Source organism: Elaeis guineensis, chromosome 2, assembly GCF_000442705.2.
Source record: "Elaeis guineensis isolate ETL-2024a chromosome 2, EG11, whole genome shotgun sequence".
NCBI classification, from domain to species: domain Eukaryota; kingdom Viridiplantae; phylum Streptophyta; class Magnoliopsida; order Arecales; family Arecaceae; genus Elaeis; species Elaeis guineensis.
The window spans coordinates 118,260,521-118,329,081 of NC_025994.2; the positions used below are offsets into that span (position 1 = coordinate 118,260,521).

At 37.8% G+C, this 68,561-nt stretch overlaps 2 protein-coding genes, 1 long non-coding RNA gene, 1 other non-coding gene and 1 pseudogene across 8 annotated transcripts in view; 1 reads left to right on the forward strand and 4 right to left on the reverse strand.

Moving 5' to 3' along the window:
* The window catches only part of LOC105041700 (F-box protein At5g52880), an 8,355-nt gene extending 3,632 nt beyond the window's left edge, over positions 1–4,723 (reverse strand). The window contains exons 1-5 of one of the 2 annotated variants that reach the window (XM_073253000.1): positions 4,442–4,723; positions 2,369–2,520; positions 1,289–1,376; positions 1,000–1,208; positions 1–919 (exon numbers count right to left, since the gene is read on the reverse strand). The exon at positions 1–919 is cut by the window's left edge and continues 285 nt beyond it. In XM_073253000.1, the coding sequence (XP_073109101.1) occupies positions 786–919; positions 1,000–1,208; positions 1,289–1,376; positions 2,369–2,520; positions 4,442–4,665 (807 nt within the window). In that variant the 5' untranslated portion in view covers positions 4,666–4,723 and the 3' untranslated portion in view covers positions 1–785. The remainder of the gene's footprint in view (positions 920–999; positions 1,209–1,288; positions 1,377–2,368; positions 2,521–4,441) is intronic. The other variant, XM_010918699.3, reaches the window with a different exon arrangement.
* Positions 4,724–10,434: 5,711 nt separating this feature from the next.
* LOC105041713 (uncharacterized) lies at positions 10,435–25,296 on the reverse strand. 3 transcript variants are annotated; one of them, XM_029264136.2, is made up of 16 exons: positions 24,660–25,296; positions 21,291–21,412; positions 21,099–21,187; positions 20,985–21,020; positions 20,518–20,611; positions 18,479–18,521; positions 18,288–18,388; positions 15,571–15,635; positions 14,377–14,873; positions 14,204–14,291; positions 13,972–14,121; positions 12,873–13,441; positions 12,633–12,768; positions 12,493–12,561; positions 11,741–11,869; positions 10,435–10,917 (listed from the first exon to the last, which is right to left on the reverse strand). In XM_029264136.2, exons 1-16 carry the CDS (start codon positions 24,875–24,877, stop codon positions 10,804–10,806), a joined length of 2,520 nt encoding a protein of 839 aa, XP_029119969.2. In that variant the 5' UTR covers positions 24,878–25,296; the 3' UTR covers positions 10,435–10,803. The 3 variants fall into 3 exon arrangements, with proteins under 3 accessions (XP_029119969.2, XP_010917036.2, XP_010917020.2); XM_010918734.4 differs by having other exon boundaries at positions 14,074–14,121; positions 18,479–18,530; XM_010918718.4 differs by having other exon boundaries at positions 18,479–18,530.
* A 16,924-nt stretch (positions 25,297–42,220) lies between these two features.
* Positions 42,221–43,429, forward strand: LOC109505870 (uncharacterized; annotated as a pseudogene).
* Positions 43,430–44,341: 912 nt separating this feature from the next.
* On the reverse strand, positions 44,342–49,650 carry LOC105041742 (uncharacterized). 2 transcript variants are annotated; one of them, XR_012139229.1, is made up of 7 exons: positions 47,720–49,650; positions 47,552–47,643; positions 47,314–47,463; positions 46,234–46,764; positions 45,646–45,992; positions 45,404–45,542; positions 44,342–44,629 (listed from the first exon to the last, which is right to left on the reverse strand). It is a non-coding gene; the product is annotated as an uncharacterized lncRNA (long non-coding RNA). The 2 variants fall into 2 exon arrangements; XR_831421.4 differs by having other exon boundaries at positions 45,646–45,982; positions 47,720–49,649.
* Positions 49,651–52,526: 2,876 nt separating this feature from the next.
* On the reverse strand, positions 52,527–52,632 carry LOC140855895 (small nucleolar RNA R71). Its single transcript, XR_012139340.1, has one exon. It is a non-coding gene; the product is annotated as a small nucleolar RNA R71 (small nucleolar RNA).
* Positions 52,633–68,561: the final 15,929 nt, after the last annotated feature.

Genomic DNA, 68,561 nt, shown 5'->3' on the forward strand with positions numbered 1-68,561 from the left:
CTGTAGGACAAAAGATATGGAGCTGCAGACGTGATATTCTTCTAACTAAAAATTTTGCCACTAGAATGCAGACATAACAATTACCTTCAAGAAAGAACTTTCTACAAAAGTACATGCCATATACAAGATGAGAAGACAGTCAGCAGATAAACATGTTCACCATTTGTCCGTCCTTCATTACAGTATACAGAAATATGTTTTGATGCAATCTTTATTTGCTTTTCATTTTGGACATCTGCATTTATCAGAAGGTCTATATCTAGTTCCTCCTAATCATCATCATGGGGATTTCAAATGACCATCAAGAAAACTAATTTAACATTAACAAGTCCATTAATGACATAGCTGGCAGAAATACAGGGGCAAAGCGTAAGGTAGGAGAAAAGTAAAATATAGCAATCATATCGAAAATAAGAGTGGAGCACAGAATCACCAGGATATTTCAAAGGGATCACATTCTGTTACCAAATCTGAAGTCTAAAATGTTAGAGATGAGAATGTGATATGACTAAAAAATTTATTCAGACTGTACAAAGATAGGCAGGGAAAAGGAATCTTGCATGGTCAGCAATTTAGAGATTCTGCTACTAAAGTACATAAATACATGGGAATCAGCAAAAAAAAAAAAAAAGGAAGAAAAGAAAACAAGAAACCTCCAATGAAATAGATGGTTTTATAAAATGCATGTTTGACAAATGTGGTAAAAGCAATTAACAAACTTAAACAAGCAACATTTCTCCTTGTCCATTGTTCCCGTGTAAAATTTCTATGATTTAATGCAATCTTTACATGCTTCCATGTTGTATATTTGCATCTAAAATTGATGTTGAATTTTTTTCCTTTATTATTACTACATCCACAGCCATGTAAGAAATGGTGCCTTCAATATTATAAGGAGACCACATAGATGGTTGGGTGTCTGCATATATTAAAAGTTTCATATCAGAAACTGCTACAAGCACTCTTACTTGAAATCTTGAAAGCCACAAAGATGCATACCTAAATATTTTCTTCTATAAGCCTCTTTCCAGTTGAGATTGGTCATTGCATAGAATGTAGCATCCACACATTCTATGCCTTGATGGAAAACCACATCCTTGACTTGAACTAGTTTGCCGGTCTGCAGGCAGCTGACATCATACTCTCCAAACAGAAGGGAATATTGCAACTGCCACAATGTACCATCACTTGCAGCAGAATTCCATGCCCTTCTAAGAGTAGATGAAATGTGTTATCAGCTTGAAGTGAAAACCCAATCTGCCAAAAGATAAGGTAAAAAATAGAATACCAGCATACTGAACTGGCTGTTACTAAAGATCGCATGTCCAGAAAACTGAAGATGTGAACAAGCACATCATGTGGTAATTGCATTGAACCTGAAGAGGAAAATTTACATCCAAATGTCAGATAACAAAATTGAATTCACTAATGAAAGAACTTTTCCTTTTTCTTAACTCCACAAACATAAGCCAAAAATCTGACTAGTTGCAACTCCAACTAACAGGCTTACACTACCAACACCTTGAATTTCTTATGGCTAATCTGATCAAAAGCATGCCTAAGACTTATATTAGAATTCAAAATCAAATTAGTATTAAAAAAAAGGCAGAAAAGACAAGCAAATCTGAGCTAAGCTCCACGTATTTTATTTTGTGCAACAAATATCCATTAATTACCTAATACCCAATTATTATCAGATTAACTATCAGATATGGACTATGGGTGAAGCCTCGTCAATTGAGTTTGGGCCTGTGCCCTACATATGTGGTTTAGGTCTAACTATATATAGCCAGACCCAACCTTATCCCAACTCCTTTCTACATCTAACTATTAAGCTTACGCCATTGTAGTTGTGTAAGAAATTTCCATGATGGCTTGGTTAATCAAAATCATGCTTAATATTTTCTCTGAAACCCAAACTCTTTCAGTAATAAAACAACTATGAGGAAGAAATAAGCAAATGTGACCTAATGTGGAGTACCTTGATTGATGTGTTTTCAATGGTAATTAGACTAGTTAAATCAAAGAGATTCTCTCTCTCTCTCTCTTGGATCAAGAAGCATAACACAGTTGCCAGGGCTATCATAGCCAGATGATTTGTACTTGAACACAAATGGAACTGCTATCTGATGATAAGATGTTATTATTATCTCTGATTATTTGATGACTGCTTGCCCTGAACCACAGAAAGCACCTTGTACTGGTGAGTGGAATAAATGTATACTCAGGCAGGCAGGATCAGCATGAGGCTGCCCTGAGGCTAGGTGTTATAGGCATGTTTGAGTATTCAAAAGCCAATAAATTAAAATAAATTAAAGAGTCTGCAAGGCATGAAATTTCATTTGCACATGCAGTATCTAGTTAGTACCTCCATCTTCATGAGCTCGGGAACGCCTCTTATGTGCGACCACAGCATGCTTAAACTCTGACACAGCTAGCGCCTTTTTCTGCTTAGGCAACACGACTTCTGCTGCCTGGAGAAGGATGTTTGCTGATGAAATTCCATTACCTGTTTGCACTCTGCAGTATTTGGAAGCCATTTGCTTTGTAAGGATCAAATCCATAGCAAATCCTTAAAATAGATAAGTATAATAATTGATAATAAACAACAGCTTGACACATTAACAATATGGACCTAACACTTGCGCACATAAATCAACTATAACAGAGTAGATATAAAACCAACTGATGGAGCATAATAATTTTTTTTTTCAAAAGTTTGACCAGTAACAAGACTGTAGTGCATTCCAGATTATTCTTTGGTCAGGCCACTGCATGAAGAAATATTAAAGAAACATTAAGCCAACAAAAAAAAAAAAAAAGAAGAAGAAAATCACCTCCATCCATGAGATATTCTTAATTCAAATATATCAAGTTCAAATATAACTGTTTAGCATATAGGGCCTTGTTATAAGAAGACGTGACAGGATCTAGCACATTAGTTTTGGAAATTTAAAAAACAAAGAATCTATATTCAGTAAATGTCAATTTAAATGTCCGTACAACACTGGATCAAGAATAAAAGGATGGATGTCACAGTTATATCATTAATAATAATGATAATACAATACTGATTGTTGCGGACAAGACCTCGGCCTATTACGTGAGGTATTGTCTGCTTCGGCTCATGGACCTCACGATTTTATCTTTTAAAAGATGCCTCATGTGGGAAGGATTTTTTTCTCCTTATAAGCACGAGTTCCCCTTGACTCACAACCGATGTGGGACTATTGGTGCCCTCCACATTATTAGAACCACAACAGAGCCTCCCAGTCAAGGGGGACTCTGATGTGTACAGTCCGAGGAGTTCCACAGTCAGTCGAGACGGATCTCAGCCCTAGAGAATCAAGACGGACCTCAATCCCTACCTGATGCGTCATTATTGCGGACAAGAACTCGGTCCGTCACGTGAGATATTGTCCGCTTCAGCCCATGGACCTCACGGTTTTATCCTTTAAAAGATGCCTCACGTAGGAAGGATTTTTTCCTCCTAATAAGCACGAATCTCCCTTGACTCACAACCGATGTGGGACTATTGGTGCCCTCCACGTTATTAGAACCACAACACTGATATTGTTTCATTTTATTTTTGGGATAATACCTAGTGGTCAATGGTGTGGAGCAACAAATGGAATGCTAATTATATATGATCCAAGCTTTTATCTCCCTTATTACCTTTTGGTAGATATTATCCCATAGAATGGAGAAATGCCTTTAGTTTAGACTTTACAATCCAAGCAAGTAATTACCTACGATAGTAAATCCTTGTGAGGTCAAAATGTCTAAGAACTATGATATAGGTCTGCACAGCACCTCGTTTCCTATGCTCCAATATTCACCTTTTATCTACATGTTTCGATACATTTTGTTCCCCAAAAAAGGTACAGAATCATAGACGCGATCATGCTTAAGTTTTGCAGACCCATTCAATAATTCACATAATAACCCTGTCAATATAAATCAATAATAAGCTATAGTTACAGTAAAGGACTTCACAATCATAAGCAGTCAACATACGATATTGGTAGAAAAGGAAAAACATCAAAAAGTAGAAAAATCTTTATCAAAGTTGGTGATAAAAACAGATACCAACTTAACAATTCCAAAAGAAATCCACAAGCAAAAGCGTCCATAAAATTCCTTGAGGAACCATAGATTACACAGAAAGAAACATCCAAACAAGATTCTTTAAAAAGAGAGAACAAAAGCGGTGCAGATCTTCTGAAATAAAAGAAGAGGCCAAGTAATAATTTGTTTGAAGAGACAGCTTATAATACTGAAAGAAAAATTACAATAACAAGGCCGGGACGACATCTGGCTCCAAAAGAGGGCAAACGCGAGTTAGGGATTCGGAGACAAGAAACGACGATTACGAATCAGCAATTGAGGCAAATTTAAGAAGAGAAGAGAGAGAGATTGGGGGGGGGGGGGGGGTACTCACTGCGGGAGGAGGCGGAAGGCGGAGAGGGTGTCGCGAAAGACGATGGACTGGAGGCCCTTAGAGAGCTTCCCGTAGGCGAGTCGAAGGATGAGGCCGAGCTCGCGGCACGCCGTGGGGTAGTCGTAGGGCCGCAAGAGGGCCTCCGCTAACCCTAGCTCCTCGTATCGCTCCGACGGCGTGGCTCCTCCCATCTCCCCTCTCCTCTCTTTCCACCGATTCGTCATGAAAGGAGAACTAAAGAGAGAGGACCGACCTCGCCTTCCACCGCCACGTTCCACAGCGCTGACGCGGAGCCATTTCATATTCACGCATTATTACAGATAAGTCCCTAACTGTTGTGCAAATGTTATATTAGGTTCCAATTTTGCAAGTGTAACGAATTGAACTACTCTCGGCGCTCGGCCCTCCGAGACTTTGGTGCGCTCACTATTACATCCAAACCCCTGACATTTTTATAATAATTGTAAATTTGTTTCTGATGTTAATGGATGATATATTTTAAACTAATCCCGGCAGTAGGGGATCTGAGAGAGCGGGTCCAGCTCGTATGTACGGGAAGCACTATTGCAGGTAAGCCCTAATAAGGTGTAAAAAATAATATATAATGGTGATAAATTTGAGCGAGTCCCGGCGCCGGGCATTCCGAAACTAGTTCACAAAGAATATTATGCATTGTTGAAAATAAATCCCTTTTTAGAAAATATACATAGCCTCCCATCTTTATGCCTGATAAGTTCGAATTACTGTCAGCCTGCCGGACCAGTTCAAATATAATAGCTTTTAGGGTTTCTTGTATATATACCCCTGTCAAAACTTGAATTTGCATATCGTTTCTTGAAAATTTAGCTAACGTATATGCATACAAAGTTTCGCTTCTTGCATGGGTATCCTACCATGAACCCTTTTTTTTTTTTTTTTTGCCCCTCAGCATAGGAACCAATTGTTTGGCCATCAAAAGATGAAAAAAAATCTCTTCTATATAAAAGTTCTTACCATTTTTATTAAAAAAATTATTTGCTAAGAATCTCTCTAGTGAAGCTCGAGCAACTCTTTAAAAGCTTACCTGAGGTTCGCACTGAGGTGGGAATGAAGTGCATCTGATTAGATGGGATGCTCTGATTATTCGGCATTCTGCAAAGTTCTTTCTTTAGTTAGATAGTCTCTGGAACAAAATAACGAGGGACTCTAGTATGGATGTTCGAATTGGACAGAATAGTTTCTTCATATGAAAAGAGATCTGTTCTCGCACTCCGAATGTAATGGCATGCATCTATTGGCTGGTGGGTGATGGATAAACTACAGATCTTATTCGAGACTCGTGGATTGCTAATCTCATACTGAGTCATGGCCGATCTTTGTTAGCATTGAGGCTACAGAGTCGATACGAGTTTGTGGTTTGTTCTGGTCCGAGAGGAAAGGTTGGAATGTTGAGTTGGTTACCTAGCTATTTGGTGACCAGCTAACAAAAAGAGAGTAGTCCTATGTGATTTGTATCCATAGGTCTCAAATGTGAGGGTTTGAAGATTATCTTATACTCTGAGGGTGATAGCTAGAGACCTCTATAATTTGCATAGGAGAAAGTTAGCTAAGTGATTGGATGGAGCTTGGATTTGGAGACTCAAGGTTTATGCGAGACTTAGTAGGTTGCATAGGGCCGCCTCCCTACTAGGGTGATGTTGAGAGCTTGAGGGATGGACCTCCCATCTTCTTATTCATGCTATATGTTAAAGGATGAGATGGTGGAGCACATCTTGTTTCACTGTTTGAAAGCTGTGTAGGTCTGACAATGAACTAGCTTCTTCCTTGCAATTGTTCACTTGGTGCTATTAGTTTAGTCATTCCTCAAGGCACTGCAGTGGAGCACAAGAACTATGACCTTTAGGTTGTTAGGTATCAAAACTGCTTATATTGTTTATCACATCTAGTTGGCTCGACATAGTGATGTCTTTGAAGCGAGGTGGCTGGCGACAACGTTCATTCTAGAGAGAACTCTAACTCAAGTTGCTGAAATCACTCATCCGTTATCCACTGGCTTGACCTTGATGACTTGGGACAATTGGGAACCCCTATCCACTCATTCAGCGACTCGATGGACTTTTATTATTTAGAAGTCCCCACCCCCGAGCTTCCTCCAAGTCAACTTTGATGGTAATGTAATTGGTAGTAGTGACAGAATTGGGTTTGTTATTCAAGATCCAGACTTGAGGATTATAGTGATAGGTGGGAGTCATCTTTTTGATGTTACTATCCTGAGGGCTGAGTTATGGGTGATCTGGATGGGCATCAGGTATGCAAGGCTATCTCTAGAGGTTGATTGCCAAGTCATCAAAGGGGGCCATTATGGTAGGGTGGCTATGGAAGCAGATGAGAACAGCCACCATGCATCTACTATTACATGATATCTAGAGATTAATAGGTGAGTGTGTCTCTATGGATATCAGGCATGCCTATTGTGAAGCGAACAAATATCGTCGATTGAATTGCTAATTTTATAGCTGAGCATTTCTGAAAGAGCTTTTGTAGACTAATGTAGCAAGTATGCTGATGCCATTTTAGAATCTCTTTTTTTCTCTCTCTTTATTATTTGCATATTAGACTTATATGAGTCCATCTTATAGAAAAATTTAAAAAAATGTTCATCCCCCTCAATATCGCTCACCACTTCTCTAACCATTTTGGGGTCATCGGACTATTGTCATCACCAGGACTAATCTACTACTTGTTGACTCTCTCTTTGTTGTCCAATCCACCCGCCTCCTTGTCTATTCTTACAATCATTGGCCTTAGCAAGTGATGATAGGAGAACATTGCAAATCTTGAGGAGATAAGTGAAGCCCTCAATGAATGAGGATCTAAAATACCATGATGATGAGCTATGGGCCATTGGATCAAAACTTGGGTGTATCATGCATGGACCAGGATATCAAGCACATGAGGGGTTGAGTCATTGGTACAACAGTGTTAGTGTTAATATAAACAAGCTTGGAAACTAGTGGTTGGGGTTGTCGAGGAAGAGGAGAAGGTTGGCCCCGGCATGGCCTTTAATGGGGAAAATGAGGAGGATGCAAGCAGAGATAGTGAGGCTGGGTTGAAGGAGGTGTAAGACGAGAAAAAAATAGGATCAAAGAGTGAAAAGAAAGTCATAGCAGTTGGAGATCAATGAGATGAAGTGAAGGCAGAAAAGGGACTTGATTACTAGCCAAAGGGCGAGGAGGTGGTCAAGATAGGAGGAGATGCAGGCAAGGATCCCTCTGCAAAGAATGGCATCGAGCACATCTACAACTTCTACCAGTAAAAACTTGAGCAAATCCATGATTGGATGGAGGGGCCCATCTCCCTGGTGTCCCTATGGTGAATCACGGTGGCTGGAGTTCCATCTTAATGGAGAAAGTGGGGTGTGGTCTATATATGTACTCTCCCATGATTGGTGCTATACATCAACTAAGGTGTAGGGATAGCCCCAAACAGCAATGCGATGTAGTTAAACTAGGACGCCAATAATAGCAAGGTGGTTTGTCGGGGCTTTCAAGGGGTGGGTGGCAGATGCAAGTTGAAAAGGGGTGGCGATAGGGTAAGAGGTTTTAGACAAAATAAAAAAAATTACTTAGACACTCTTTGACTTAGAGCCAATATCACTAAGTATCTTTTGGATCTAAAAAGCTTCAAAGTAGTACTTTAAGTTCGTTAAGTAGTTCAATATGATCCCATCATTTATTTCATTTGCCTAGGCTTATAAGATTCCATCATGTGATGATCATTGAGATTTTTAGGTTGGAATATCTTTATTTTGGTGGCACTTTCTAATGATACTATGATCGAGAGTGGTAGGTTCTAAGCTAGTAATGTGGTCCGTGATCTCCTTATAGTGCATGACTTTAAGGATAAAGTAGGAGGCTAAGAGAGTGGCGATGATGGAAGGGCTATACAAGGTCAAAAGTGGTAGTGAGGTAGCAAAGGTGGTGATGGAGAAGAGGAGGTCAATGATGTGGGAGGGGAGGGAGGGAAAGAAGATAATGAGGTAAAGTGGATGAGAAGAGAACCAGTAGGGATTAGAATTAGGTTACATGATGAGAAAAGATGGAGAGGAGGGATAAGAACAATAATAGGATTTAGAGAAGATGAAGGAGGTGTTGGAAGATGATGTAGTACAATCGGGTGGGGCTTGGATCCAATTTAGATAGAGAAGAAAGATGGATAGGAGGTATGAATAGGCTGGGTTTAGGGACGAGGAGGTGTGGGAAAATAAGAAGGTGAGAGTGGGTGGAGCTTATGCGGAGATCCAGACTAAATTAAATGGAAATGAAAGATGAGGACAATGATGGGGCTTAGAGAGAAGGATGTGTTGGAAGAGGAGGAGATAATGAGAGTGGGTGGGGTTGGGTGAGCTCGGGATCAAGTTTGTTAAAGAGAAGGGATGGAGAGGAGATGTGAGGACAACAATGGCATTTATAGAGGAGGAGGATATATTGAAAGAGAAAGAGATGGTAGAAGTGGATGGGACTTAGATGAGATCAAATAAGATAGAGTGGATGGATGAAGAGGAGTGATGATAATGAGAGCAAGGTTTAGAGAAGAAGAAGAGGGAATGGGATGAGGAGAGTAAGAAGAGAAAAATATAGGGCATTTTTTGATAAATAAGCTATTTCAATGATAACAAAATTATTCTTTATGATGGTATTTTAATAGCATTGGATATCTGATGAGGTTCAAGATTAATGGAACTACTTAACTAATTTTGGGGATCACTTTAAAACTTTTTTAAACTCGAGATATATTAAGTGCAATTGATGCTAAGCTGCGGAGGTATCTAAATAATTATCCCATTAAATATTATTTAAATTATTTTTAATGTTCATGTACCACCACATGATAGATTGTAAAAGTATAGAGGATCTACGCCAAAAGTAAAACTAAGCAGGGGTATGTATGCAAATTATGTTTTGGCATGGATAAATATACAAAGTAGAGTTTTAAAGGTACACATATGTATAAACTTGCATACAATCCCAACCTCAAGGAGCATGTTTTGATTTCTGAAAATGCTAGGGAACCTAAATATTGCGCAGGTTAAGGGGATAATTCATGCTTTCAACTTTTTCATCAACATGAAAGGTGCAAACACGCCAATTATCTCCTATATATCCCTCATGGATTTTGCCGGTGTTGCTCATAAATTGCTCGTACATAAACTTCTCTTCTTGCTATTACGACCACCTTTTAGCTAGGCGGAGGGCATTATGGCCCTCCTCTCTCCCCAAATGCCTACAAGACCCCATATCTAACTAGTCCACCCGTCTTTTACCAAAAACAGAAAAAAAAAAAAAAAAAAACCCTAGTCCACCCGTTTTGGTTGTCATCTTCGATAAAGAGAGGCTGACTATAAACATACACTAGCCAAATGTTGGTGAGTGCTTATTAAGTTGCATAAATAATGGAAAGTTGAATCTTAGATCACAACTACTCATGATTTTTCCCGGGCGCACCCAAGGTGCTCAGCCTGATGTGGAAGAGACCATGCACCTAACTTTTCTACCATAGCCAATAGAAGTACATCAATCCAAACAATAATTATATATTACATTAATTGTTAAATAACTATAATTGATGGGACCACAATGATCCACTAAATGCTCAGTGCTTGTTGGGTAGGCCAGGTGCTTTCGCGCAAGAACAGCAGCAGTTTCTGTTAACCGCCTGCCATTATCTTCTAATTACTATTTCTATTTCTCATGCCAGTCCGCTACGATCTCAACTTTTCTTTTGCAGAGTATACCAAACCAACTGATGCAACTAATGATATGAATAGTTTCTTGGAATACATAAATGCTTTACCTCATTGAACTGAAAATAAGTGGCACGTGCATATAAGATTTTGATAACATGGTTTGAACTTTAAAACTATCATCACCTAACTTCTCAAACATGACATTACGGTTCAGCAGAACACATCCCTTAATATTCAACAAACATGAGAGACAAACAGAAACTTGCGATGATCTAACCACTAGAATTTCAAGAAATGATATTCATAGAGTTCCTAATAATCATTCTGAATTGCATTGTCTAAATTAAAGCAACAAAACAATACAACATATAACAACTGAATACATACATGCTAGAAAAACGCATCATATGAAAAAATAATACATTCTACATGACTACAATTACCTCTGACAGATCCATGCAACCTGTACTACCCTTTCTATCTGTAGCCCCACCACTACTAAAATGCACACAAATACTGGAAACTAGCCAGCAATTTCATGCTCCCTTCAATTATTATCAATTGCTCCGCAAGAGCATTTGAGTGGTCACCAGGGGTGAAATCTCATTTTCCACTGGTTTGTATATACATGTATGCTTTATAGGAAGTAAGACAACTGTTGCTTCTTTCTTGAGCCTCCTTCCCCATATAAATCATTCCATTGTTTCAGTTCACTCATCACAGAACCATCACAAGCAAAACTGGCAGCAACCTGCATTAGAAAATTTAGCAAATACATAAGTATCTTTACAGGTCATCAAGATCATATGTAATTCCCTTCTGAATTAAGCACCATCTTATCTGAATATATAGAAATAAATCGGACAAGCAGGAAAAAAACAAAGGAGAAAGTGCACAGTAGCAGAGTTGATAGAAACGAACAGGTGTACAGTCATAGATGGACCAGACTTGTACAATAAGATGCTCATGGACAGCTCTTTAATCTGTCAGGAAAGGATGAGAATGCAAAGTTCTAATGTTTAACCTCAAAACACAACAATTATCATCAAATGTTATTCCATAAATTTAGGATCAATAATTATTACACAAAGAAAAAGAAAAAGAAAAAGAAGAACAATGAAAAAGAAACCAATAATAAACAAGCTCAAGGGTTGCATGGCAGAAATCGATTACATATGTAACACAGATTTAACTAAGTAGTCCATTGATGCTTTATAGTATATCCAGATTCATTTAGTTGGCATGCCTCATCAGGATGCAGGTTTTATCGGAGCATCAGCATAGAAAGACACCAGTCCTGCCTATGGAAGACCAGTTCAAGACAACTCAGCAAAAGCTTGTCCATAAGGTTGTCGAAGCACGCAACCAATGAGAGCGTGGGGCATGTGGGCACATGCACAGACACATGCGCAGCACACACATGAACGTGCACAATGAGACATACAAACAAGCATACATGCATACATATGTATGCATGTATGTGTATATGTCTATGCACATATTCATTGTATACCTGGACACAACAACTTCTGCACACGAAGACTTCAGAGAGTACCAGAGAAAAATAAACTCACCTGATTCTTTGCCTGCCTTAAGTCTTCCATGTTCAACGGTCTGAGGGTTACTGTTTGTTCCCCGTCCTCTTCCCTATTTTCTGAACTCTCTGCTGAACTGTCTCCTTCCTCGGCTTTCTGCTTCTTCTCCTGAGAAAAATAAACACAATCTAAGAGTTTGCCACAATTTAGCTGGGTGTAACATACTATAAACAGGAACTCAGAGACACACAGAGAGAGAGAGAGAGAGAGAGAGAGGCTTATGGGACTTCATTATAAAGTTTACCATTTTTGATAGAACTTGGCTTTTAAGAAGGAAAAAAACCACTTGACATGTCAAGTGTAAACTTCAGAATTCAGAACAAAGTTTCATAAATTCTTCAATAAATGACAATGTTTGACAGAAGTCACAGTGCTTGGAAGTGATATTTTTTTTCTTCCTGGTTCTTGAGAGGAGGAAAAAAAAGAACAAGCATATGTTGGATTAGCCTGGGTGTCTAATATTATTGAAAACGGGATTAAATTTAAAGTGGAAAGAAATTTCATCCTCATTGGCATTTCGGAAAAAGTGGGCAACTAGACTTAGGTAATGTGCCTATTTGGATATCTTCAAACTAGCAAGCATCAGATTTTACAAAGAACAAGGGAGAAAAAAACTAAAAGATTTTCTAATTTAAATAGAATTACCTGGAAAATTTTCTTAGTCAGAAAAATTTCAAATTGAGCCGCTGGATTTGAGAAAATATTAATACAGAAGCTATTAAAAATCGTACCAGTTCCTTGAGCCTCTCTCTCTGAATTAGCTCTCGAACAGGGCGATATGCTGCGGTCACACATAGGTTCTGCTCAACAATTGCCACAAGTTAATCATCAATCACTAAGTGACACCAAATGCCATAAGAAACATACAGACCTTAAGATCGCTACCACTGTATCCTTCTGTCGTAGTTGCAATCTCCCTGTAGTCAAGTTCTTCAACCTTTTCTTTCGACAAAAGTTTCCTTAAGATTAACTCCCTGCTCTCCACTGATGGTAAACCAACCATGATTCTGTTCAAATACAGAAAATTAGAACTGGAAAAATGGGATGTTCTTCATATGTGACTATATCTACTTTACTGCAAGACATGATGCAAATATACAACCAAACAAACCTGCGCTCAAACCTCCTAATAATTGCTTCATCAAGGTCAAATGGTCTGTTTGTCGCTGCAAGAACAAGGATTCTCTCCCCAGACTTAGTTAAGAGCCCATCCCAGTGCATCATGAACTCATTCTTGATCTTCCGCATTGCCTCATGTTCTCCTACCCTAGTTCGCTGCCCAAGCATGCTATCAACCTCATCCACAAAAATGATAGTAGGGGCAACCTTAGCTGCAAGTGTAAACAAAGCTCTGACATTCTTTTCATCTTCCCCAAACCATTTTGATGTGACAGTGGACATAGAAACATTGATGAAACTTGCTCCAGCTTCATTCGCTATGGCCTTGGCTAGCATTGTCTTCCCAGTTCCGGGTGGCCCAAACAGTAGGATTCCTCTGCAAGGCTTTAGGAGGCCTCCAGTAAAGAGGTCAGGACGTCGGAGGGGAAGCATGACTAGTTCCTGAAGAGACTCTTTGACTTCATCAAGGGCACCTATGTCATTAAATGTCACCCCAATTTCACTTGCTAGGATGACCTCTTGTCTGATTCGCTTTTCAAATTCATTGTCTGGAGCAACTTCCTGGCAGATAAAAAAATAGTTAAATAAGTTTGTCAGGAAGACATCCAGCAATCATTTGCTAAAACAAGGAAGGGGAAATCATAGAGGACCTCGGTCAAAAATAGAACAGTTCTAAATGTTCACTCTCATAGAATCATAATTTATGCATAAAAAAAAAAAATCACTCCACAATTAAATTTATGCATAAAAAAATGGATGAAGAATTGTATTCAAAAGTTGTTTTTGGCTGAGAGCGTATTCAAGATGGAATACATTCCTAACATTAAATCTTTCCTTCTGACTTCTTAATCTAGATTCTTTATCTAGATTCTTTCTCAAGTATAAAAGAATAGACAGATAGTGGACGGACCCTCTAGTCATTAATATACAAGACAGTCCAAAAATTTATGTAACTAAAGTAATTAGTAAGGAGCAAATACATAACTTTTTTATCGATTATTTATTACATGCATAACAGAAAAACATTTAATATTGTATGCACCGGACTATGAAAACCGGATCAAAGAAAGGCAAGAAAGAATAAAATTTACAGGTGTTTTTGGTGGCAGAGATGAACCGTCAGCATCTTTTACTGCTGATGCTGGTTTCTCTGCTTCACTTTTCTTTTCAGGAGGTGAGGCTTCAGCACTTACTTCAGGTTTTGCCACAGCTGCAGCCGCACCATCTTCATCTACGGTTTCCTACATAATAATATCATCTATCAGCTAAGCACAGCACTATATTATTCACACCTTACAAGTCCGTTGTAAAGATAAGGTGTACCTTTCCTGATTCAACATTTGCTTCCAGCTTCAGAGTATCCTCACCAGAACGCCTACTTTCTTGGAATATACTCAATCCATGGGACAAACTGTTTAAAGAAACACACGGTAAGACAAAAAAGATGGAGGAGGGAGGCCAACAGAAAACTAACCACATATTCACTATATACCAACCTTTTTGAAGAAATGATGAGCTTTCCATTTCTATATTCAGGTTCCTTGTTATTCATCAAATGGTAGGAAACAGCTGACACAACAATTTCCTCTATGTAATTACTCAAAACCGCTGTATCCACTAGGCAGATTGAGCCCAAATCATCACACTCAAGATCATTCTCTGCAAGTACACCTGTGATATGGTTTCTATTATCCTGAATTTGTATCATTCTCATGTCTTCCTCTAGCTGGGATTTCCAGCTAACCAAATGAGTCTCATCTTCTGGAGGCTTAATCTCTATATTGTAAGGGAACAGATTACCGACCCTTCCATCCATATCTCTGTAGTCACTATCAGATTCCAACAATCTTGAACCAAGTATCAACACTGGTCCTGGTAGCTTCTTCAACATTTTCTGAAATAAAGAATATATCCTTTGCGATCTGTACAGAAGGTTCTCAACATCCCTTATATATAGGACAACAGGATTACTTTTTGAAACTGAAACCAGAACCTGCATAGTGATCTCAAGATCAGAACCCTCCTAATAACTAGGTAATGTCAAATTTGACAAAATGCAGAAGTTTCAATATATAAAGCAATCAAAATCAAGGTTGGCTGTGTTAGAACCAAGACCCATAATGGTTGCCCGATGGTATGGTATGGTACGGTACCATGTTGTGCCATTCCAGGGGCATACTGACAAAAGTGTGAGCTGGAGAGGGATGGGGGGAGAGAGAGAAAGAGAGGCCAAGACAAATGGTGGGAGGGCTGGAAGCCCTCATTGCAAATAGGGATCCCTGTTTCATTTCAAAACAGAGGCACCTTTTTTCGATTTTGCCGGCTAAGATTGAAGTCGGCAATAGATGCTAACTTCACTATTTTCGATGAGGGCTTCCAGCCCTTCGACCATCTCTATTGACCCCTCTCTCTCTCACCCCTCCCTCCCCCCCTCTCTACCTCCCTCCTTCCCTCTCTCTTTTCCTCTCTCTCCTTTATCGCTTCCCCCCTCCCATGCCTAACTTCTCTAATCGAGGGGTGCAACCATACAGATCCGCTCCCTATACAGTTCAGCACACCCAAACTGAGCAGTTCGGTATTCCCTGAACTAAGCAATTTGGAACGCTGATAAAATAATCATGGCACAAATTATATCCAGGATAAGAAAAGATAATACCACAGAAAATAACAAGATAGAGTAAAAGAAGTACCTTGTAAAGTGATTGTAGAAGAATCTTTTCGTCAAAAGACCAGCTGCTGGAGCGTTTGAGAGGAACTGAGAAATTAGATAAGCCATGAGAAACTGGTTGAAAGATACAATTTCCTAAGGAATTCTAAATATCATATTCCAAACACATGGCCAATAAAACAGTTAAGACAAAAGATTATGCAGGTAGTTTGTCAGTTACAGTGATGAAAGCCATCTCCATTGCATTAATTGATGTTCATTTCAAATAATACTTGCTGAATAATTTGATGAGAACAATATAATATATCTCCATCTCCTCGTTAAATCAAAAGTGTAAGCTGGGATACCAAAACAGAAGATGATGAATATGAGAAGGAGATTAACCCTCATAAAAATGCTTCCTTTCAGAGGTTATCATATCTTGCATCTTCCCAACAATAATTGCCACCACTTAATTAAGTCAAAGGCTTGGAGAGCAATATCTTACCTAGTCCCTAGAGTCATCCGATTGAACTAGATTGGGTTATCCTATATTGTTTGAGTAGCACCACATGCCTAATATTACTTTCGATCTGTTGGTACTTAAGCAAAAACAATTATAAGACCAATTCACTAAGATTGCTTAGTGAATTTCTTTTGGATACAGCTGCTCAAGCTTCTATTTTTTGTGTTAATTAGTCATTCAAGGGGCTAACTAGTCAACTCCCCTATGTGTTTTAATAGTTCCTATTACTTGTCTCCTTGATAGATTTTTTTTTCTTTCTTTCCTATGTCCCACAAGGAACCTAGTACAGATCTATAAAACAGTTGTCTCCCCAATGTACCATTGACTTAATTTGAAATAAAACTTGAAATTTTTTGCTTCTTTCTTCCATGGTGATGACTTCATTCATGAAAATGTTTTTTTTTTTTTTTTTTCAAATTCTAGATAAGAATTCCCCCATGTGCTCGTTGGTGGTTATCTGGCAAAGTTATCCTCTTCTCATTAAGTTTGATACTTCAACACCCCCTCTTTCCCTAATATTAGACCATCTAAATCATCACCTAAAGTGTAACTCCCAGCTCCTTAACATCAGCATTACATATTCTTATTTATCTTGCCCTTTGTCCACCTCCATAATTCAATTTTAAACTAAGGCCAGTTGATCTATCAATGATCCTCATCAAAGTTCATTCAAACAGTGAATCCACAATCCCCAGCAGCACTCCAACATATCTTACACTAAAATGTCTATTAGCAAACCATCCCCATGCATCAACTAAAACATAAAAGCAAATCAAATTATGAATTTCAGCATCCCTTACAGGACATTGATTCTTATTACCATTTCTAATTATCCATTAAAACAAAAAGATATCATTCTCTGTCCTACCCCACATCAATTTCATATTAGAAGGTTGAGATGGGTTTGCAGTAGCCCAAGTGAAGCAATGATTTATAAGGGAATTCATAAGTCTATTGCCAGGCGGCATGATAATTTCCTTAAATTACTTGCAAGAGTTACCAGCAACATGAATGAGTGAAATAAGCTGACCCATGCCTACAGTTAGTGAAGAATACCGTCCATAATTAGTAGTGGTGGGTAAGTTAGCTCAAGCAACACTTCATATTCCTACTTTATTGCATGCGACAAAGACACAAATGTCCCCATCATAAAGCAGTGTCATGTTTCTTTCAAGTTGGCATACTACTCTGTGATGATATTGGTGGTGTGTTTAAGCTGTCATTCATGAAGGCAAGGTGGAAAGCGCATCCTTGCATGTCTAAGGCTGAAAGACTGTTGATGCTAATGAAAATTAGGGAGGTGCACTGAAAAAAGTCAAATTACCATCACAAGTAAGTTACAATATGGCTTTATAATAGAAGTTTGAGGTCCAAAGAAAGGAGGAAGGCATCATGCAAGCCCAGGTGACACAAGAAACTATGGTATTCAAAGCAGAGGAGTAACAATCCATTTTCTCACATTTTCCTTGTAAACTAAAGAAGTCACATGCAGGTCAATCCAACTCTTAGGATACCATACAGAAATTTTAGTATCTTAAAGCAAAATTTCACAAAATCATGAAGAAATTTGTTTGTGAAGAAGACTTTATCAATCAAAGGTCTGAGGAAATCTTAAGCAGCCAAGTTGAGAAGGCTTATCCAAAGTTTCAAATTGACAGGTCTGCTTTGGATTGAAGTTGTCGCTTCTCCAAACAATATGGACATTCTTAACTGTTAAATAGGCCAAGTTATTGATCTTTTCTTCTATTTCATTGCAGATGCTTTACAGAGAGTGAAGAATATAGGGTTTCAAAGACCACAGCTTGGTGGGCATTGTTTGTTTATAAAGGAAAGCTTTGTTCTTTTGCAAGAGACATTTAAATCTTCAAATCTATAGTTACCAAAGAAAAGTCAAGCATATAATGAAGTAAATTGATGACTAAACAATGAGAAATAAAAATAGTTAATCATGTCTGTCTTTATATGTAGACATATGTAATCATCCTATGCTGGTAAGTTGCTAGCACCAATTAACCTTGATCATTAAGCAACTAGTAATGCAAAAATAGTTCCAAACTTCACCTTAGTGCATCCAAAAATATTTGAAAGCAATGTTGACAACTTGAAAGTTTTTTAACAGGATTAGAAAACCAAAAATCATAACTGTCTCAAGTATGTAAATAAGCTTTGCTTTCATCCTAACAGCCAGAAAGATATTCTATTGTGATCATCCTTCAAATACAAAGTGCAATAACCTGGATTTATAGGAGCACACTGTGATGTAAGGCCATGCATATCAGCTGAAACTGATGCATTTTTATGGAGCTTAGTCATGTAGCTATTGCTATCTGATCCCCTGAAAATGCAAAAGGCATATACAAATAAAAACAGGTAAGTTACCCATGTGGGATGTTACTAATAACTTAGCTACCATTAAACTTTATACCTTGGTCTTAACTCTACACAGCTGTTTTGCCTATGTAATGATCCTGCAATAACTATCAGAAATTTAGAAGTTAGAGTTAATAAAAAGAAGGCAAAACATGAAGGGCAAAGTCATAATTTGACAAGATAAAAAATGAGAACTGAATACAATATGGTGAAGACAATTACAATAAATCCTTCACAATATAAAGAAACTAAGATGATGACAACCGAAGCAAAGATAATTATTTCAACCGACAACTAGCATGATAAGTGACAGAAAAACAAAAAACCTGAATACCTTTTGTGCTTTAGAAAAATGCTTAAATCTCAGAGATTAGAAATAGATTAGGAAGACATTTGTAAAAAGTAAAAACTTATAGATGAAAGATAGTAGAGATGTAAAAATACAGATAAATCCATCAAATATCTTAATCTTAGATACTTCAGATTTTCATTTCTTAGATAAAATGAGCAGAAGTCATAAAAGATCTTAATCCTCACATTAGACCAAATAATGATAACCAAAACAAAAACAACAACAACAACAACAACAACAATAATAATAATATAATTGAATAATAAAATGCAAACGGGAAAAAGGGTCCAATAAAAAATGTTTTATGGGAAAATTTGATATAGAACTGTTTATCCTACCCACACATTTTTTTGTATAGTAACATTTGTTTCTCTTTCTAGACAACTTTCTGATAGTGCATGCTAGTTACTGTAGCTACAGATTTTGCTTTGCAAGCTAGGTATCAAGGATGGGGTCCAAGAATGTTGTAGTGAGGCTGCTGTTGGTGTATCCCATAAACTGGTACAGCATGAGATGGCCAAACACATTAAAAATCATTGTTATGTCCTTGAAGAAAGAGTTGGCAATAAAGATTTATCCATAAAGGGGAAGGATCAATTAGTGAATAAAACATAATAGACATTAATGCACTTGCGTATGGAGTTTTGTGATATGGGATAGGAGAGTAGTTATTTTCATCAATTTATCTGGCTTAAGTCTGTAAGGTATGACACAAGATTTCATTATTCAGTGTAACATGCTACAATTCACATTCTCTCTTTCCTTTCATCTTTCTCTTAACCAGTAAATAAATTCTGCAATTTCACTTATATTCTTATCAAAACACACCTTCATGGATCCATTAACTTTCTATTAAGCAAGCCGCCGATTCACCCGATCCATCATCAAATCCTTTACAACATTATCAGTCTAACCAGCACATTGAAAGTGCAAACCACCAGAATGCTGATTCACACCCACCTAATTATCTACCCTAAGGATCTTAAAGGAAATAAAATATAAACTACTGATAGAGATAAAGAATCAAAATGACAAGAAAAACAATCAATCTACTTCTTCCACTTATCACAAATATCATTCCCTTGTTAACTAGTCATCTAAGAACTCTGAGATGCCCTATTAATGTATTTACAGATATTTTTCGGATAAATCTGAGTTTATGCACTTGACATGCTTCATGAGCAACTATTACCAATGGAGTCACAGCCCCTGCAAAGACACTTTGCAAACTAAAAGTAAATTCTTCATTATTTCTCTCATTTTTGTTGGGAAAAACCTTCACTAGATTTCTACAGAGCCCACTGGTCATATCTATCGATCTGCAGTCTACTCACCAGCAGAAATACTATAAACTATTATCTCCAATATTTATTGAATAAAATATAAATAAAGCCATATGACCTCATAAACTCTACAGTCAGATCAGTAGTTGTAGGGGGAAAGGGTGGGGACTAATGTTTTCCTCCTTGAATTCTTTGGTCAAAGTTTTAGTCTAGACAGATACGGCTACTACTAAAGGTTCTCTTGAATCATATATTTATGATGTGATCAAGCTAATCATGCATTAATTCAAGCAAATAGAATGACAAGAAAAACATCAGCCTAAAGAAGACGTATCATATCATGAAAGAGAAAGAAGAGAATTAAAAAAGCATTCCCTCAGCCATATGAAAACAACACAAACTCATGTACATAGGGTCCTAGGTGCATGTAATATGTATTCCTATTTCCTACATTAATACCTCTAGGTTCTTCCCTCTGTGCAAGGATCGAAAAAGATCCAAGTAAACTAGACATTCTCTCCAAAGTTGCCTCAGATACAGATCTTCTAAAAAACTGCAGAAAAATGAATGCACTAAGTGAGGATATATCATAATGAGATTAATAAGCTCTCCAAAAAAGCTTGATTCTAGAACATGTAAAATGAATGATCCTATAGCAGAGTAAATAAGTCATTACAATCTTAGAACTGTAGTAATGGCTAGGGAAATATATATACACTAGGTACAAGAAGAAAACAAATAAGAACAATATCAGTACATGTCTTCATGTCTTTTGTCTTCTAAAGAGGAGAGGGGGATGGGGATGTGGAAAGAAAAACAAATGATTGTAGAGTGATAAAAATGTTTAAGTTCCTAGATTTCTTTCCCATATCATAAAATAGACCTACTTGACTAGAAGTTGTTTGTGTTAAGTTCAGAATTCTTACAGAATCTTTGTTGGAACTGCCATATTTGCTCTGAATCTGTAACCAAATGCCCAATGATAGTTTTAAAATCATAAATGCATACAAACAAAGAGAACTGTGGTTGTATCTACTCACCTTGAGTGAGAAGTCAGTCACATCTAGCAACAACAATTTGGCCTCAAAGTAATGGGCTAGTGCCTTGGCAAGCATTTGTTGGTAAAGCTCTTAAAACAAAGATCTCTAGAATTAGCAAAGCACATAAATAGGAATATGCACTTTAAGTACTTCAAGGCTAACCAAATAATGACTTTGTTGCACATGAACTACCTGCAGGGCCTGAGAGCAAAATGGCTTGACTTGCAGGAGAAAGGTTTCGAGTAAACTTGGACAAGTCTGCTTGCTTGAGGTGAACATAGGCTGCACTTGTCAGCAAAGCTCGGGTCTGTTCACTGTCGTCAACATCAAGAAGGCTAAGCCATCAGAATAAACAGAGCAGAAACATTACAAAATACAAAAATTGTATCATTAAAATCTCTCTGCAGATTGAAAATGTAATCAACAGTTATCTCAGAGAACTCAGAAGTTAAGGCTCGGAATGCAAATGAAGTGAGATTAGAAATATATATCAAAGGACACAAAAAATCAAGTAATTCTTAAGTTTTGAATTTATTTTTAAAGAAAAGGCACTGGTGAAACTCTATCACATGAGCACATCACCTAATGCTAGTAGATTCATGTTCTTCTAGGCTCTATAATTGGATTTGAATTTGTTGTAAGTTGGATCAGAAGGCAAAAAAGAATAAGATATAGCCACAGCACTTAAAATATACTTGTGAATATTACAAGTTTCAATTTGCATATTGATGGTAAAAATAAAAAAAAAAAAAGGAATGCTTCGGGTTAGGGGTGAAAGTGGTATAGATAATATCCATCCAAATCCATTTTCGTATCCGAATCTATCTAGATATGAATAAAAATTTGACCATCCGACTAATATCCATATCCATAAAAAAAAATGGATATGGATATGAATAGACAACTATCCGATTCATATCTGAATATCTGATTATATTTATAATCCTATGTAATTTTGTATAGCACTCATTAACATTTACAGAAAATATGCAACTGTATTAATGCGTTATTAACTTGATTTATGATCCATTTAGTAATATCTTTGATTTTGTAGTCATAAAATTTAATTATCCAACTTGCATTCGTATTTATATCCATACTTCCAATATCCTATTGTATCCGTATTCGTATGAAATAAATATGGATATAAAATTTTACATCCAACTAATATCCATATTTGTATTTATCAAAAAAAACAAATGTGGATATGGATATGCTGGTATACAATCCATATCCGATCTGGTTTCAATCCTACTTCAGGTGTCCTGTATTGGATTCTATTTTTTTTTTAAAAAAAAAGGCGAGAAAGTGTAGAGAGAATAAAAAAACAACTGGAAATTATTCTATGTTAGAGGTAATATAGAATATTCTATTCAATTTTTAAAAAAAATCAAAAGTTGACTATTGATAATTGAGGGGAAAAAAATGAAAATGAGTGTAACCATATTAGCAAGCTTCAACTCATTTTTAAGGGTTAATTGCTAAACCTTAGCCACATCTCGTCTTTCAAGTCAATATTTCAAATCCAAATTCATTCTGTCCCTATCATGATTCCCAATCAAATGAAGCTTCAACTTCTATCCAAGTCATCTTATATCTGTTCCCTCAACTCTCAGTACAGTTATATCAATTACTTTTATGGGCATGATTCTTAAGCAATCACTGATTTCAATTAAAATATATGGATCGTGCATATGATTGGATAATTGATGCCTCAGTCATTTATCCTTCCATATAACAAAGTTCAACTGCAAGCTGTAATATAGATACATGAGAAATGAGACTAACCATAGGACCTGGCGAGTGACTCCCTGTCACATACAAGCATTAACGTGAAGGCAAAAGGGGTTGTATAATGACATCGAGTGTCTAATATGAGCTCATATGTCAGGCAATGGGTCATGTTGCAACCAATACTTGGTTTCCCAAGCCAGTATATCAAGGGAGAATCACCATCATTAGCATTACCAAGAGAGAATCACGATGCTCAAAACAGAATGCTTTTTTAGCAAGCTGTTCTTTCTTTTCTATTTCTTTCCTTTTTTGGATAAGTAACTTGGTAGAAAACCACCAATTACTCTCATAAGTAACTTTATGTGGATTGGCAACAGAAAAGTTACTAAGCCAGAAGCTTATGGGTCGATGGTACAAGTTATTTATGTAACAGTTAAGTTGTTTGAAGTTTGAACAAAGCTAAGTATACAAAAAGTGTCCTGAAAATTCAAAATAAGTTACTAGTTAGGAAGCAAGCTCTCGGTCTGTCCACATTACTCATTTTGTTATTATGAATAAATGATATCATCCGCTAAGTTGCAGTTCACCTTGCTTCATTTCTTTGGGTAAAAAGCTGAAAGTAGATATAGCTGAATTAGTTAACTAATTCAGACCACATCAAAATTTCAAAACTATAACAAAACAAGGAAATTCTGATCTGAATTATTTCTCTTTATACTAAATAAAAGTTACAAAGCGGGGAGAAAGAAAGCACAGCGAAGACAAAAGACAGAGACGAAAAAAGTTGATAAAGAAGTAACATTACGAAAATTCCACTTTGAAGACTATATATAAATCCAATATGTTAGATATACTGTGTCATTTTTAAAAAACTTTCCTTCAAAACCACTTGCATTGAATTAGCAGGACTGTCACACTAAAAATAGCACCATATGAGAAAAAAATTACTTTCTGGAAAAAGAGAGAGTAGAGAGCTTGGAATCATATTAAAAATGTGCAATTTCCCACAAACAGAACATGGATCACGGGCATACTGTTCAGAGGCAAGTGAGGACTATCTTTATCAACAAATCCATCTACTTCTTTACTATGATTCATTGATGACTTTAAGATCCAGGTGTTATCTATCATTAAATTTAATATCAACTACCATACTACTACCATCAGACCCCCAGCATGATCTCAACATAACCCTCGATCCACCTCAGACTAAAGGGGTTATGAAGAGCATAAATAAGCACAAAATTCCAGCCTCATTCTGACCAAATAAATGATAAATAAATAAATGCAAAAAAAAGGCAGATATGGCTCGAGAGTGCATGAGTATAATTTAATATTCCAAATATTGCTAACTGGACTCTTGTGAAAAAGACATGGGATGAACTGTACTCACTAAATCAGAAAATATATTAATTTCGAGCACGGGAGAAAACTTTGAGACGCGGGGACAGAACTTCCGGTTCAAGATAAATTAGAGAAAAAAAAGTCACAAGAAGATTTGCAGAATACTGAAAAAAGATAGCATTTTCAAAACAGAATATTCTGAATATGATCAGAATTCAAGAACAGAAGTCATCAATACTAAGAATCCATTTTTTTTCCTCAAAATAAAAGCTAAAATCGAAAACCCTCGGGGAATCAAGAACGTTTCCTTTCCCGTGGCCCTTGTAACGCAGTTACTAGTTTAACGCCAATTAAATAATCATTAGACTGACGGAATCTTGAGGTGGAAACGAATCAAGAACGGTTCTTTCTCTCGGGGGAAAAAAAGAATCAAGAGCAGTTAAAGAAATAAAAAGAAATGAAAAGAAAAGAAAAAGATTTTACCTGAGGTAATAAGGGAACTCGTCGAAGGTAACCTTGCCCTCCCTCCCATCCACGACCATCCGCATGAGCTCCTTCTCGATGTTCTCCGCCGTCACGCCGGCGGAGGAGCTCGCCGGCGCCGCCCATTTGCTGACGGTCTGGCCGGAGGCCAGCCCGAGCCCCACCCCGACGCCAATCCCCAGCCCCAGGGCCGACATGAGTATATGCTTCTGCTCCATCTTCTCCTCCCTCCGCAACGCCGATTCCTCTGCAGAAATATTGCCGTTTCTCGAGAAATCCTTCCCCCCTCTTCCCGTTCTGACATACAAATATCCGCCCAAGAACCGATCACCCCTTCCGGCTTTCGACGGATTTCGACTTCGGGGAACCGAAAAAGAAAGCGAGAGCGAGAGCGAGACGTGCGACGGGTTCTTCTTTTCTTCGTCTCGGAGGTTTTCTTGTCGGTGGTGCGGGACGTGGCGTGCTCTATATATAGGTGCGGCTCTGGTGGAATCCAAGTCTTAGAAAAGTAGCCGGAAAAGGAGGTGCGAGCTGGCAGTCGGAAAAGGAGGGAAGCGGAAAAAGAGAGAGAAGGGACGCAGGGAAGTCTCAAGTCGGTCGGTGGCTCCTCTTCTCCTTTCCTTACACAGTGATCTCGCCTTTTGGTTCCTGGTTTCGTTCGTTTGTTCTTTATTTATAGCTTCTTTTTGACTTAAACGGCGAACGGGACGGCGTCATTGGGAGTTGGCGTGGAATTGAGGTGTCCCCGGCGACTTTTGACGTGTTTTGGACGCTGGCCTAAGGAACCTGGGGTACCCAGCGCTGCGGAGCGCCAGTTACTTGTTAACTCTCTCCAACGTGGCACAATTTGGATTGGTGCGAATTTTTATTCTTTTTGATGTGGTTTCCTCTCGGGTCTCGATAAGTCGGCATGCCAGCGACACGTGTACCGGGCAAGTGGGCATGACTCCATGGCCTGTTTAAAATAATTCTTAATTATTTATATTAGAAAAAGGATCAAGTATAATTTGTGGGTGGAATAGTGACTAACACGAGAGAGATTTTGGAAAATTCTCCGGAGCTAATGAAACCATGCCTCTAACCTCTGCTACGTTTATTAATACCAAATTTCTCACATCTTGTTATATACTAATTTTTTTATTTTTATAAGAATAATCTCTTGTTAATGTTCATGAATTATTAAAGGGAACCATAATTATTGTTGGATTAAAACTAAACTTGCATATTCACTTGATATAATTTAAAAAATCCTAATTATGCAGATATCATGGCAATAAAAAATTAGCCCGGCATATGTTTTTCAGAATAAAATTAATATTTTTTGATAAAATTTGCTAGATGAGTACAAACTGACGAACATCCCCAACTTGATCAGTCTAAATTGATAATTATTTAATAATTACCTAATATCCTAAGCATAAGTTCTATATGCATCCATCAACAAATACACACACATACATACATACATATATATATATATGATAATAAAAAAAATTTTCTTTTAAAACAAAAATATCATGAAATTATTTTGCGATATCTGGATAACATTTGTGACACCTATGCATGAATATGCTAGATTATTTGGGATCTGTGCATCTTAAATTTAGTTTCTTATGACAATTATTTTCTGTAGATAATAAAAAAAATAGTAGTATTTATACTGGTCAATGATGCCCACTTAGTTTCATGTGAACAATGTTTTTACGTATAGTATTTATTGTTTTCATCTTAATTTATTCCTTTTAAGGAAGAAAATTGCAATCAAATTTGATGTGAAGGATAAATTATGAAAATATATTATATTATTAACAAATCTTAAGAGCAAATTGCCAAGAGTGTTAAAAAAATGGAAAACATTTTCATGTGTTTTATTTAGCCATTCCCTTTAATTTTAGTTGCTCTATTGCTTTTTGTTTTTCTCCATGAAACAAGGCTTGATGATCTAGATGTATTTTATTAATGGTAAAATATATATCAAATAGTGCATGAGAGAAAGTGTTGAATAAGAAAAAATGATTGGTTAATTTGTAGTATAATAGCATATATTAAATAGTATACAGTAGAAATAAGAAATGATTCTTAAGTATACTCATATTCATCAAATATATAGCTCATGTACTAAATGATTTTTTGTTAAAGCTCTAAAATATTCCTAGACGGACATGATACAAAATTTAAAAAATAAAAATTTGATATTTTTTTTAAAATATATATATACTTAACAAGTTTCTTTACTAATCTTGCTCTAATTAGATATTAGTATGATTTTAGATGAATATATGATATTAAAAAATTATTTAATTTTAAAAATTATATAATTTTAGATAATTACATAATTTTAGAGATCATACGATAGTTCATATTAATTTATAATAATTTTTTATTATTATAATTTTATATTATCATATATTATTTTATTTATATAAAATATCATTGAGATGTATCGAATATGATTAGAGTAAAAATATAATTTATTTTACTTTTTTTTATTCTCCTTCTATAGATATTTTAATATTAGTACGTGTATCAGTTAAAAATTTATTCCCTTCACTTGTTACAATAATTTGGCCAAGGAGCCAGGTAGATGGAGCGACTTTAAAAAAAACAAAAAAGTTCTGGGAATCCTTAACGACTTTTTCAGTATTCGGTTTTTCATGTATAAAACCTTTACGTAGGTGTTCCAGCCTTTACATGTGGACGTTGCCTTTCGGCTGTAAAACTTTACACGTGTCAGCAGTACTGTGGCAATTGGTGGGCCACCACGTTGGTAGCCGCCGGCCGGTTCCGTAAGCTGAGTCAGCGAGGCGCGGCCCCTCGTTGCAAAGAACGGCGCTGGGCATCCAGGAGTGGTCCCCACCGAATTTACAGCTGCGACGCATCAAGTGGGTCCCACTGGTCCTGACAGAAATCCAATGGTGGTAAGACCGAGGGCGCCGCCATGGGCCCCTTTCTTTTCCGAGTCCAGGGACCGAGAAAGAGACGAGGGCGTCTTCTTTTTCTCCCTCCCTCGTCTCCCGCATCAAACCAAGATCTCACTTCAAACTCTTCCAGTGCTACTTCTATATGCAATGTTTTTGTCATTCTATTGTCACTCGTTATGTATAGTGGTCGGATTAGTGCCAATGTACATAAATTTTTATTAAAGTCATGTAAAAAAAATATTATATTTGATTGAAAATAATTTTATATAAAAATATAATAAAATTTATGAATATATTTTTTAATATAAAATAATTTTTAATATCAAAATAATATTATCATCTTCAATCAATTTTACATAATGACTATAATTGCATAAATTTTTGCATAATAACATTTACATCTTAATTTTTTTATAAAATTTTTTTATTAAATAAACTTATAAAAATATCAAAACAAATTTAATAATTATATATTATTTTATTAAAAATATTTTTATCAAATATAAATTAATTTATCAAATATCAATCAATGATATTTATTTTATTTTTTTATAAAAAATAAATATGAGATCCATTAAATTTTTCACTATCTCTTTTTTTTTATTTTCACACCAAATATAATAATCTGATATAAGATTTATTTTTTTATATCAAATTAATTCTAATGAAATAGATCCTAAATTTTACTTTTTCTTCACCTTGCATAATCATATAGCCTTATTAATTTCTTAATTTAACATGAAGTCCCGAGGATAGTTTCAAACAATCATTGCCAGAACTGGAAGTGGATGAATTCATACTTAATCTTATTGTTGCTGTTCGTTATTTGTTTGAGAGATCATTCTAGAAAATAGAATAATTATCTATTAGTTTGATGTATAAAACAACAAAAGCCACAAGATGATGGTGTTAATGATAATACAACAACAGCAAGCCAAAGACAGAGAGTGGCGAAGACTGCTGCTATATAATGATTTGGACAACCTTCCGTTACCACTAAAATATGACTAAAGTGATTCCTTTTAATTATTTTATATTAAGAAATCTTATTGGTTGAGTGGTGCAGACGTTGCAGTGGGTGGGCTTTGAAAGGCCTGAAGAGCCGTTTAAAAGGTAACACGAAAAGAATGGGAATAAAAAAAGTAAATTGCAAAGAAATATAAAAAGTTGTTCTTTAATAGCCTTTTTGAGTTTTGACAAAGTAAAGTGAAAAAGTGGAGAAATAAAAGCTCAAGGAAATGCAGAAAAAGCTCCTTGCAGACTTCTGGAAATCTGCCGGTAAACAAGTAGTGATAATTAATGGCCAAAATGAAGGCCCAAGTATTACAAAAACGCACGTCCAAATAATTATATAGCTCTAGGATTCAGGATTCAAGGAACATGACATCTGATATTAGTGAAAGGAAAATATTTTGAGGTGCCCGCTATATGTACAGAAAAAGTTCATTGGGTCAACAAGTCATGATCTTTGGCTACTTCATAATTAACCCAACGTCTTGTCTGAGAAAACTGATCCTTGTCTGCATCTAAAAGGAGCCGCTAGTGTTTTTTTTTTTTGGTAGAAAAAAACAAGTGCAAGAGAGCTTTTGCCCTTGTTCAAACCTATCGCCATAATTTTTTCAGGCGTGCAATAGGAGTAGAGTAGAATGGAACTATTGTATCCCATTTTTCGAAGAAAAAAAAAAAAATCTAGAGACATGATGCTTTGATCAAGAGGTCAGTTGTGCGAAACGAGATGTTAATTATATTGGAGATAAAAGTATGCAGGCTATCATAACCTCTAATTTGGAAGCCACATGGTGGACTTTACTTATATATACTGAATCACCATTAACATCGATACGAGCCATCATACTTCTTAAAAACTCCAAATCAGGAAGGATTTTAAATGTTCATCTTATATTGAAGATGTTGGAGAATACCCACCGACCGATCGACCGACAGGCGGAGGGACCGACCGACCGACCGACTGACGGCCGGAGGGACCGACCGGCAGACGCCATCACCAGCCAATTAACGACCCCCAACCGACTGAGGATGTGTCGGTCGGGCATACTTTTTCCGACCGACTGGACCTGAAAGCCTGATGGCCGACTCACGTAAGACTCGCCGACCAACGGAGGGGCCCGACGCCGCTCAGCGACCTAGGGTCGGTCGACTCCTCCGATCGCCGTACAGCCGTCAGAGCTTGTCAGTTCTGACAGCGACATGCGACACTGCCACCTAGGGGCACTATCCCGCCTAGGGCATTGTCAACCCTAGTGATCTGACAGCCCCACGGCGACATAACATTTTTACGGCGACTCTGACAGTCTACAGTGAGTTGACAATTCTTCAATTGTCCGCGCCATTAATGACGACGCCATACCATGCTCCACTATATAAATCGGGGAAGGCAACAGTGCAAGGAAACTCCACTTCTCGACTTTGAAACTACATGCTTGCTTCTCTCTCTCTCTCCCTCTCGATTGAGCTCTCTGTCTTCATTTCACTGTTGCCCAGTCACCTCTCTGACTTGACCGTCGGAGGGTCCCCGCCGGAGCCGCCTCCGATCAGTGTGGACTTCCCTTTTTTGCAAGTGCACGTTCCCCGACGATCAGACGGCGAGGCGATTGGCCGCAACAGAAGATAAGGCAAACATTATTAAAAAAAAAAAAAAAAAACTTCAGCTGTTTTGGTCCAATTATGATGATTAAGAATGCTATTGTCCAATAAACACTCATTTTGCATCAAATGATTTTTTTCATTGGCTGCAGACCAATATTGCGTTGTTATTTTTGAGCCAAACTGCAGCAATGCTGCCGAACCCTGGCACAATCAATTCTATAATATCACTCGCTCATAATTGGCTCCCATGTTTTGGCATGCACGTGGATATGCAAATTTATTCATAAAACAAGTAAAATAGCAGGGTGCGATGGTTCCTCACATGCAAAAGCGAGAGCTCCAGTGCAGTCACCATCGATAGCCTGACTACTTTAACGTGGGAATGGCGTGATGGTCCTACATTTTGGAGGACATTTGCCAAATGTTTTCCCCACTCCATGGCTTGTTTGGTGGAACATTTTTAGTCACTACACACATTGTCCCATGTGCCTTCTATTAATCTTTTGTTAAGTTGGGGTAGCAAGGAAAGCTCCCAAGTCTCCCATCAATGGAAAGTTGAGAGCTTGGAAAGGATCTTGAAGGCATCCAATAGGTTACACAGATACCCTACTAGAGTTCTCTTAAGCTTTTATGTTCACATGACTTGCCTCCCTCCGAGGGTGGCGACCTTTTGCCTTATATAATGACAATAAGATATGCGATACACGCATTACCACTATAACTTTTTGTGCACCAACTTTTCTGACCTACTTTTGCCTTGTTTTCTCATGCTATGTACCGAATTTTCAAAAAGGAGCGGTCAGCAGCTAAAGCTAGCTAGCGAGATTCGAAGAAATATGCCATCTCTGTTTTTAGCTTTAAGAGGGATCTCTTTGGTAGCCACCTTGGACGTATGTTAGTTCGACGAGTGGCAGATTCGATGGATACCAACTGGATCAGGAATCGAAACTTAAGATCCTTGCCACGATCTAGGCCAACACACGATACTATCGATGATGCTAATTAGGTCATCATCTAGTGCCAGCCAAGTAGCCTTCCAATGCCAGGCGCAAAGGGCTACTGTTGTTTGGCATGCCTTTGTGTATGTTCTCATGATGAATTAGAAGCAGTGAGAAAGACTTACGGTTTGAAAGTACAGGAATCTTTGCATACCAGGCTCCCACCACCCTGGGATTTAGAGGGGTATGACGGAGGGATATGTTTCGATCATGATAAAGTAATTTTATCATTATTAAAGATAATAATCGGATCAGATCGAATCGGATTTAAATCGAATCAATGTAGGTCGGATCAGAAAATCGTCAATCTAAATCCGATCTGTTTATTAAATAGATCAAAAATTTAGATCTAAATCTGTTTATTAAATAGGTAATCCAATCCAACATATTTAATTCATTTATTAAACAGATTAAATGGATTAAACGAGTTAAACAGATTAAATAGGTCAGAAACAAATTAAACAGCTCTTAAACAGGTTAAACATGTCTTAAATAAGTTAAACAGATCAGGTTAAATAAGTCAAAAATAAATTAAATATGTTTTAAACAGATTATTTGATTCAACTCGATCTGCATATTAAACAAATTAAATAGATCGATATGTTTATGACTCAAACCATTTGGCCTAAATCCTAATCTGTTTATAGCAGATCGAGTTGGTAGGTCCAATCATTTTCTGCCAGTCCTACCTATCATGTGAAAACTTATTCTCACTTACTATATAAAATAATTAGATAATAATAATTTTTAATTATTAAAATATTTACAAGCATTTTGATGGTGTAATAGATGGAGTATAACAATTTGAAAGGTTTCTAAGATGCCCAGCACAAATAGCCGACAAAATCACAATAGCACCTTTCGAGTTTTTCTCATGAAGGCTTTTCTTCAATTCCATAGATCGAACAACCACGTGAGCCAATTTTAGATTAGATTAACGTGATTGTACTAGCTAATTCCATTTAGACTTTAGAATGTCACTGCTAACCAATAAAACTTCTACAAGCTGGAAATACGTTTTTGTTTCTCTAAAATTTTGGAACTTATTTTTATGAGAAGATAAAAATCGACAAAATTTGTCAGGGGAATGCTGACGCAAGAACAAAATTTTATCAAATCCAGTTTCACACACAATATTCGTGATAGAATTCGTTATCTGCCCAGCTCAAATGTTGGTGTTTGTTTCCATTTAGCCATGCTTTTTTAACTTTTTTCTCTTAGCATCCCAAACTAAGACTGCATTCCAACTGAATTTTAGATCACAAAGGTTGGACCAAATTCAAAAGCAAATCACAATACAAGGTGGAAAGTAGACCTTCCATTACTGTCTTGAGTGCACCACTTGATCGACTGCTCAATTTAATATCCCATGAGGTGTGAGAGGATTGATGCGGCTTAGGGTGTTGAAGGAACCGTTGCAAGCCACGTTACCGAAAATCTTTTGGACTCATAAAATACTGACCTTGGTAACCTAGCATTTGACCACCTACCATTGCACCAGCCCTCTCATGTGATATGGAAGCTAAAAAGGCTTTTTTGTATGAACTAAAGAGACGCCCCACAGCACTACTCTCATGAAAAACTAAAAGCTATTGGCGAAGAAAATGGAATAGTTAAGGAAAGTCTTTGACATTGAGATGCATGAATGCAATATATATATATATATATATATATATATATATATATATATATATATATATATATATATATATATATATATATATACAGTGAGGTTAGAGACCGATTGATTTGGATTCAAATTCTGCCAAATCAAAACTCTATAATAAGAGTCTTATATCAATGATTCAAGCCGTTAAATGTAATCTATTACTTTAAAATTATTTACACACAAAAAATTATATGATCTGAAAATTTCTGATCTATGCATCAGTAGTCAAAAATTAGACAACCTAAATAAAATTGAATTAGATGTATTTTTTATCACTTGATGCATATGCTAGGGATTTTCAAATCATATGTTTAAATCATCGATGGTAATAGATTACATCTATTACCTCAAGCAGTTTTAAAGTAATAAATCACGTCTAATTGTTTGAATCATCGATGTAAGACCTCTATTGTTTAGTTTTGATCTGATTGGATCTGAGCTCAAATCCGATCGATCTTATTTAAATCTATCCCTATATATATATATATTTGATTATAATATAAAAATAATTTTTAATAAATACTTGGTCTAATTATAGAGAGAGAGAGCACAAAAAAAAATTCTGGCCATGCATGCTTTTGGGAGTGGGTTTCTAGTTGGCTGGGCAGTCACCTAGGGAACCAAAATAAAATTGCAGAGTTTCTGTCCCTAGCTTGGAGGGAGCACATGGTTGCCTTATGACTGCTAACTTAAAATTAGTTCTATCATGATTACGGACAGATTAGTTGCTAAACAATTCTCACCTTTTCATCATGATATTTAAATAGCTCCAATCAACAATTGGTAGTGGGCTTCTGATGTCTCTAGAATTTGATAGCAACACTGACAAAATATTACTTATATTTAATTTGATAACCAACGATGGCAAGATATTACTTATATTTAATTAGACATGGTGGGAATCTTTGCCGACACTTCCTTTCATGCCATCGCCATTCGAGAACAACAGTCTCCCAAGTTTTGGATGGTTCTAGCAAGTACTAAGAATTAAGAAATAATTTTATATAACGTATTCAAAACTACAACTAGCTTAAGGGATAAATCTTGAACTAATTATGATATTTGTTAGCTAATTTGCACTTTATTGACTTTTTTTATGCTCTGTCATTGTCAGACTTTGTATCACTTCAGAAATCAAATTTTTACATGGCATGGATTACAATCATCGCAATTTGATCAAGCCGTAGAAGGTTTAAAATCTTTTTGGCCATTTACATTTAAAAGCATCCATGGTGCCAAATTAAGAAATGGATGGTATAGCATTTTTTTTTTTTTTGCACCGAGGATTCGAGAATTAATATTACGAAGAAATGCTGCGCATGGAAATATCATTAAAACATCGCTGAATGGTTCGTAAACTGGTCATCCAAGCATTACACAGATTACATTTTGGCGCTATTTGGCCTTCGTAAATGTCAAATAATTAGTTAAAAATATATTTAATTTTTGATTAAGTTTGATCAAACAAGCTAGGCCAAAGTAATGCAAAAGTAAGGTCCATGGTTAGCTAAATCCTTTCCTTTTGCAATATTCTAATATTTGATACATGCCGACTTGATGACAAAGAGAACAGGTCGTTTGGGTTCAAAGAAACACTAATGGACACATCCCCAGCCATTTCCAAGAACAAAATTCTAGGCCCAGTGGACCTTAAATTGCGTCTTCCATATTTATAGTTGTGACATGTTTCATGTTACATCCACATCAAATACCTAACCCCAAAAGGAATGTGCTTGCACAATGACCCGCTAAGTTATAATCTATATAGGAATTTTGTCCTATAAAACTGAGAATTTAGTGGTGTAGCTAGAAATCGTTGCATCCGATCGGTCCACAGAGATGAGTGATGGCAAAATTAAAGGGCAAGCCTTAGTTGGATTTCAAATTGGGATGGATGGAATTTGTGATGGATGAAAATTTATACCTTTGCCTCGTAGCACATGAGTAAGCTCAGGAGGCGACCAACAGGGCTCGGAAGCCATTGATCTAGTGCAAGGACGTTGGATCCAAGGTGGGGACGGCAACATGAGATTGGGGGAGGAGATTGGGGCTCTAACGATCGAAGAAATGGGAGCCAGTGAGGGAGAAAGGGAGGCGGTGGAGTTAACTTGTATCGTTAATAGTAAACATCGCCATCGCTTGTATTATGATGGGTCTATTTTTCATCATAATAAGTTGATAAATATAAATATTAGCGATGGCTAAAATAAATTGATAAATATAAATATTAATGATAGTTAAAAATTTATCGTTAATATCATCATTAATATTTATTATTAGCAACGATTGAGAAGCCGTCACTAATACCATCGTTAATATGTCATTTTTTTTGTAATGAAGGATCTACACTCAAGATGACATAATTGTAGAAACTAGATTTCATGGAAATAACACAAAATTGAAATAATAAAGTCATGGCACATCCACAATCTCTCTCTCTCTCTCTCTCATACACGCACACACAATAAATTAAAAAAAGAAGGAGAAGAAGATGCCTTACACCGGTAGGTTTAAAAGGATCAACACTAGATCGGACTAGAGCACGATGTACAATTATTCCCTCTCTAGACTCCACCAAAAGAACTAACGTTATCTTTCCAACTACAAGGTAAAACCTCAATCAATTCCATCAAGGAAAAAGAAAAAAAAAAAAAAAAAGGTAAAAACTCAGTCAAGTCCTAACACCACATAAACTAGCTTCAACAAAATCAACAGACAAGTTTCAGGAACCACCTTTGACTTACTGTCTAACGTCACAAGAAATCCAAAACTATAACTATTAGAGCTTACTTGAATAGAACTCATCCTACAATATTCATGAATCAAACCACCCCTTTAGGTATGGCAATGCTAACAAGCATCTCCCAATCCAAATCCCATGGGTAGAGAAAAAAAAATTCTATAGATCTTTTTCATTCAATTAGCTAAAAGACTTAAATTTAGGCATGTAATATCCTGTTCTAAAAATCAAGCCCACCCAATTGTGGCCCATCAAGCCCACAGAAAAAAAAACATAAAAAAAAAAATTTGAAAGAAGACTCTCAACGAGAGTCTTCTTCTTCCTCCCCCTGTCCGACTAGATCTAGAACTCCTAGGACAAATAGGAACCCTAGGAAGAGCTTATAAAATCCTTCCTTTCTCCTCCATAGCTGGCTACGACGAGCACCAGTTTCTTCCTCTTCTTCCTTTCAGATTTTTTCATTGAAGCCATTCATGCCCTCCTTATGTTTGCCTGAAATTCTCGTCGGAGATCTCACTGGAGTTGGAGGTAATCCCCGGCCCTCTTTTCTCTCTTTTTTTCCCTCTTTCCCATGGCCTGGCGCACCCTCGCCGGCCATCGGATTCGTTGGAAAATCCATAATAAGGCAAGATCCTGTTTTGCTCTGTTCAGCTGAGCCATCTTCCTCCTTCTTTCGGCCACCAGCGCTGTGGCCCATGGTGCCGCATCCCTAGGTTTGGACCCCCACCTCTCTGCCTATCTTCTTCGAAGGTCATGGCCGCCGGTGATCGGCCAATGACCGAAGAAATTCTAAGAAAGGGGGCGGTTCCCTGTTTTTAAATTTTTTTCTGATCTCCCACAGGCCGAACCTCGCCGCCGGCCATCTCTGGCTCCACCACCGTCGGTCGTCGTTGTCGGACCACCAGCCGTGCCACCGCGCCCGTCGGACCATGGGCAAACGTCCCTCAGGTCCTCCCCTGTTCGCCCAAAGAAGAGGAAAGAATGAAGAAAAGAAAAAGAAAAAGGAGGAAAAAAAAGAGAAAATTTTCTCTCTCCCCTCTCTCTCCCACTTTCTCTTCTCTCTCTCCCTCTTTCTCTCTCTAAAATTTTTTCTCTCCTCTTTTCTCTTTCTAAGAAAGACCCTTAGATTTTGTATCGGATCATCTTTTCTTTTTTTAGGAATCCATATTGATCTCAGCGAGATTACCTCAAATCGTTTGTGCCCAAATGGTCTATCAAATTGATCACCCAGTCAACCATTTTTTTTATTATTTAATATTATTAAATATATAGAATAAAAATTGATCATGATTTAATATTTTAAATAGGATTATCTGATTCATTTAAGGAAGACTAAAGATCTAGAGCGATCGAGATAAGTGAATATTATGCTCCTTATTTATTTTTTAAAATAATCATATTTTTTATACAAAGAATTGCCGTTGATGAAATCATATTTTTCATAAAATAAGGATCAGCATATGTGAAATGAAAAAGCATATTTTATTATGAGCATTAATTCTATAAATATTTTTTTTGAAAATAGCATAATTATAAAGCAAGAATTTTATTGTTTCCCCATCTATATATATATATGTATGTTTTAAGAAAAAAATATAAAGATTTTAAAGGCTCTCAGATAACTATGAACGAATCCCTTCGGGAAGGTCAACTTCCGAAGCTAGCATCCACATGAAATATGGTCCCACCAATTGATATAAAGTTGGCACATGAAACAAGAACTCCATCGATTAAGAAACATGGTTCTGTCATGGGTATAATAATGATCTTAGTACAAATATCTGTGAGCAATATTTTGAAATATGATACGAATACATGATAAAAATGATTTATGATTCATATTTATGAAATATACATGATTTATGCATGCATGATGGATTTATAACTTGTTTTATTATATACTCTATGAAATATTTATTTTTGTAATATCTGTTACTTTTTAAATATTGTATTATCATAGAAAAACTTATGCTTGATCCGATAAGGAAGCACCAGTTCTACTTACAGGGGTAGTATAGTTCATATATATATATATATATATATATATATATATAGAAGAAAAAGTTTAGGATCGACAAAGAAAATTCAGGCTTGAAGATCTGAGAAGCAAGCTTAGAAATTTTGTAGTGGAAGTTTAGTTTATGTTATGATTATGAATTGATAGTTATTTATTTATGAATTTTGAGATTTGGGTTTATTATTATCTTTTAGATTTAATCGCTCCGAATCAATATTGATTTAATTATTCGATAAATAATGGAATTGAATCTTTTTTTTGATAAATTTTAGTTGATTATGATTGATTGGGTTCGTGTTATCGTGGGTCTCATCCCTCGGTAGCATGATCATGTTATATTCTGATTTTGGAGTGTGACAGAAAGTGCCAATATTTAAACACGTATTTAAATCATTACTAACTCTAGTAATATTAAAATAAGCAACAATAATAGGCATTCCATGCTGAGGAGTCCACAGGCAAGTCTTCCCTCGCCTGCCCATTCTCTTATTCTGCTAGCAAAGCAAACGTCCACAATAACTCAGCAATTCTTGTTATGTGCTTTTAACCGGTTCATCTGCCAAGCGATTTCGCCGGCCATTTTTCTCACTCAAAGCATTATGGGAGCTATCCAGATGCTGTCGTGGGAAAGAGCCAAGAGATGCTGTTATCGGAAGACTGCGACAAGAGCAGGGGGATACATCGGTTTCACGCAAATACTTTTGGGGAATTTGGCTGCACCACGGATTCCACCAGAAGCCGAACTTTGTAAATCAACTCACCGACCAATTCCACCAGAAGCCGACTCTATAAATCAACTCACCCACCACCGCATTAATGGATGATGGAATTTTTGAGGGATCCCAACAAGAGATGCGGTCTTGCCTCATAAAGATCCAATCGCTCCTCTGTCTTATTATCTAGCTCTTCCAGACTCCCGAAACATTTTACCGATTGGAAAGAGTCCTGTTGCGGCCAATCACCTCGTCATCCGATCGCCGAAGAGCGTGCACCTGCAAAAGAAAGTCCACACTGATCGAAGGCAGCTCCGACGGAGACCCTCCGACGGTCAAGTCAGAGAGATGACTGAGCAACAGTGAAATGTAGACAGAGAGCTCTGAGAGAGAGAGGGAGAAAGGAGCGAGCCTGCGTATGTGGGAGAGACGGACGGATCGATCCCTTGCACTGTTGTCTTCCCCGGTATATATAGTGGAGCACGGCATGGCGCCGTCATTAATGGCGCAGACAAGTGAGGAACTGTCAACTCACTGTAGACTGTCAGGGTCGCCGTGAGGATGTCACATCGCCGCGGGGGCTGTCAAATTGCTAGGGTTGACAATGCCCTAGGTGGGATAATGCCCCTAGGTGGCAGTGCCGCATGTCGCTGTCAGGTCCGACAGGCTCTGGCGGCTGTACGGCGATCGGAGGAGTCGGCCGACCCTAGGTCGGTGGTCAGCGGAGTAGCGTCGGGTTCCTCCGTCGGTCGGTGAGTTTTTCATGAGTCGACCATCAGACCCTTGGGTTCGGTCGGTCGGAAAAGATACGCCCGACATATCCTCAGTCGGCGATGGGCCATTGAATGGCCGTCGGTAGCGTCCGTCAGTCGGGCGCTCCCGGCTGTTGGTCGGGGCGCCCCGACCGTTAATCGGTTGGTATGCCCGCTGGTCAGTCGGAGTCGTCCGCCAAAGTTGGGCGGTCGACTAGTCGATCGGCCAGCCGGTTGGTCGGCCGGTCGGTCGGTCGGGCCGTCGGTCGTTCGGGCCCTCCGACAGTTGATCGGTCGGTCGGTCGGTGGGTTTCCCCCAACAAATCCGTATTCCAACAATGCAAGGGAAACCTTCCACTCTTATCCACGCGTTACGATGACGTTCCCCCGTTGCTCCAACGTCGGCAATGAGGAGAGAAATTTTTGTACTTGATAGGTAGAAATTGTATCGAATCTTCACGGAAACTCAACTAGAAAAGCATTTTCATCTACCCGGCGTACCGCCCAATGCCAATTCCGACGCCACACTGAAGAAAGACCACATCCTTTTCCTTGTTGCTGCATAAATCTCAATCGAATAAGGAATTATTACCAAAGGTGAACTCTCTTCGGATAGAAGTGGTCGTCTTGCAGGAGCTCTATGCCCCGGTTCATGACAATGGTCATGACAAACTACTGCAACAATTGAAAGCGGTGTGATTCTTAGGGCAAAATGCAATTGCCTTGGACCTAATATTGAGCATAGAATAATAACGAATCAAGAGAAAGAACATAAATATATTACTATTTATTATGTCAGAAATGTAGGAATCTTCATGTTCAAGACTTGAAGAAGGCGGGGGGCGTTTGTTATGTGTTCCCTTGTTATGTGTGATAGAGGTATCCTTGTTATGTGTGATGTGTGACAGTGGTATCCATAGAGCAAGAAAGCCGTCGCCTTTTGTAGATAATAAAGTAATTTAACATGGACATTTTGTCGTTTCCCTCACCATCGTTCTCCATTCGGGTTTTTATTTCGAAACTGTTTTAAAATCAGCATACTTAAAACATCTAAATTCAAGAACTTCTTAATATTATCGACCTATACAAAATTTTCTCCAACACATACTTTCTACTTTGATCTAGCGAAAAGAGTATAGCCAGCTCCTTAACCCAAAGATATGAAGAATCTCTTCAGTTGAAGAAATATTTGCGACTAATGGGGTGGACATGAAGCGACACGATCAGGCCATCATAATTGAATTAAATGAGCATCGATTTGAAAACCCAGCGGATGCTTTTTTGATGTGAAGCGTCAATTTGGCCAACTGATGGCTGTAGCTGACTAATGGGAGACGCCACATACCGGAGGTTGTTTGACAGGAGATGATACAGTATGCCCGAGAGTCATCTTCCCTCGGCTATAAATAGGGGGACAATCTTTCATGGCCTTTCTGATTGCTTCTAGTCCCTTCCATTCTCCGTGTCTTCCCTCGCTCAGGGCTACCACTATACCAGGTTCGTCCCTTTCCAGTTTTGTCCCCACCGTGATCTTTCGGAAGTGCTCCCGAGGGTGTTTTTGCTGTTTTCGATCGTTCCTTTTTCCTATCTTTCTCTTGTTTTTAGGTGGGTTTTCTACTTGAGAACTTGGGTGGTGTTAGATGGAGTTTGACATGGGGTATGGCCAAAATATTAGCCTCCAACTGCCGGTTTATGATGTGCTCTAGAAGTCGTGGATGACACCATCACCTTTGGTAGTTGTTCTTTACTCATCTATCATTCATCTATTCAATAGTGATTGTTCCCAATCATTTCGTCACCAGTATTTAATCTGTTATTATTTTCTCTTGAGATCTCATACTATGGAGGCAGGCATGCAACGGACAGCAATTGATAAGCAACGCGCAACATCCTTTTAAACTTTGGAAACATGTAGATTTGCAGAGCTGTCATTAACATAAATTATGATTATGGAGATGACTGATTATGAATCCTAATAGGATTTGTTTAGGAATATCTATAAAGTTTGGGATTTGAAATTAAAATCTATTTAAATTTTTTATCCTAATCCAATTATATATATATATATATATATATATATATATTAAAATAGAGGTTTTGTTTGGTAAAGTCTCCGTTTGATACATGGCTAAAAAATTTTATGACATGTAAGACATATGGCTAAGAGATTTTTTTTTTAATGCAGCTGAAAATATTAAATTGTTACATTTCTACCACATGCATTTAGAAGTGATTACTCACAAGAACAAAATTATTTAGTTGCTTGGTAGGGCTATCACATTGATTAATTTTATTTTATTTTACTTATTTATTTATGATCATGAATATTATTATACTCTTATTTTTAAAATATTATATCTTCTGAGCATAGTTAGTGGATTATTTAATGTGGGACTTCTACGGATAAAAAAAAATAGAGAAAAAATAGGAAAAAATATAGAAAAAATCAATGAAAATGGAGAAAAGATAGAAAAATTTAAGGATATATTTTTTTTCGTATAGATGATTTTTTTTTTCTGAGCCGCACATCCCATGCATCACATGGGGTTATAATCTAGATTATTTTTAAGATGCTTGATAGTATATTTATATCCAACTCTTATACACAAGTACTTACACAAAACACATCTAAGCTCCTTATTCGGCTGCTCCAAGCCTCCTACCTGATCGAGACTTTATGGAAGAAATAGAGAAAAAGCATACGAAAAACATCGAAAAAATCAAAGAAAACAAAAAAAAGAAAGTAAGACCTTTTCCCACCTGAATTGAATTTTTTTTTTTCCCTTCTCTTTTTCTTTTCATTCCCTTCTCTTTTTCTGAGGCCTGTTGGGGAAGGAGAGACCATGAGAGAGATCAGAGGGGTTGCTTAGGTTGCGGTTGGGGTTTTTCTCAAACATATGGTACTTCGTGTTAGTTGGTCCTTGAGGTTTTGAGGGCTTAATCTCGATAGAAGCATGATATTCTATAATTTTTTTTTTTGGCCATAAAATTTTATCGAAATAATCCGATCGAATAAATAGATTAATTGGACGAGTTCGGATACCCCACCATTGCTGTATATCTCCCTCACAAAAACCACCATCGAAGTCACGGCAGCGGTTGCTTCTCTTGATCTTATTGCTTCTTCTCAACTTCGAGCGTCCGATGGCTTCGACAACAACACATAAGAAGAAGAATAAGAAATCGGCCCCTTCCGAGCAGAATAAATCAGAGGAAAAAGAGTCCATAGCCATGGCTATAGTCGAGAAAGAGGAGAAGCAGAGGAAGAAAAAGCCTGACAACAAGATTGACAAGATTTTCAAAGGAAAGAAGGCCAACAAGCCAAAATAACATGAAGAATTGAAGGAAGGGAAGCCATCGGAGGCTTCTGAGTGTTAGGGTAAATCCTCGTTGCCTAACCAACTAAAATTAATCCTCGTCCTCCTACCGACTGAACGTACGACCGATTAAATAGATCATGCCGACTTAGTTTCCAACCGATGACCTGATTTGAAATTCAATTGACAGCATAAAACGAAGTCGATTTTGGACTGATCCGACATGCTGACAATAGTCAATCGAACACTCATTCGGATCTTTCCTGACTATCTTGATCTTAAAAAAATAGGGGTTAAACGACGATTACTCAACATGGGTGTTAATCCCTCATGTTCAGGGAATAGTAGGCATAATAACCTTTCTTGATTTTCTATTGCTTGATCTTAATGACAGTTAAAGAGATAACCATCCACTAAAGACAATAATGCCTACATTCCAGATCTTAAGTAGCGGAAGTTACACAGTAACGACATTCTCCACCTAATAAAAAGTGGTGAGTCAGAAGACTGGATAAGATTTTCTGACTTCTAAAATTTTTACTTTTATATTTTGGTCTTCTTATATGTTCTCTTTCTCTGACTAACTTAAACATCGGAGGATCTTCTGCCTGAACAATTTTTGATAGACGAAATTAATTTTGCAAGTTTCCTACCATCTAAACAATCAAGCACCACACTTCGATTTTCAGCCGACCATCTTGTCAGAGATTCGCGGCAATATGAACTAAAGAAGAAGGCAAAGAAGAGAATAGGGGAGGAGGGCAATAGTAATAAAAGGAAGAACAAAAAGAAAGGGCCGACTGTGGTGGAGAAGGTCCCGGAGCCAAGGCAAAGCGAAGAAGGGCGGCGGAGGGGCTCGCCATCTACACCGAGGAGCAGGGCATCGGGAATCTCAATGCCGGGCGTACCCCACTCAACTCTTTCGACTGTTCTTGCTACTTCTCATCGTCTATGGAAGTGACATCGTAAGTTTTTGATTTGGTGCTGGGGATTTTGTTGTTTTTGTCCGAACAGTACTATTCCAAATGAAAAGTGATAACTTTTTTGAGCAAACAACTGTTCTTTAAGTATGCAAATAGCAAGCTGCTGTTGTTTTAGTTATATATGCCGCGGAGATTTTTCTTTCCTTCTTGCTTTCTTATCACTTCTGTGCAGAAAATGTTTGCCAAATTCAAATTATTTTACCCATGTCATAATTTTAACCAAATTATATTTTGAGGCCATTTGGCCATTGTAGATGTCATATAATTAATTGAAAAGATATATTTGATTTTGGATTAAGTTTGACCAAATAAACTAGGCCATAGTAATGCAGAATTAAGGTCCACAATTCGCTATAAACCCTTATCCTATATTCTAATATTTGTCACATGGTGACTTAATAACAAGGAGAACACGTTCTTCTGTAAGAAGTTATGGTTGGAGATGCATGAGTTCTACGACTTGTGATTTGCATTATAATAGCACAGATGATTTGGGTTCAAAGAGAGACTAACGGATATAGGACATAACTACAGGCCCAGTGGTCCCTAAATTGCGTCTTCCATAGGACACAGGGTGTACCACAAGTTTGAGAACTTAGTAGGCGACCTATTGAAGGGCGGAGGAGCGGTGGAAGGGAGGCCACAACTGGTTCCCAAATTCGTACGTGAACTCGAACGACGTAATCTGCAATGGGTCCATACACTACTTTGGGGGTGCTGCGATAAATTAACTTGAGGGTGGAAAGCCGGGGGGGTGAGGATTTCTTTTGTGCTGCTTCAAAAGTTAATACTGGGAAACTGCTGCACTTTAATCCGTGAGAAAAGGATGAGAATGCAATGTTTAACCTCAAAAAACAACCAATATCAATATCATCAAACATTATTCCACCAATTTAGGATCTACAATTGTTAAGCAAAAACAAAAGGAAAAAAAAAAAAAAACCAATAATAAGTGAGCTCAAGGGTTGGATCAATCAATCACATATGTAACCCAGATTTTAAGTATTCCAGATTCAAACAAGGTATATTTGAAAGCATATTGTGATACATATGTATGTATGCATGTGTGTGTGTGGACACAACTTCTCTTGCACATGGAGATTTTAGAGAGTACCAGTGAAGAATAAACTCGCCTGATTCTTTGGCTGCCTAAGTCTTCCATGTTTGATGGTCTGAGGTTCCTCATCGAGGCTCTTCCCCGTTTTCTAACTCTCTGCCAAACTGTCTCCTTCCTCAGCCTTCCGCTTCTATTTCTGAGAAGATTAAACACAATGCAAGAGTTCACTGCAATTCAGCTTGATGTAACGTGTTATAAACAGGAACTCACACACACACACACACACAGGGGGAGGCCTATGGGACTTACATATAAAGTTTGGCAAATATTTAAAGAAATGAACATTTTCCAAAGAATTAGGCATCTAAAAAGAAAAGAAAAGAAAAAAAATCCTATTGATAGGTCAAAGGCAAATTTAAGAATTCAGAACAAAGTTTAGTAAATTCTTTGATAAATGAAAATTTTGGATAGACTCTATGCTTAGAAGTGATATTTTTTCTTCTTTGTTCTCGAGAGGAGGAAACAAGAACAAGCATATGCTGGATTAGCCTGAAGTATTTAAACTTGAAGAGGAAAGAATTTCATCCTCATTGGCATTCAAGAAAATACATGCAACTAGACTTATAGATAATGGGCTTATCTGGAGATCTTCAAGCTAGTAAGCAACAGATTTTTCAAAGAACAAGGAGGAAATCATACTACAAAATTTTCTTATTTGAATAGAAATACCTGGCAAATTTGCCTAGTCAACAAAACTTCAATTGAGTCACTGGATTCTAGAAAATATTATTAGAGAAGTTGTTATAGTCTTACCAGTTCCTTAAGCCCCTCTCTCTCTCTCTCTCTCTCTCTCTCTCAATTAAATCTCAAAGAGGGCAATACGCTGCCATCCCACATAGGTTCTGTTCGACAACTGCCACAAGTTAATCATCAATATCTAAGTGATGCCTAAATGCCATAGGAAACGTACAAACTTTAACATCGCTACCACTGTATCCTTTGTCATGGCTGCAAGCTCCTTGAAGTCAAGTCCTTCAATCTTTCCTTCTGACAAAAGTTTCCTTAAGATTATTTCCCTGCTCTCCACTGATCGTAAGCCAACCATGATTCTGTTAAAATACAGGAAATTAGAGTTGGATAAATGGTATGTTCTTCATAAGTAATGATATCTACTCTTCTCGAGGCATGATGCAAATATACAACCAAACCAACCTGCACTCAAACTTCCTAATAAATGCTTCATCAGGATCAAATGGTCTGTTTGTTGCTGCTAAAACAAGGATTCTCTACCGGGACTTCGTTAAGAGCCCATCCTACTGGGTCATGAACTCGTTCTTGATCTTCAGTATTGCCTCATGTTCTCCTACCCTAGTTCACTGGTCAAGCATGCTATCGACCTTGTCCATGAAAATGATAATAGGGGCAGCCTTAGCAGCCAGCGTAAACAAAGCTCTGAGAGTCTTCTCATCTTCCTCGAACCATTTTGATGTGATTGTGGACATTGAAACATTGATGAAACCTGCTCCAGCTTCATTTGCTATGGCCTTGGCTAGAAGATACTAAAAAATTACCCATCAAAAAAAAAAAAAAAAAAAAAAAGGAATCTCATGCAATGACAGTAATCAGAATTGAATTCAGTGATTGATATGGAGCCAAGATATAACCGAGTAGGGTGAACCAGGCAAAAAAACTGGCTGGATTGACTAGCTAGCTCATGCAATCTATAGTGTAGATTTCACTCCCATTTATCTATGTCATTTCAAGGGACAAAAGACAATGAAGGTACTGGGCCATACCAACCTGAACTTAGAATAGAAGATTGCTTCATCTTCAAGGATTGGAGTGGAAAAGAGTTTAAGGGAACATCACTCTCTCTAAATCAGTTTGGGTGGACCCTACCCCAACAGAACAAACCAATGCCATTCAGATGGTAACAGGAGAAGACCCACTGTGGGCAGTTTCCATACAAGCAGGTTGAAGAAACTTCAAAGGAGATCCCAAATGAAATGCCTAGAGAACTCTGGGAAATAGTCATCTCCAAGATACCAAAAAGCTTTTAAAGAGATTGGCTACCATGACCGGCATCAGGTGGAAGAAGGCTTGCAACCCCTCAGGTTCAGTTCCAGGTGGCCCAAACCGTAGGATTCCTCTGCAAGGCTTTAGGAGGCCTCCAGTAAAGAGGTCAGGACATCATAGGGGAAGCATGACTATTTCTTGAAGAGATTCTTTGATTTTCATCAAGGGCACCTATGTCATTAAATGTCACCCCAATTTCACTTGCTGGGATGACCTCGTCTGATCCACTTTTCAAACTCAGTCTGAAGGAACTTCCTGTTAGGGAAAAAACGTTAAAATAAGTTTGTTAGGCAGCCATCTAGCAATCATTTACCGAAAAAAGGAGGGAAAAAACCATAGAGGACCTCAGTCAAAATAAGACAGTTCCAAAGGTTCATTCTCATGGACTCATACCATCGATTTGCACTTAGCCAAACACGATCCACATCCACATATTTGTGTAGAAAAAATGAATAAAGAATTGAATTCAAATGTTGTTTTTGGCTGATAACATGTTAGCGATGGAATGCGTTCCTAACATTAAGTCTAAAAGAATGGACAGATAGTGGAGGGATCCCCAAGTCCATTGGAAACAAGCTTCTCATTTAAATTATATATGAGCACTGAAAACAAACCTAATACCTTTAACAGAATTCTCCCTAATATACAAGGTAGTCCAAAAATTTATGTAACTAAAGTAATTAGTAGAGAGCAAAGACACAACTTTTTATAAACTATTTATTACATGCATAACAGAAAAACATTTCATCTATACATCAGATTATGTAACCCAGTCAAAGAAAGGCAAGAAGGAAGAAATTTTACTGGTGTTTTTGGTGGAAGAGAGATGAACCCTCAGCATCTTGAACCACCGGTCCTGGTTTCTCTGCTTTCACTTTTCTTTTCTGAAGGTGAGTTCAGCACTCACTTCAGGTTTACCGCAGCCACAGTGGCACTGTCTTCAGCTACAATTTCCTAACAAACAACCACAATTTAAGTAATAATATCATCTTTCAGCTTAGCACGGAACTATATTATTCACACTTTACAAGTCTATCATTACTTTTCCTGATTCAACATTTGCTCCGAGCTTTAGAGTATATCCTCACACCAGAAAGCCTATTTTCTTAGAATATGCTCAATCCATGGGACAAACTGTTATATGAAACACGATAAGACAAAAAAGGCAAAGGGTGGCCAACAGAAAACTAAACAGATACCATACACCAACCTCTTTGAAGAAATGACAAGCTTTCAATTTCTATATTCAGATTTTTTGTTATTCATCAAGTGGTAATTACTGAGAACTGTTGTATCTGCTAGGCAGATTGAGCACAAATCATCACACTCAAGATCATTCTCTCCAAACTTCCCTCAGATACAGATCTTCCAAAAAACTGGATAAAAATAAATGCACCAAGTAAGCATACATCATAATGTGATTAAATGAACTCTACAGAAAAGCTCGATTCTAGAACATGTAAAATGAATGATCATGAAGCAGAGTAAATAAGTTATTATAATTCTAGAATAACCATAGTATGTGTCTTAGCCAAACTCTCCCCCCTCTACCCATTATCCTAACAACTGTTGGCATGGCTTGCATGCACACATCCAAGAGTATGAGCCTCGGGAAGCGCCATGGAAAGGAAAAGAGTGAGCATCCAACTCAGTTTGTCTAGTAGCAAGCAACACAAATTGATGTAAAATAACCTACCCTATTTATCAATAAAATATTATGAGTTAGGTCTCCCCAAACTCCTTTCATCAAAAAAAAGAGGGGTACATGTCTTCATGTCTTTTGTCTTCTAAAGAGGGGAAGAGGGGGAGGGGGAAAGAAAAACAAACAACCGTAGAGTGATAAAAATGTTTAGGTTCCTGAATCTTATTCCACATCAAAACATAGATCTACTTGACTATAAGGTGTTTAAGTTCAGAATTCCTATGGAATCTTTGTTGGAACTGCTATTTTTGCTCTGAATCTGTAACCAAATGCCCAATAAAATTTTAAAATCATAAATGCATAGAAAAAGAACTATGGTTGCATCTACTGACCTTGAGTGAGAAGTCAGTAATATCTAGCAACAGCAATTTGGCCTCAAAGTAATAGGCTAGTGCCTTGGCAAGCATTTGTTGGTAAAGCTCTTAAAACAAAGATCTCTAGAATTAGGCAAAGCATATGACTAGGCATATACACTTTAAGTCCTTCAACACTAACTAAATAATGACTTTGTTGAACATAAACTGCCTGCAGGGCCTGACAGCAAAATGGCTCGACTTGCGGGAGAAAGGTTTTGCGTGTACTTGCACAATTCTGCTTGCTTGAGGTGAACATAGGCTGCACTTGTCAGTACAGCTCAGGTCAGGTCCGTCAACTGTCATCGACATCAAGAAGGTGAAGCCATCAGAATAAACAGAACAAAAGCATTACAAAATACCAAAAATGTATCACTAAGACCTCTCTGCACATTGGAAATGTAGTCAGCGGTTTTGTTATATAATTCAGAAGTTAAGGTTCAGAATGCAAATCAAGTGACATTAGATATATATCAGAGGACAGAAAAAATCAAGAATTCTTCGTCTTTTTGAAGAACAGACATTGGTGAAATTCTATCATGCAAATGTATCACCTAATGCTAGTAGATTCAAGTACTTTTAGGCACTCATAATCAGCTTTGAATTTGTTGTAAGTGGAATCAAAAGGCCCAAGAAACAATAAGAGATGGCCAGAGCACATAATCTGAATTTAAAAAAATTAAAAGATACTTGTAAACAACAAGTTTCAATTCCCACAGTGGTCAAAGAAATGCTTCAGGCATTCTACATTGGGTTCTTAAAAGAAGCGAGTGAGCAAGTGTGAGAGAGTGAGAGAAGAAAAACACAATTGGAAATTATTCTATGTTAGAGGCAACATAAAAGATTCTATTAAATTTTTAAAAAAGCAAAAAAAGTTGACAAAAAAAAATATTTGAGGGAAACATGAATGTGAGTGTAGTGGTCAATTTCTAAACCTTAGCCTCATGTCATCCTTCAAGTCAATATTTCAAATCCTTATTCATTCTGCCCCTATCCTGATTCCCAATCAAGTGAAGCTTCAACTTGCATCCAAGTCATCTTATATCTTCTCCTCATTCTCAATACAGTTACATCAATTACTTTTTTGGTATGATTCTTAATAAACACATAATTTTAGTCATTTAAAGCAAAAAATCATATTTAATTTATTTTATTTATTAAGAATTTGATGCTTCTTTTTATGTTTTACAGGAAAGATGATCGCCGATATAAAGAGTCCGATTCATAGATAAAAAAGACTCAAGTTTGAAGAAATTTGGACTTAAAATAAAATTAAAATAAAAGAAAGACGCATCCGGTATTATAAAAAATGAAGATACTATGCAACGAATCCAAAAGGATACAGATGTCATTGTAAAGAAACAAAAGCTTCTTTTTGGTATGTAAAAAGGTGGTTCACGTTGATTTTCTCTGGGCGGTTTCACGTGAAGCTTTGGGCGCGGTTTGAAGTGAAATTCAAAACAAAAGGAAGCTGGCGCGTGAATGTGGGCAGCATGCGCGCGTGAACGCGCGTGAACACGCGGGAAGCTGGCGCGTGGACGCGGGGCGCGGACACGGGACGCGGCATGGACGTGCGGAACGGGATGCGGCGTGGACGTGCGGGGACGGGCACGGGCGTGGATGCGGGACGAGCGCTGACGCGGGTGTGGGCGCACTGCAGATAAGTTCAAAATAAGGAAAAAAATAATATTTAAAAATATTTTGAAAGATTTGTATTTTTTTTAGTCCCACATTGGAAAATCATGTAAAACTCCTCCCTCCTAACACTTATAAAAAGACTTTTATACTCTCATTGGGGGGGAGCCCAGAAATTCTTCTAGAGCCTTGCATAGAGGAATAGAAAGGGACTACTTCATGAGCAGCTAGGCTAGCAGTCTCGGGAGTGGAGAAGAAATTTTGTAACGACACAGAGATGGTTTATTGTTCTAAACTTTCCTGTATTTCTTTATATGCAATAAAGATTATGCTTTTTATTTAAATTGTCATGAGTTCTTTATTTGCTCCCTTTCATATGCTTTTATTTATGCTTTCTTGTTAGATTAATATTAGGAACAACTTTTACTTTCCGGAGACGCGCCGTGATCTACGGATACGGGGCGTGTCGAGGAAAGAAGAGTTGTTTACCTAGTACTTTCCGGAGATGCGCCGTGATCTACGGGTACGGAGCGTGCCGAGGAAAGACAGATATTTTTTCTAAGATTAATCACATTTATTTAGTTAAAAAAGAGATACAACTCTGCTAGTGCAAATTAATTCAAAACTCCCAAGTTCTTTATTTTCTAATTACCTCGATTTTAAGATAATTTATTTTCTAAATCAAAAACAACGTTTCTTTCTTTTATCTTGCAATCTCAACTTAGCCCAAGGTCCCTGAGGATACGATCTCGACTCATCCTACCTACGTAGTGAGTAGAGTTATTTTTGGTGCTATCAACGACTACGCATCAAATTTTGGCACCGTTGCCGGGATCTTGGCATGGTTGAATTAAAAAATTGAAAAAAATTTTAAAAAAAAATACTTTTCAGTTTTTATTTCTCGTTTTAAATTTTTTTCAGTACTTTCTAGCTAGATAATCTTATTTGCATAATTAAAGAATTACCTTGCATAACTAATTTACTATTTAGAATTCTGCTGCTTAGAATAATTTGCTACTTTTCATAGCCCAGTGATTTATTATTTTTTAGACTTAATCACTTAAATTTATTTTCTTGTAAAACTAAAAAAAAAATTAAAAAAAATATATAAAAAGATAAAATTATATAAAAAAAAACCACTGACATTTCATAACACTTAACTAAAATAGCGTAACCTCAAATATAAAAATTTCTAACCTGATTAGACACCTTGTTTCTTTGCATTGCATCTCCATAATTAATCTTAAGGGCAATAACCCATTAACCAGATAAGGTGGGGATTTGATCACCCTTTCTTGGCCCACAAATCACTCCCTTGCATTTGCATAACCTAGACCTTAATTTAAAATCAACTAGACGTCAGCCCTAGGAATTTCGAGCTCAATAGGATAAGAAAGCTCTAGAGTTGAACCGAGTGCGGATTGGTTAACTGCTCGGTGTCTAAGGCAAGTGGTTAAAGAAAGTGGTTTTCAATTGGTTCCGTTGACTGACCTGGCCAACTTAGTTGGTGTCTAAGGAAAGCAACGAGCAGGGAACCTCCCACATCTTACGCTTACCTGGCCGAGTCAGTTAGTCAGTCTTGAGCTTGGAGTGCTCAAAAGCAATCTTGAAAGTTAGGAGCTGTCTAGATCTAAGTTAACCTTAGGATAGAGAGTCTATGATTGTTTAAGTTGATTGTAATTAACATCTAAACATTAATTAAATCCTCCCTTTTCATAGATTTAAGATTCTTAGGTTCTTCTCTTTAGATTTTCTTCATTCTTTTCTCACTTTATTATAAAAATATATATTATAAAAATATATATTATAAAAAAAAATTTCTGTGTGTGCTCTACAGTATAATTGTAAGATGTATGCTTGGCCGTAGATCGTTACGACCAGAAATCCAACCTTTTGATCCAGAAATAGAAAGAACTTTTAGAGCCAACAGATATAAAAAGATGGACCGAAATCAGGAGAATGATCCACCCAAGCAATTGAAGGAGTACTTTACTCCTTCCACATATACCTACTCTCTTTGTATTCAAGTACCCCCTGTGGAGGCCACTCAATATGAAATTAAGTCCAGTATAATCCAAATGTTACCTTCATTTTATGGACTTAGTAATGAAGACCCTTATAAACATCTTGAAGAATTTCTTGAGATATGCTCAACTGTCAAAATTCACAACTTCTCCGATGATGCTCTTAGGTTGAAATTATTTCCTTTTTCACTTAAGGACAAAGCCAAATACTGGCTACATACTTTGGATTCCATGACTATATCAACCTGGGACCAGCTGCAAGGAGAGTTTCTCAAGAAATATTTTCCCATAGGAAAAACTAATCAAATAAGGAAAGCCATAACTAGTTTTTCCCAATTAGATGGAGAAATGTTTCATGAAACATGGGAGAGATTAAAAGACCTTATTAGAAAATATCCCCACCATGTTGTACCCAAGTGGCAGTTAATCCAATATTTTTATGATGGGCTCTCTGAAAGACATCGACAAATGGTCGATGCATCATGCGGTGGGATATTTATGCTGAAAAGTGAGGATGAGGCATGGCAACTGTTTGAAATTTTAAGTGAAAATTCATTACATCATATGTCTGCCTCTATTAGAGATAAACCCATGTTAAACTCAAAAAGAGGTAGAATATATGAAGTAGAAAATGCCATAGATATCCATCAAAAGGTAGAGGAACTGTCCCAAAAATTAGATCGTCTTCTAAACACTGGACAATCCCCGATTCCACCTAATCCAATCCAAGAAGTTTGTGCATTGTGTGCAAGTCCGAACCATTTTATTAGTGAATGCCCAGCCGCACCCCAATTTCCTGAGTTTGTGCACGAGCAGGTTCAGCAAGTCCAACAAGCTCGCAGACCAGGAAACGATCCATATTCGAACACTTATAACCCTGGCTGGAGAAACCATCCAAATTTTTCCTGGAGACCACAACCAGTGGTTGGTCCTGCCACACCTCGACCTCAATATCAAGACCCAACATATAGGCATGGACCATACCATCAATTTCAAAATATTCCTCAACCGTCTACTACTGGTCACAGCTCAACTTTTGAGAAAAAAGTCCTGAAAGCACTAGAACGATTAGAAGTCAACACTCAGATCCTTAACTCCCACACACAATCCATTGCTAAGCTAGAGACCCAAATAGGTCAACTAGCAACTGCATTCAGTAGGAGGGAAGGAGGAAAATTACCTAGCCAACCAGAGAGCAACCCAAGAGGGCAATTTGTGATTGGGAGTTATAATACCCCAGAAGCTTTTTCTGAACATGCCAAATCAATCATGACTCTGAGAAGTGGGAAGGTCATTGAACACACTAGTAAAATCAATGAGACTGACCCTAAATCTCTAACCGAATCCAAATCACCCAAGAACAAGGAGGACCTGAAAATAGAGAAGGAACCAACTGCACCGGAATCATCTTACTTGCCTAAAGCCCCATTTCCGGATGCTCTGAAAGCCCCTATTCCTGCAGATAAGAAGGGAGGAAAACTCGATGAGATGTTGGAATTGTTTAAGTAAGTCCAAATTAATCTTCCCCTTCTAGACGCAATCAAACAGGTCCCTGCTTATGCCAAATTTTTGAAAGATTTGTGCACCCAAAAACGTAAATCTAGATTACAAATTCCAAAGAAAGTACGTCTCACTGAACAGGCTAGTTCTGTCTTCCAGCATGCCACTCCTCCAAAGCTTAAGGACCCAGGAGCCCCCATCATTTCCTGTGTTATAGGAGATTATCACATTGAAAAAGCTCTTCTGGATTTAGGGGCAAGTGTGAATCTTTTACCTAGTTCGGTGTATGAACTTTTTGGATTTGGAGAACTGAAACCCACATCAGTCACATTACAGTTGCCGACAGATCAATTAAAGAACCACGTGGAATGCTTGAGGATATCTTGGTCAAGGTAGATGAGTTTTACTTTCCAGTTGATTTTCTGGTTCTCGATATGGAATTAAGTGGCAACCCCAGACAAATTCTCATTATCTTAGGATGACCTTTCCTAGCTACGACGAATGCATGCATCAATTGTAGGACAGGAGTCATGGACGTATCGTTTGGGAATAAGAAACTGAGACTGAATGTGTTTGGTGCTTCCCAAGGACCATCAATGGATAGTTGCTTCAAAGTAGATACACTAGAAGATATTATAGAAGATGCAACACCCATAATTCTAGCACCTGAACCCTTAGATACTTGCTTGGCTCACTTTGGAGTGTATGACTTTAAGGGATATATGAAAGAAGTTAACATATTGTTGGATACACCACATGATAAAACCACTCCTCCATGGACAATCAAGTATGAGCCATTACCCATCTTTTGTTGGTTTTATTGCATATGACGTCTGGCTGAAGACGTAAAACTTAGCGCTTTTTGGGAGGCAACCCAAATTTCTTCTATTTTGTTTTAACTGATCATCATTTTTTTTAAAAGAATAAAGGACCACTCTGTATGGAAGAGTCTGTTAATAAACTTGATGTCTGGTTGAAGACATAAAACTTAGCGCTTGTTGGGAGGCAACCCAACGATTTCATATTTTTTACTTTACCACAGCTGCAGGAATTTAGAACAAGAGCCTATTAATCAATGAAGCTATCTTCAACTTCCGAAGTAAAATTATCCCAGGTGCACTCTCTCCTTTTATTTTCTTTGCTTTCTTACTCCATTGAGGACAATGTAGATTAAGTTGGGGGGGGAAATTAATCAAATCCTCGAGTATGGTCAGAAATAATTAGTTTTGTGTATTCAAATTTTATTCAAGAGTCAATTAGGCATCCTAATAAATGAATGATTAACGGTCAAGATAATTTTAGAGATACTGAGGAATAAATTATTAAGAAAACCCAATGAATGGTAGGGTTTGAACTAGACCAAATTTTAGGAGTGATTCTACAACCCTCTTCTTACTGATCTCAATAAAGAATCTGCTTCATGAAAAATTGGGTGGAAAGATCGAGGTATGCAAAAATTCTCCTTAAAATTAAAAAAAAAAGAGAGAAAAAAAAAACAACATTGGTCTCCTACTGAGTAACCGGGCCCTTTCGCCTAAGTAAGCGTTGTGGTTCGCGTAAAAAGATAGGCAATGTTATATATATATATATATATAAAAGGAGACTAAATTGCAAGAAGATAATAAACCTCTTTCCCATTAAGTTAGAAGATTTAAAGAGTAAAGTGGGGAGTTGGTGAAAGAAAAGCTCTGAAATTTCTTTAGTTAATACTCAGCCACTAATTGGGTCAAATTGATAATCCAATGAAATATCTCTTTAATGGTCTGACCAAGTATCATCTATCTTTTGGGATGCCTAACCTAATTTTTGATTCAAAACCGAGTCAGTACACAATGCTGATATATCTATTTTACTCGAGGACGAGCAAAATTCAAGTTGGGGGGTGTGATAAACACATAATTTAAGTCATTTAAAGCAGAAAATCATATTTAATTTATTTTATTTATTAAGAATTTGATGCTTCTTTTTATATTTTACAGGAAAGATGATCGTCGATACAAAGAGTCCGATTCATAGATAAAAAAGACTCAAGTTTGAAGAAATTTGGACTTAAAATAAAATTAAAAGAAAAGAAAGACGCATCCGGTATTATAAAAAATGAAGATACTATGCAAAGAATCCAAAAGGATACAGATGTCATTGTAAAAAAATAAGTTTCTTTTTGGTATGTGAAAAGGTGGTTTACGTTGATTTTCTCTGGGCGGTTTCACGTGAAGCTTTGGGCGCGGTTTGAAGTGAAATTCAAAACAAAAGGAAGCTGGCGCGTGAATGTGGGCAGCATGCGTGCGTGAACATGCGTGAACACGCGGGAAGCTGGCGCGTGGACGCGGGGCACGGACACGGGACGCGGCGTGGATGTGCGGAACGGGACGCGGCGTGGACGTGCGGGGACGGGCACGGGCGTGGACGCGGGACGGGCGTTGACGCGGGTGTGGGCGCACTGCAGATAAGTTCAAAATAAGGAAAAAAATAATATTTAAAAATATTTTGAAAGATTTGTATTTTTTTTAGTCCCACATCGAAAAATCATGTAAAACTCCTCCCTCCTAACACTTATAAAAAGACTTTTGTACTCTCATTGGGGGGAGCCCAGAAATTCTTCTTAGAGCCTTGCATAGAGGAATAGAAAGGGACTACTTCATGAGCAGCTAGGCTAGCAGTCTCGGGAGTGGAGAAGAAATTTTGTAACGACACAGAGATGGTTTATTGTTCTAAACTTTCCTGTATTTCTTTATATGCAATAAAGATTATGCTTTTTATTTAAATTGTCATGAGTTCTTTATTTGCTCCCTTTCATATGCTTTTATTTATGCTTTCTTGTTAGATTAATATTAGGAACAACTTTTACTTTCCGGAGACGCGCCGTGATCTACGGATACGGGGCGTACCGAGGAAAGAAGAGTTGTTTACCTAGTACTTTCCAGAGACGCGCCGTGATCTACGGGTACGGAGCGTGCCGAGGAAAGACAGGTATTTTTCTTAAGATTAATCACATTTATTTAGTTAAAAAAGAGATACAACTCTGCTAGTGCAAATTAATTCAAAACTCTCAAGTTCTTTATTTTCTAATTACCTCGATTTTAAGATAATTTATTTTCTAAATCAAAAATAACGTTTCTTTCTTTTATCTTGCAATCTCAACTTAGTCCAAGGTCCCTGAGGATACGATCTCGACTCATCCTACCTACGTAGTGAGTAGAGTTATTTTTGGTGCTATCAACGACTATGCATCAATTCTTAAGCAATCACTTATTTCAATTAGATGAAAATGAAACAAATAAATGGATCATGCATATGATTGTCTAATACATGCCTTACTCATTTATCCTTCCATTTAACTAAGTTCAACCATAAGATCTGATATAGATAATTGGAGAAATGAGACTAACCAGAGGACATGGCAAGCAACTCTCCCTGTGACATACAAGCATTAAGGTGAAGGCAAAAGCAGTTGTATAATTACATCATTGAGTATTTAACATGAGCTCATATGTCAGGCGATGGGGCATGTTGCAACCAATACTTGGTTACCCAAGCCAGTATATCAAGAGAGGATCACCATTACTAGCATTAGCCAAGAGAGAACCACAATGCTCAAAACAGAATGCCTTTTCAGCACACTTTTCTTTTCTTTCCAATTATTTGGATAAGAAAATTGGTAGAAAACCACTAATTACTCTCAGATGTAACCTTTTACTAACCAATTTGTTCTGTATGATGTGGACCGGCAACAGAAAAGTTACTAAGCTGGGAGCTTGTGGGTCCAAGGATGCTAGTTGTTAATGTCTCAGTTAAGTTGTTTCAGTCTGTCCACATTATTCATTTGGTTATCATAAATAAATGATATTGTTTACTGAGTTGCAATTCACCTTGTTTTTTTTTCCTTTGGGTAAAAGGCCAAAAGTAGATAGAGCTGAATTAGTTAACTAAGTTAGACCCTGAGAAAATTCAAAACTATGGTAAAACAAAAATGCTGATCCAAATTGCTTCTCTTTATGCCAGACAAAAGATGCAAAGTGGGGGAAAAGAAAGCAAAGGCAAAAGACAGGGACAAGAAAAGTTGATAGAGAAGTAACATTGCACCAAGGGAAAAAAAAAAAAGACAAAAACAAAAACTTTGAAGACTATATATAAATCTAGTGAATCACATATACCGAATCATTTTTAAATAAATTTCCATCAAACCACTTGCATTAATTTAGCAGGACTATCCCACTAAAAATTGCTCCATATAGGAAAAAAAAATAAAGAAAATTACTTTCTGGAAAAAAGAAAAAGCAGAGAGCTTGGAATCATATTAAAAATATGCAATTTCCCACAAACAGAACATGGATCACGGGCAGATTATTCAAAGACAAGTAAGAACTATCTTTGTCACGAAATCCACAATTCTACTTCTTTACTATGTCTCGTGTCACGCCCCGAACCCAACACCCGGGTCGGATACGTGATGGCCGCACACTCCTTAGAGCAAGCCCTAAAGAATATGCAAGGCCAAATTAAATCATTACAATCTCATCAACCATAATATTTAATTTCAATAATAATTCATAAAACTTGCATAATTACAATTAATATTTCTTCAATCCTCTGATCAGGTATCAATGGTACTCTATCTATGCATTCGCTCACTCACAAATCCATACCATAGCCAACCATGGACATCTTGTAACTCTGAGAAGAAAAAGAAAATGAAGGGGTGTGAGCTTTACAGCCCAGTAAGAATTTCCATATCACACCAATATAATAATATAATCTGAAAATAATGATAGGCAATAACACGTAAAAGTCGATGTTCACTGTCCAGAATACTGCAAACATTTATAGATTATCTGTTTATCAAAAGAGATGCATCATCATATGTTAAATAAGTGAAACAATTTTATTCAACGATTGTTTCATGTCTTATCTTTTCATTTTCTTCTATTATCACATCATCTGTAATCCTTTTCTTTTTCGCTTTAGCTTTAGCTTTGGCTTTGGCTTTGGACTACCAGGATCATGCGACGATCTTTTATTCGGATCGATTTCTGTGATCTTCCTCGGATCGAAATATTCATGATCTTTCTCGGATCAAAGTGGCCATGATCTTTCTCGGATCAAATTATTCATGATCTTTCTCGGATCAGATTCTTCATGATCTTTCTCGGATCATATTCTTCCACACATAAGCCTGTGGGGGCTGTCCCAGGCATAAGCTCCTGGCAAGCTATTCCACATGACAAGGCCAGTCCAAACCATAATTCTCTTTCTTTTCATATTCATGAAATTATGATATTTAACTTCATTAATCAATTCATCTTTTGCAGTGAAATAAATATGTCATACACATAATCATGCCATCAATCGCTGATACATTTGTATTGATATAGCATACTCATGCTCAATATCACATAAATAAATAACAATATCTCAGATATAACAAATTCATCGATCTCAAATCTAACGATGCAAAATCAATGAGATAAAACCAACGATAAAATAACATATATAATGATGATCATGTACAGGGATTCTTACCTTTACCGGTGACTGATCCAAGCACAGAAATCAATGTTCTTCTTTGATTTATAAATTTCTCTAATAAGATATTTCACTCGATATCTTATGCAGACAATCGTATCTCTTCATGATCCTGATCAAATATAAAAATCATATATAGAAAAAATTACCGATAATCGATCCTAATAACACGGATCGAGGACCTCTCTTAGGATTAATCAAAATTAGAATTTATCTAATTATCTAGATCCTCCACTGATCCATAAGACTTCTAGAGAGAGAAAATCCATGAAGAGAGAGAAAATTCTAGAGAGAGAAAGTAGAGAGAGAAAGTGGAGAGAGAATCTTCATATTCTTTCGATGAGGCAATCATGATCGAGATCATCAAAGGTCCTATCAAGGTGACTCAATATGAACCAAGTGTTACAAATTTCGAATAGGATCAGACTGGGATCAGATCTACCGCACGAATTTCGGAGCAACCTCAGATCATCTTATTTTTATTTCAAATTTATCCTAGGGTCTGTGATGTAATCAGAGAGAGAGTAGAAAGATTCTAGAGAGATAAAATTCACAAAAAGAGAGAAAGATCTAGAGAGAGAAAATAGAGAGAGAATCTAGAGAGAGAAACTGGAGAGAGAAGGTAGAGAGAGGAGAGAGAGAAAATTTTTCTCTCTTCTTCTTCTTTTTATTTTATTTTATTTTATTTTTATTTTTATTTTTTTCTCTTTCTCTCTTTCCCTTTTTTTTTATTATTTTTTTTCTTTTCTTTTTCTTTTCCCTTTTTCTTTTCTTTTTCTTTTTCCTTTTTCTTTTCTTTTCTTTTTCCTTTTTCTTTTCTTTTCTTTTCTTCTTCTTCTTCTTCCTTCTTCTTTTCTTCCCGCGGGTTCCGTTGGGCCAAAACAGGGAAGGAAATAGAGGGTGGCTCGGGCTCCGACGACTTGACCGGAGATCCGACAACGACGGCCGACAACCGAGAGCAAGGAATCGCCGGCGGCAAGACTTGACCGGCGGAAGAAGAGGTTTCTAAAAAAAAAAACAGGGGACCGCCCCTTTTTTTCTTGAATTTCTCCGGTCATTGGCCGATCACCGGCGGCCATGACCTTCGGAAAACATAGGCAGAGAGGTGGGGGTCCAAACCTAGAGGTGCGGCACCATGGATAGCGGCGCTGGTGGTCGGAAAAGGGAGGGAAAAGTCCGGCCGAAACAGAGCAAAAATAGGGTCATCTTATTCATGGATTTTCCGGCGATCCTGACGGTCGGCGAGGGTGCACGAAGCCGTGGAAAAGAGAGGAAAGAAGAGAGGAAGGGGAAGACGGGTTTACCTCCGACTCCGGCGAGGTCTCCGGCGAGTATTTGAGATGAACACGATGAGGACATCCGCGGCTTCAACGAAAAAATTCGAGAAAAATAAAAGAAAAATCCAGTGCTCGTCGTGACCAACCTTAGAGGGAAGGAGAGGGGGTTTTATAGGGTGTAGGGGAGGTCGAATCCGCCTCGGATTCAACCTCTCCACCGGTGATTTGGGTGGAAGAAGACTCCCAACGGGAGTCTTCTTCATTTTTTTTTTTTTTTTTTTTGTAATGCTTTGGGCTTTTTGGGTTGATTTGGGTCGGGATGTTACATTCTCCCCCCCTTCAAATAATTTCGTCCTCGAAATTAAGTTATGTTGTTTGAGATATATTCCAAAGTATACATTCTTCATGTCATTCTCAAGCTTACAATAATGTCATATATATTATTTATTTCTCATGATCTTGTTATAACAAAAATTATTTGAAATCTCAAACTCATCCCTTCTTATTGATTTCTTAACTTTTTGAAGAACTGTAACATTTTAGATTTGTATTAATATACCATCGTTATTTGTCTAATACATTTCACTCGAAATTCATAATTATCTCAGACTACCCTTGATAGAAAAATAATTAAAGGTCAAACATCGGGCACTCTTCACAATCATCAATTTTTTTCTTCACTTGATCTTTCAACAAATTTTTATATGTAGACTCTCATCTTAAGAAAAATCTCAATCTTCTATATCAGTTCGAGTAACAATATTAGATTTTTAAAAAAATATGAGATCTATGTCAGGACTTTCTAAGTTTGAGCTAATATCAGAACTATCAAGCTGTTAATAAACTTGAGATATCTAGAATTTTTTTTTTTTTTTTTTTGGCATTATCTACAATGAAACAACCTACTGACAAAAATTATCCGGCTATAATCAGATTAGATCAAAATCTGTAGCATCATTTTATTATCAATAAAATCTTTCCTTATTTGCAACTAATATATTCCATCATATTATCTTTTGATTTAAAGGATCAATATTTCTAATCAATTCAGACCATCACGCTTTTGCTGTGCACTCTGATCTCAACTTACCAAATTATATAAGTCTATCAAAGATAAAATAAATATCCTTATATGTTAGATCAATCCAGGATAGATCCAACCTTCAAATTTCATATAAGACTTACGGTAAAATTTTAAGTTTCTTTATCTTTACTATCTTCGGGTATAGCATATAAAAATTAAATCTTGATCCACTTTCTATGTTTGAAATTATTGCATAAATTTCATCATAACTTGTATATCATTCTCTGACAAAATAAATTTTTTCTTCTTTAATTTAACAATAATATCAAAATACTTGTGAACCACTTAGAAAGGTAAGCTTTTGACTTGAAATTTAATGCAACTTGAAAGATCAAAGAATCATATTCAGAATATGATATTTTGAATAACCAAAGATTTCACCAAGATGTGTATCTCGTATTCTCATAATATAATTTAAGTATATATATGTATATATATATAATTTTTTTTTTTTCATCTAAGATTGGGTTTCATATATGACCTCTTATAGGTTCAGTGTTCAAAAATATTTCTCTCTCATATGATGTAATTTCTTCTTAAACCATACCCTAATTAACTTTCTTTGATAAGTCTAAATTCATAATGCTCAGACAATTATCATCGAAATTTAAAAAAATTATCATGATCTTCGATCATATAAGTTTTATATTCCAAAATCATCTAGTATACTCAACATAACTTATCAATACCTCCCACTTCATTTCAATGTCAACTCTTTTCATACTTAGGTCAACCTTACCAATTGAAATCTAACATATAACTCGTCAATTCTATTATAGATATCATATGCCACTTATACATAAATTTTATCTCAATATCTATTTATTCGAAGTCTAAATATTGAATCTTCTCTTTTATACCTATCATGTTTCTCATGATCATAACCTAAGTTCAGATATCACTAAAATTACAATTCTGAATAATTATAACCTTAAACTCAAATACCACTTAAATCATATTCTCTAATGATCATAACCTAAATTGTAATATCATTCTATTACATCCTTAATGATCATAATCTTAAACTCTGATATTATCAATCATACTCTATTGATTATAATCCCAAAATTTTGATATCACTTATATGACAATCCCTAGTGACATTAAACTTGGGCTCTAGTACTGTTCTGTCATATCCTAATCACTTGTATCATTGTCTCCGAATAAACGTATCCTAACCTCTAAGCTCAGATGCCACTCTGTCACATCCTACTGATCTTACATAAAGTTTTAATATCTCTTCATAATCTCTAGTGATCTTAAACCTAAGCTTTGATATTATTCTATCACATCCTAATCATTTATATCGTAATCTCCAATGATCACAATCTAAGCTCTGATATTATTCCATCATATCCTATCACGTATATCATAATCCCTAATGATCATATCCTAAGCTCTGATATTATTCCATCATATCCTATCACGTATATCATAATCCCTAATGATCATAGCCTAAGCTCTGATACCATTCTGTCACGCTCCGAACCCAACACCCGGGTCGGATACGTGATGGCCGCACACTCCTTAGAGCAAGCCCTAAAGAATATGCAAGGCCAAATTAAATCATTACAATCTCATCAACCATAATATTTAATTTCAATAATAATTCATAAAACTTGCATAATTACAATTAATATTTCTTCAATCCTCTGATCAGGTATCAATGGTACTCTATCTATGCATCCGCTCACTCACAAATCCATACCATAGCCAACCATGGACATCTTGTAACTCTGAGAAGAAAAAGAAAATGAAAGGGTGTGAGCTTTACAGCCCAGTAAGAATTCCCATATCACACCAATATAATAATATAATCTGAAAATAATGATAGGCAATAACACGTAAAAGTCGATGTTCACTGTCCAGAATACTGCAAACATTTATAGATTATCTGTTTATCAAAAGAGATGCATCATCATATGTTAAATAAGTGAAACAATTTTATTCAACGATTGTTTCATGTCTTATCTTTTCATTTTCTTCTATTATCACATCATCTGTAATCCTTTTCTTTTTCGCTTTAGCTTTAGCTTTGGCTTTGGCTTTGGACTACCAGGATCATGCGACGATCTTTTATTCGGATCGATTTCTGTGATCTTTCTCGGATCGAAATATTCATGATCTTTCTCGGATCAAAGTGGCCATGATCTTTCTCGGATCAAATTATTCATGATCTTTCTCGGATCAGATTCTTCATGATCTTTCTCGGATCATATTCTTCCACACATAAGCCTGTGGGGGCTGTCCCAGGCATAAGCTCCTGGCAAGCTATTCCACATGACAAGGCCAGTCCAAACCATAATTCTCTTTCTTTTCATATTCATGAAATTATGATATTTAACTTCATTAATCAATTCATCTTTTGCAGTGAAATAAATATGTCATACACATAATCATGCCATCAATCGCTGATACATTTGTATTGATATAGCATACTCATGCTCAATATCACATAAATAAATAACAATATCTCAGATATAACAAATTCATCGATCTCAAATCCAACGATGCAAAACCAATGAGATAAAACCAACGATAAAATAACATATATAATGATGTCATGTACAGGGATTCTTACCTTTACCGGTGACTGATCCAAGCACAGAAATCAATGTTCTTCTTTGATTTATAAATTTTTCTAATAAGATATTTCACTCGATATCTTATGCAGACAATCGTATCTCTTCATGATCCTGATCAAATATAAAAATCATATATAGAGAAAATTACCGATAATCGATCCTAATAACACGGATCGAGGACCTCTCTTAGGATTAATCAAAATTAAGATTTATCTAATTATCTAGATCCTCCACTGATCCATAAGACTTCTAGAGAGAGAAAATCCATGAAGAGAGAGAAAATTCTAGAGAGAGAAAGTAGAGAGAAAGTGGAGAGAGAATCTTCATATTCTTTCGATGAGGCAATCATGATCGAGATCATCAAAGGTCCTATCAAGGTGACTCAATATGAACCAAGTGTTACAAATTTCGAATAGGATCAGACTGGGATCAGATCTACCGCACGAATTTCGGAGCAACCTCAGATCATCTTATTTTTATTTCAAATTTATCCTAGGATCTGTGATGTAATCAGAGAGAGAGTAGAAAGATTCTAGAGAGATAAAATTCACAAAAAGAGAGAAAGATCTAGAGAGAGAAAATAGAGAGAGAATCTAGAGAGAGAAACTGGAGAGAGAAGGTAGAGAGAGGAGAGAGAGAAAATTTTCTCTCTTCTTCTTCTTTTTATTTTATTTTATTTTATTTTTATTTTTATTTTTTTCTCTTTCTCTCTTTCCCTTTTTTTTATTATTTTTTTTCTTTTCTTTTTCTTTTCCCTTTTTCTTTTCTTTTTCTTTTTCCTTTTTCTTTTCTTTTCTTTTCTTCTTCTTCTTCTTCCTTCTTCTTTTCTTCCCGCGGGTTCCGTTGGGCCAAAACAGGAGAGGAAATAGAGGGTGGCTCGGGCTCCGACAACTTGGCCGGAGATCCGGCAACGACGGCCGACAACCGAGAGCAAGGAATCGCCGGCGGCAAGACTTGACCGGCGGAAGAAGAGGTTTCTAAAAAAAAAAACAGGGGACCGCCCCTTTTTTTCTTGAATTTCTCCGGTCATTGGCTGATCACCGGCGGCCATGACCTTCGGAAAACATAGGCAGAGAGGTGGGGGTCCAAACCTAGAGGTGCGGCACCATGGATAGCGGCGCTGGTGGCCGGAAAAGGGAGGGAAAAGTCCGACCGAAACAGAGCAAAAATAGGGTCATCTTATTCATGGATTTTCCGACGATCCTGATGGCCGGCGAGGGTGCACGAAGCCGTGGAAAAGAGAGGAAAGAAGAGAGGAAGGGGAAGACGGGTTTACCTCCGACTCCGGTGAGGTCTCCGGCGAGTATTTGAGATGAACACGATGAGGACATCCGCGGCTTCAAGGGAAAAATTCGAGAAAAATAAAAGAAAAATCCAGTGCTCGTCGTGACCAACCTTAGAGGGAAGGAGAGGGGGTTTTATAGGGTGTAGGGGAGGTCGAATCTGCCTCGGATTCAACCTCTCCACCGGTGATTTGGATGGAAGAAGACTCCCAACGGGAGTCTTCTTCACTTTTTTTTTTTTTTTTTTTTTTTGTAATGCTTTGGGCTTTTTGGGCTGATTTGGACCGGGGTGTTACATCTCGTTAATGACTTTTGATATCCATGTGTTATGTATTACTAAATTTAATATCCACAACCTATTACTTCCGTCAGACCACCGGCATGAACATATTCCTTGATCCACCTTACAGTAAATGGGGTTATGTAGAGCATAGATTGTACATAATTCCAGCCTCATTCTGACAAAACACACAAGTAAATAAATGCCACATTAAAAATTAAGAGAGAGAATAAAAGAAAAAGATAAGGATCGAGAGCGCATGAGTAGAATTTAATTCAAATTACTGTTGCTCTTCTGATTGAAACATGGGGTATGAATTGTACTCCCTAACTCGGAAAACATATTAATTCCAAGCAGCGGAGACAAGTTTCAGACGCATGGACGGAGCTTGCGATTCAAGATATATTAAAAAAATGAAAAAAATAATGCGATGATTAGCAGAATATTACAAAAAGATGTCATTTTCCGAACAGAATATTCTGAACATGATCAGAATTCAAGAACAGAAGTCATTAAGGCTAAAAATCCAATTTCTTCTCAAAATAAAAGCTAATGTCGAAAGTTCTGGCATTAGATAAAGGAATCGGGGAATCAAGAACGGTTCCGTTCCCAAGGCCCTCGTGACCCAATTACTACTTTAACGCCACTTAACATCCCTTTAGATTGACGGAATCTTGAGAGGAAAAAAATCAAGAACAATTCTTCCTGTCGCGGAGAAAAAAGAATCGAGAACGGTCAAAGAAATAAAAAGAAAAGTATTGGAGAATACCCACCGACCGATCGACCGACGGTCGGAGGGACCGACCGATCGACCGACGGTCGGAGGGACCGACCGACCGACAGTCGGAGTGACTGACCGACGGACGCCATCACCGGCCGATTAACGGCCCATAACCGATTGAGGATGTGTCGGTCGGGCATACTTTTTCCGACCGACTGAACCTGAAAGTCTGATGGCCGACTCACGTAAGACTCGCTGACCAACAGAGGGGCCCGAATCTCCACCCGATGCCATTCAGATGGCCACCGACCTAGGGTCGGTCGACTCCTCCGATCGCCGTACAGCCACCAGAGCTTGTCAGTCCTGACAGCAACATGCGGCACTGCCACCTAGGGGCGTTGTCCGCCTAGAGCATTGTCAACCCTAGTGATTTGACAGCCCCACGGCGACATGACACTTTTACGGCGACTCTGACAGTCTACAGTGAGTTGACAATTCCTCAATTGTCCGCGCCATTAATGACGGCGTCATACCTGCTCCACTATATAAATCGGGGAAGCAACAGTGCAAGGGGGCCTCCACTTCTCGACTTCAAACCACAGGCTCGCTTCCTCTCTCTCTCTCTCGATTGAGCTCTCTGTCTTCATTTCACTGTTGCCAGTCACCTCTCTGACTTGACCGTCGGAGGGTCCCCGCCGGAGCCGCCTCCGGTCAGTGTGGACTTCTCATTTTGCAGGCGCCGTTCTCCGGCGATCAGGCGACGAGGCGATTGGCCGCAACAGATTGGCGCGCCAGGTAGGGGGAGACGATGACGAAGACAAGAGCCCAACGATCAGGGTCACCGGGTCGGCGAGGCGCTCTTCCCGCCGGGAAGAGGCCTCCCCGCCACCCTCAGCGGCGGAGCCCAGCTCTCCACACCCCGCGTGACCACGGAGGCGCAGATCGCGGCCATCGTACGGCAGATGACCGTACTGACGGACGCGGTCAAAAGCCTCCAGCAACAACCGGCGGCCCGTCCGATGCCCTCCAGGAGCAGCCGCCGACGACCGCGCCGATCCCCGTCGCCTCCGCGCGAGCGCCCCAACAGCACTCCCACGGAGAGGAGGGGACGGCCATGGCGCGATGACCGACGGTCCCAGCAGCCCTCTCCTTCCCTGCTGGAACGGGCGAGGAAGGAGAAGCGGCCGCGAACGCCGTCCGCCTCCCTTCGGAATCTTCCGGAGACTCCACTCCTGGGGTCTCCCAGCACCGACGGACGGACGACTACGAGCGCGGTTCGAGGAAATCGACCGTCGGCTCGCGCAGTTGCAGGTGGACGGCCAGAAGTCTTCGAACGACGTCGACTTCCAGACCGCCCAACCTCTCTCCCGACTAGTTCTCGACGAACCGATTCCCAGTCGGTTCAAGATGCCACACGTGGAGCCATACGACGGCTCCACCGATCCGATCGACCACCTGAGAGCTACAAAGCTCTCATGACGATCCAAGGGGCAACCGACGCTCTTTTTTGCATCGGCTTCCCCGCCACGCTCCGCAAGGCTGCCAGGGCCTGGTACTCCGTCTTCGATCAGGAAGTATCCACTCCTTCGGACAGCTCGAGCACTCATTCGTGGCCCACTTCAGCACCAGTCGGAAGCCGCCGCGAACGTCGGACAGCCTTTTCTCCCTCAAACAGGGGAAAATGAGACGCTCCGACACTTCATGGCGCGATTCAACGCGGCCACGCTTGAGGTCCGGGACCTCAACGAAGACATGGCTATCTCAGCCATGAAGCGAGGGTTGAGGGCGTCCCGATTCACCTACTCTCTGGACAAGACCCTCCCCCGGACGTACGCCGAGCTACTGGAGCGCGCATACAAGTACATGCACGCGGATGAAGGAGCATCCGACCGACGCTTGGCCGAACCTAGAGGCCCGAAGGAGAAGCGGAGGAAAGATCGGGAACCCGTCGAACCCAGCAGGCCCCCGACCGATAGTCGGGTCTCGCCACCCCGACGAATCCAAAAGTTACCCCGGCAACAGACTCCGAGGCCGGTGCGCCCCAGGTATGATTCCTACACTCCTCTCTCCGCTCCTCGTGCACAG

What these genes read in the sequence shown, in the direction of transcription:
- LOC105041713 (XM_010918718.4), bottom strand. Translation starts at nt 24,877, where the DNA reads ATGGAGCAGAAGCATATACTCATGTCGGCCCTGGGGCTGGGGATTGGC. An exon ending in TGACTGACTTCTCACTCAAG is followed by an intron (nt 21,021 to 21,098) that starts GTGAGTAGATAC and finishes ATTTGGTTACAG; the next exon opens with ATTCAGAGCAAATATGGCAG. An exon ending in CTCATCATTTCTTCAAAAAG is followed by an intron (nt 14,292 to 14,376) that starts GTTGGTATATAG and finishes TTCTTTAAACAG; the next exon opens with TTTGTCCCATGGATTGAGTA.